The 72089-nt window shown below is 43.6% G+C and overlaps 1 protein-coding gene across 6 annotated transcripts; it reads right to left on the bottom strand.

The window, feature by feature from the left end:
- Positions 1-28748: 28748 nt before the first annotated feature.
- LOC121584792 (GTPase-activating protein and VPS9 domain-containing protein 1) lies at positions 28749-61424 on the bottom strand. Of its 6 annotated transcripts, none has more exons than XM_041900915.2 (29): positions 61262-61424; positions 53926-54140; positions 53207-53474; positions 52416-52991; positions 52166-52249; positions 51902-52036; positions 49380-49569; positions 48639-48713; positions 47562-47719; positions 47255-47384; positions 46903-47028; positions 46622-46795; positions 42245-42382; positions 40938-41072; positions 40173-40283; positions 39768-39848; positions 38740-39086; positions 38460-38547; positions 37641-37673; positions 35183-35254; positions 34949-35068; positions 34742-34871; positions 34423-34535; positions 33931-34090; positions 33440-33627; positions 32944-33157; positions 32636-32708; positions 32315-32512; positions 28749-31948 (listed from the first exon to the last, which is right to left on the bottom strand). In XM_041900915.2, exons 2-29 carry the CDS (start codon positions 54108-54110, stop codon positions 31808-31810), a joined length of 4443 nt encoding a protein of 1480 aa, XP_041756849.1. In that variant the 5' UTR covers positions 54111-54140; positions 61262-61424; the 3' UTR covers positions 28749-31807. The 6 variants fall into 6 exon arrangements, with proteins under 6 accessions (XP_041756849.1, XP_041756850.1, XP_041756851.1 ...); XM_041900916.2 differs by having other exon boundaries at positions 47562-47716; XM_041900917.2 differs by lacking the exon at positions 37641-37673.
- Between the last annotated feature and the right edge of the window lie 10665 nt (positions 61425-72089).

Here is a 72089-nt window from a genome sequence, read left to right as displayed (position 1 = left end):
CCTATGCCACTCTGATATTGACATTGCTCATCCATATACAGTGGGGGAAAAAAAGTATTTAGTCAGCCACCAATTATGCAAGTTCTCCCACTTAAAAAGATGAGAGAGGCCTGTAATTTTCATCATAGGTACACGTCAACTATGACAGACAAAATGAGAGAAAAAAAATCCAGAAAATCACATTGTAGGATTTCTAATGATTTTATTTGCAAATTATGGTGGAAAATAAGTATTTGGTCACCTACAAACAAGCAAGATTTCTGGCTCTCACAGACCTGTAACTTCTTCTTTAAGAGGCTCCTCTGTCCTCCACTCGTTACCTGTATTAATGGCACCTGTTTGAACTTGTTATCAGTATAAACGACACCTGTCCACAACCTCAAACAGTCACACTCCAAACTCCACTATGGCCAAGACCAAAGAGCTGTCAAAGGACACCAGAAACAAAATTGTAGACCTGCACCAGGCTGGGAAGACTGAATCTGCAATAGGTAAGCAGCTTGGTTTGAAGAAATCAACTGTGGGAGCAATTATTAGGAAATGGAAGACATACAAGACCACTGATAATCTCCCTCGATCTGGGGCTCCACGCAAGATCTCATCCCGTGGGGTCAAAATGATCACAAGAACGGTGAGCAAAAATCCCAGAGCCACACGGGGGGACCTAGTGAATGACCTGCAGAGAGCTGGGACCAAAGTAACAAAGCCTACCATCAGTAACACACTACGCCGCCAGGGACTCAAATCCTGCAGTGCAGACGTGTCCCCCTGCTTAAGCCAGTACATGTCCAGGCCCGTCTGAAGTTTGCTAGAGTGCATTTGGATGATCCAGAAGAGGATTGGGAGAATGTCATATGGTCAGATGAAACCAAAATAGAACTTTTTGGTAAAAACTCAACTCGTCGTGTTTGGAGGACAAAGAATGCTGAGTTGCATCCAAAGAACACCATACCTACTGTGAAGCATGGGGGTGGAAACATCATGCTTTGGGGCTGTTTTTCTGCAAAGGGACCAGGACGACTGATCCATGTAAAGGAAAGAATGAATGGGGCCATGTATCGTGAGATTTTGAGTGAAAACCTCCTTCCATCAGCAAGGGCATTGAAGATGAAACGTGGCTGGGTCTTTCAGCATGACAATGATCCCAAACACACCGCCCGGGCAACGAAGGAGTGGCTTCGTAAGAAGCATTTCAAGGTCCTGGAGTGGCCTAGCCAGTCTCCAGATCTCAACCCCATAGAAAATCTTTGGAGGGAGTTGAAAGTCTGTGTTGCCCAGCGACAGCCCCAAAACATCACTGCTCTAGAGGAGATCTGCATGGAGGAATGGGCCAAAATACCAGCAACAGTGTGTGAAAACCTTGTGAAGACTTACAGAAAACATTTGACCTGTGTCATTGCCAACAAAGGGTATATAACAAAGTATTGAGAAACTTTTGTTATTGACCAAATACTTATTTTCCACCATAATTTTCAAATAAATTCATTAAAAATACTACAATGTGATTTTCTGGAGAAAAAAAATCTCATTTTGTCTGTCATAGTTGACCTGTACATATGATGAAAATTACAGGCCTTTCTCATCTTTTTAAGTGGGAGAACTTGCACAATTGGTGGCTGACTAAATACTTTTTTCCCCCACTGTATTTATATATTCTTATTCCATTCCTTTACTTAGATTTGTGTGTATTAGGTTTTTGTTGTGGAACTGTTAGATATTACTTACTAGATATTGCTGCACTGTCGGAACTAGAAGCACAAACATTTCGCTACACTCGCAATAACATCTGCTAACCATGTGTACAGTGAGGGAAAAAAGTATTTGATCCCCTGCTGATTTTGTACGTTTGCCCACTGACAAAGAAATGATCAGTCTATAATTTTAGTGGTAGGTTTATTTGAACAGTGAGAGACAGAATAACAACAAAGACATCCAGAAAAACGCATGTCAAAAATGTTATACATTTATTTGCATTTTAATGAGGGAAATAAGTATTTGACCCCCTCTCAATCAGAAAGAATTCTGGCTCCCAGGTGTCTTTTATACAGGTAACTAGCTGAGATTAGGAGCACACTCTTAAAGGGAGTGCTCCTAATCTCAGCTTGTTACCTGTATAAAAGACACCTGTCCACAGAAGCAATCAATCAATCAGATTCCAAACTCTCCACCATGGCCAAGACCAAAGAGCTCTCCAAGGATGTCAGGGACAAGATTGTAGACCTACACAAGGCTGGAATGGACTACAAGACCATCGCCAATCAGCTTGGTGAGAAGGTGACAACAGTTGGTGCGATTATTTGCAAATGGAAGAAACACATAATAACTGTCAGTCTCCCTCGGCTTGGGGCTCCATGCAAGATCTCACCTCGTGGAGTTGCAATGATCATGAGAACGGTGAGGAATCAGCCCAGAACTACACGGGAGGATCTTGTCAATGATCTCGTGGCAGCTGGGACCATAGTCACCAAGAAAACAATTGGTAACACACTACGCCGTGAAGGACTGAAATCCTGCAGCGCCCGCAAGGTCCCCCTGCTCAAGAAAGCACATATACAGGGCGTCTGAAGTTTGCCAATGAACATCTGAATGATTCAGAGGAGAACTGGGTGAAAGTGTTGTGGTCAGATGAGACCAAAATCGAGCTCTTTGGCATCAACTCAACTCGCCGCGTTTGGAGGAGGAGGAATGCTGCCTATGACCCCAAGAACACCATCCCCACCGTCAAACATGGAGGTGGAAACATTATGCTTTGGGGGTGTTTTTCCTGCTAAGGGGACAGGACAACTTCAACGCATCAAATGGACGATGGACGGGGCCATGTACCGTCAAATCTTGGGTGAGAACCTCCTTCCCTCAGCCAGGGCATTGAAAATGGGTTGTGGATGGGTATTCCAGCATGACAATGACCCAAAACACACGGCCAAGGCAACAAAGGAGTGGCTCAAGACGAAGCACATTAAGGTCCTGGAGTGGCCTAGCCAGTCTCCAGACCTTAATTCCATAGAAAATCTGTGGAGGGAGCTGAAGGTTCGAGTTGCCAAACGTCAGGCTCGAAACCTTAATGATCTGCAAAGAGGAGTGGGACAAAATCCCTCCTGATATGTGTGCAAACCTGGTGGCCAACTACAAGAAACATCTGACCTCTGTAATTGCCAACAAGGGTTGTGCCACCAAGTACTAAGTCATGTTTTGCAGAGGGGTCAAATACTTATTTCCCTCATTAAAATGCAAATCAATTTATAACATTTTTGACATGTGTTTTTCTGGATTTTTATTGTTGTTATTCTGTCTCTCACTGTTCAAATAAACCTACCATTAAAATTATAGACTGATCATGTCTTTGTCAATGGGTAAACATACAAAATCAGCAGGGGATCAAATACTTTTTTCCCTCACTGTAGCTCAGCATTCAACACCATATTACCCTGATCCTCCAATACATTTGATTTGATTTGATTTGACAGAGAGACACAGAGAAACACACACACAGACACACAAAGAGAGACACACAGACACACACAGAGAGACATACAGACACACAAAGAAACACACACACACATACAGAGAGAACTGATGCCAACTATATCTGCACATATCTACTATAGATACTGTATGTCTGCACATGACCTCTAACAACACTGATCACATTTTGGAGTAATCAATGTTTAATTGGTATGCTTTCCATTATTCTGTTCTATTGATGTCTTTTCTAAACCATAAATATGAAGTGGTTGCTAATTGGTGTTATATTTCCCACTCTACACTAAATAGATTTATTGATTCAGTAGTTGATTACTTTCACTGTATAACCTTCAATTCAAATACCTTTACAAAATAAAATGCATACTGTACACAAAACATTAGTATATTGAAAAAGTAAAATGATCCTGATGTATTATAATTTGATAAGATGTGTGTCTTCCTCAACAGCATTTCCCTGTGGTAACCCCAATGATGGGAAGCCCAGGGCCATTGTTCCTTTTTGTAGATGGGGAGCAGCAGCCATTGTGCAAATAAACTCCCTCCTCCAGAGGTGTCACTCAAATTACATCCCAATAAGTGATCCGCAGCCCAGTGTTTAGTGGACTGTTACAAAGCCAAATCACAGTTAGTGGCAAGGGGCATTGCGCTTCTCTCTCAAAATGGATCCATTTCCTCCTTTTTTGGGAGAGCTTAATCCACGTCATGCTTTGCACTGTACAGTATTATGTAGTGAGCAGACACTAGTAGGACCTAGCAGGATGTGTGCAATTATGAACCCAAAGTAGGCTAACTGAAAAGAGAAATTAATGAAGAATTATTCAAGGTAAAGTATACGTTCATTTAGAATGATCAATATACAACAAAGGCTTACAACTAAAATTAGTCATCATGTAGTCTACCCATGTATGAGCAGTATAGACGGGTTGGCTGACAACGTCACGAAAATGATGCGAGCGCATCGATGGGGCCGGAAGCAGAGCTCTGTTTTGATTCTGAATGGTCAGATAGCTAGCAACCATGACAAGAAGCTGCCATGTGGGGAATCGTGGATGGCTCATTTCAGCTAGTTTGATCTTGTTCTTGATACCATGTCTTGTTTTTAGGCGTTTTGACTGATTTCATGTCAATACTAATTTGGCTCAAATTCACTAGCTAACAAACAACTGTAGCGATGCATTTGAGAGACACAAGTGCTCATTGTGCAAATGTATTTATGTTTTCAATAATCTTTTGGAGACAAAATATAGTTTACATGTTGTCAACATACCTGCCAACGTTTTTTAAAACCTTTTTTTGTACTTTTTTGTACTGGGCCCGCCTGGGTCCTGCAGTCGGTGAAAAGCAATTGCACTGCCTGCGTCTCAGAACTGCGGCCGCCTTGATCTCATGAGGATATCGTTGCCCACGTGTGCATGACGTCAGAGAAAGTCGGGATCAAGTCGGACACAAATCTAACCAGTATGCATTGGGCGGTGATCGCCGGTGATCGATTCTGCGCAGACCTAGCTCATCTCAAATGAGCCTCTTGTCTATGATCTGTCGGCATGGTTATACTGGCCTGTGGCCTTCTTGGAGGCCTTGATGATATCGGAGGGGGGCTCCCATTTGAAGCAGGGCTCCAGATTGCTAGGCTGTTTCTTCTCTTGGTTTTGTTCAGTCCCACAACTGAAAACACCCTCTCAGCATCTGCGTTTGCATGGGGAAACACCAGTACAAGCTTGGCGACGGCAGCAAGCCTCTCGAATTCTTTGGCTCCTGTCACCTATGGAAAATGCACCAAAACACAATGGAAAAACATACCTTGATTTTTGATTGATTAATACTGTAAGTATACTGTAGGTTGATCCATTAACAAAGTTCAGATAAAAACATGCATAATTTGCAACATGCATGACACATATATGCATGCAACAATTTTAAGCAACAGATGTAGCCAAGCCACACCTGCCAAAAGGAAAGTCAAAAAATGAAAAAATGTTTACCTTATGCTTCCGGGTTGCCATTTCAGCCAAGAAGCTTTCCATTTCAGTTTTGTCCTGCAGGGATATCATTGGCATGGTCTGATAATTTAGAAACTCCTCACCCAGAAGGTCATGCTCCTCTGGCCCATGGTATGGGAGGAGATGGGGAAACCTATTTATGAAAGTAGAGTTACAAGTTGTTACGTTTTAGGTATATAGTCATCAACCAGCAGCAGTTCATACACATCTTTGAGGAGAAGCCACATAAGAATATCTCATGTGCAGTTTAGGAGTGAACACACCTCATCATAAAACACAGGGTATTTTAGCTAAGATGATAGACAATAATTAGATAAAAAAAACTAACCTTTCAACAAAGTACAGGACATCTTCGATGTCACTTTCAGCCCTTTGCCGTACATCTACAAATTATGCATGCTTGATCAGTGGCTCTTCTAGTGGCAGCTTCTTAAGTGCATAGTCCACAGCACTTGTCAGGAAACACAACACAGCTTCATGGAATGAATCCACCTGCTGTGGTGTGATGTCACCCTCGTCGAGTAATCTGTTAAATTTAGCCCTGGTTGTGAACCCAATGTTCAACTTTCTTCCTGTCACAGATACATATGGTATAAGGTACAAGGCTAAATATCACATATCACAGTGTTTGATCATAATAATAGTCAAATACTAACCTGGTAAATGGTTTGCCTTTTCTTTAAAGGCAATTTCACAAGGCTCCTCATGGCACTGCAGAGCTGCTGGAACCATAAACTTGGAACATAGCTTGCATACGAATTTCACCATCTATAACAGACATTTACAAAAATAGTAGGTGAAACCTGTTTTAGAGGATCCCTGCAGATATCAGCAAGAAACACAGAATGGAAAAAAACAGCAAAATCCAATCCCACCTCATCATGTAACAAAAATATTGATGACTGCTCTCTCTGAAGTAGTAAGTTGAAAGAAGTGAAAGTTGGTACGGTGGCTTGGAAGAACAGCAGGTACACTTCTGTCATGGGGTCAGTGAATGTCTGCACAAGTCTACTTCTATTGCACACATTTCCTGTATTTATGTTAAATTCTTTGGAATACATCTTACCTGTTCGAAATCAGCTGAGTTTACATTCACCACACTAAATCATGTTCACACGCACAAACAAATAATTTCTTTCAAGATTTAAAGTTTAAGAGAGTGAGTACTCAATTGGACGACATTTCATTGTTACTTACCTAGTCTCAGCTCAGCTTCTTATCAGACTTCTTGAGGTAGTGACCGTTTCTTCTCCTGTTGTCTTTTTCTGTCGCTAACTTCGGGTTGCAGCGCATATGGTTCAGTGGCGCTCATCAGCCCCATCTACCGTCGGGGAGTTTGAAAAAAGGAACGAACGAGTCTCGGCCAATTTTTTTTGCGTGAGAAATTGGATGTGTGGCGTGAGTGCGTGTGAAAACAGGCAAAAACGTGTGTCACACGGCGAAAGCGTGAGAGTTGGCAGCTCTGTGTCAACAATCTAAGCCAACCCTGTCTGTTTTGCCCCATAGTTGCGAACACATCGGTTGTGTTACTAAACAATCAACCTGTCTATTGATAAGGATGAGAGCAGCAGCTATTGATCATGCAATTTTTTTTTTTTTTGTGCTTGATCCATTTGGAGAGGTCACCTAACCCTCTGCTCTTCCAGAGCAAGAGTCAACCTGGACATGCATTGGGTGTTTAGTTCACAAGGTGCAGGTAGGATAATAAGAGCAGACCATGGTGGCCAGTCTGAGATGGGTGTCTGTGCACAGTCCACCTACAGCTAATGACAGACTGGCGGCTGGGCTGATACACTGGGCAGGGAATCCAGCTCAAAACCCTTTTAAACTAGGGTTCGGCAAACAGATTTGCACAGCAGAAAAGTTATGTGCAAGTCAAGTACCTTCAGGGCATACAGGGGGAAAGAGAGGGGGAGTTAACTAGGGCATCTATAAGGGGAGCTATGACTCTGGATTATGCAGGCAGCAAAGTAGTGTTTTACTTCCGACTCTAGAAAGACCTCTGCATCACTTAGTGACATTTGGCTGAGGTTCACCACCGCAATTATATACAGTGGGGAAAAAAAGTATTTAGTCAGCCACCAATTGTGCAAGTTCTCCCACTTAAAAAGATGAGAGAGGCCTGTAATTTTCATCATAGGTACACGTCAACTATGACAGACAAAATGAGATTTTTTTTCTCCAGAAAATCACATTGTAGGATTTTTTATGAATTTATTTGCAAATTATGGTGGAAAATAAGTATTTGGTCAATAACAAAAGTTTCTCAATACTTTGTTATATACCCTTTGTTGGCAATGACACAGGTCAAACGTTTTCTGTATGTCTTCACAAGGTTTTCACACACTGTTGCTGGTATTTTGGCCCTTTCCTCCATGCAGATCTCCACTAGAGCAGTGATGTTTTGGGGCTGTCGCTGGGCAACACGGACTTTCAACTCCCTCCAAAGATTTTCTATGGGGTTGAGATCTGGAGACTGGCTAGGCCACTCCAGGACCTTGAAATGCTTCTTACGAAGCCACTCCTTGTTGCCCGGCGGTGTGTTTGGGATCATTGTCATGCTGAAAGACCCAGCCACGTTTCATCTTCAATGCCCTTGCTGATGGAAGGAGGTTTTCACTCAAAATCTCACGATACATGGCCCCATTCATTCTTTCCTTTACACGGATCAGTCGTCCTGGTCCCTTTGCAGAAATACAGCCCCAAAGCATGATGTTTCCACCCCCATGCTTCACAGTAGGTATGGTGTTCTTTGGATGCAACTCAGCATTCTTTGTCCTCCAAACACGACGAGTTGAGTTTTTACCAAAAAAGTTCTATTTTGGTTTCATCTGACCATATGACATTCTCCCAATCCTCTTCTGGATCATCCAAATGCACTCTAGCAAACTTCAGACGGGCCTGGACATGTACTGGCTTAAGCAGGGGGACACGTCTGGCACTGCAGGATTTGAGTCCCTGGCGGCGTAGTGTGTTACTGATGGTAGGCTTTGTTACTTTGGTCCCAGCTCTCTGCAGGTCATTCACTAGGTCCCCCCGTGTGGTTCTGGGATTTTTGCTCACCGTTCTTGTGATCATTTTGACCCCACGGGGTGAGATCTTGCGTGGAGCCCCAGATCGAGGAAGATTATCAGTGGTCTTGTATGTCTTCCATTTCCTAATAATTGCTCCCACAGTTGATTTCTTCAAACCAAGCTGCTTACCTATTGCAGATTCAGTCTTCCCAGCCTGGTGCAGGTCTACAATTTTGTTTCTGGTGTCCTTTGACAGCTCTTTGGTCTTGGCCATAGTGGAGTTTGGAGTGTGACTGTTTGAGGTTGTGGACAGGTGTCTTTTATACTGATAACAAGTTCAAACAGGTGCCATTAATACAGGTAACGAGTGGAGGACAGAGGAGCCTCTTAAAGAAGAAGTTACAGGTCTGTGAGAGCCAGAAATCTTGCTTGTTTGTAGGTGACTAAATACTTATTTTCCACCATAATTTGCAAATAAATTCATTAAAAATCTTACAATGTGATTTTCAGGATTTTTTCTCTCAATTTGTCTGTCATAGTTGACGTGTACCTATGATGAAAATTACAGGCCTCTCATCTTTTGAAGTGGGAGAACTTGCACAATTGGTGGCTGACTAAATACTTTTTTTCCCCACTGTATATATACTGTATATATTTTCAAACACTTAAGAATTTACTGTAGCTTTACAGTGGCTATTCAAACGATACCCAGAACATTTCCATTACATATCCATATCCAAGTATTTACAAAACAGCATATAAGGTTACAATTTTGAATGACTTAGATTACTGTAATTTCTCCCACAAAAATCCTGTTGCCCACTCAGGAATAATTATCCTGCCTACCCCTCCAGGAGGATCATAAGCTTTACTGTATGTTGGAGCAGCGCAGTACAGTAGTTAACGCTCAACAGCTCTCCGCTGTCTCTCTCCACAGCAGAGAGAAGCCTGCTCCCCTTCCTGCAGCTTTCTAGTCCTGGGTTCATGCAGATCCTCACAATGCATGGCTTCTCACGGATCCCTGCACTGATACAGAACTGTAGTAAAAACTGTAAGTCTACAAAAATAGACACAAGCACAAGAATGACTGACTTTAGAATAATTACTATTGTAAATTGTGTCAATGCTATTGTTTTTGTATCATGCTTATTCACATATTTTAGATATAGACCATGACACTGTATGAGTATATAGAAATGTAAAACTGGAAAAGTAAGGTGCAGTTCAGTTCTTACCATCTTTCCTACGGATAACATACAGTACGTATATGAAGCATTACGAGATAATTTAATCTTTACATCTTGTTTAAATGCCATAGTTTGCGATACTGTATGATAGGCCAACTGTACATCTGAAAGGGATAGGTATCTGAGGATACACCGATCTTCATGGGTTCTCTCCAATGACAGAAAACTCGATCACTCCTGAAACGTGACTTTCATTAATATGATGACTGTTATTTATCGAATCAACTAACTATGTTTAATTGTTAATCGTTTAAATTAATAATGTAACAATTAACTAATTAGGATTTGGGGCACCACAGAATACGTTTTTTATAGAGTTACCATCTCCCGAATTAAACTCTAAAAGGTCTTTACCTATCAATATGTATAAAACAGTCAACGTATCAATCATTACCTCTTATCAGTCGTCATTCTGAATGGTCGCAGAATTCTTGGATCCACAAGAACCCCAGCTCTACTTATGATTCAGCAGTACACAAATTGGCTTAATTATTTATTTACTAGCTAACTAAATAATAACACAGAATACATACATACTTAATACATGAGAAAAAGTCCCTAGCGGACTAACAACAACATGACTGCTTGGTTATCAAAAGAGGGAGGGGTAGATAGGGAGAGGGAGAGGGAGAGACAAAGAGAGAGTCAAACTTATCATTGATACATTTGGAAGCTACCCTCAAAGTAATCATAATACTTTGCTCACCAACCACCGCCCGTTTGGGTAAGAAGTCATGAATGTATTTACGTGTAGATGTCTTTGTTTGTCGTCTCTCCGTTGAAACCAATCAATCCTTCTATGGGAAGGGGTATCTTTTAGTGTCCTGTTTCAGTGTAAGGCTCTGCTTGTCCACCAGAGGTCACAATGTCATTCTTATTTGTCCTGGCTTGGAGTGGAGTGTTCAAATAGAACAGATACTCAGATGCATTCTAATGATTGTATGAGATTGGATTTTCTTCTTCCTACCTCCTGTGGTTAGTCAAAGTTCTAGATCACTTTACACACCCAGCTGCAGACTGGCAATGTTCTGGTCTAGTGAGTTCATCTTCTTCACCTCGTGTTGAGATTCAAAGTTCTAACCATTTCAAACGCTTTCTTTTCTAACCATTTTAAGCCATGTGGCCCAAGCTCCAAGCTTTCTGGTCTAATGTGAATTTGTCTTTCAAGCCTTTATGCCCTCTGGTAAAAGGGGAGTTCCTACTTGCTGGCACGATCTCTGAGCTCACTTGGGGCGTGGCTACCGACTGTGCATAGTTTATATGGAAAACAATAATCTCATTAGGAAACTAAAATCACATTCCTATCTTAACAAAAATATGTTCATTTCTTATACACAACATATTGGATGAAGACTTGACAGATAGAATGTGTATACTTTCCAAATTAAAGTATTTTCTTGATACCATTCTTAATGACATCACAAAATAATAAACAATATGACATGATTATTCTTTAGATCCCCACTGACCATTCCCCACATTCTGATGTTGGAAATATTGATCCAGTGTTCACTTTTTGGACGTAAAAGTTTTGGCAGCAAAAGTCTTCTGGAGACAAAGCACATTCCTTTACCAATACTGAAGAGCAAGGGAGAGATTCCCCTCCTGCCTAATTTACGACAGAGTGTTAAGGTGTCAAAACCGGCCCAGCCCCCCCCCCCCCTCTTCTGTCGGTGAGAGGGGTCTGGTTGTTGTCAGCCATTTGCCAAGCTGATCTGAGGCCTTTGATCCTCACCCAGAAGAGTCATGACAGATAGGACAGCTCACTTCTAGATCAGGCATGTTGCCAGCCAGCCCTCCCCGGGTCCTGAGAGCCAGTCGTCGTCTCATGGCAGAGGCCAATGACACAGACAACGCCCAGAAAAGCCCATCATCTGTTGCTTAAGGACAGCATAACCAAAGCAGGTCACACAAGTACAGGGGCAGCACCCAAGCCCTCCTCAGTGAGTGTGGGTGAGGTGATCATCTAACCAATTTGATGCTCCCAGTCAAGTCCGTGCTCCAGCTCAGAACTGATCCGTGATATCCAACCTGACAGAGATCAACATAATCAGCAGCAGCATCACATGCTCTGTCAGATCATCCTCACTCTGAGGGCCAGGAATTGACACTATGTACTGCTGAACAGCATGTGTGCAGCAGTAGCTGATATTTTTGAGGAAATTATTCAGTCGAGAATAGTCTGTGGCACTTAGGCTGATAGTGACAGTATTGTGGGACTATGCCTAGTTTATGTAACTGATTAATGGTACAGTATGTAAGAAAGAAGTATCACTTTTTGACTGAATACACACACACACTTCATGTCTTGCCTTCCCTTGTTTCCCCCCCAATTGGAGACCAGACCTTTTTGTGTGTATTAATTACATATTTTGAGGGTGCAGTGATCTTATATTTAACATATTTTGCATGCCTACTTGTAATTTTCATGAATTTCTATGGTTTGTGCTTTTGTGCTTTCTAATTTATTTATTGTCTACTCCTCCCCCTTGGCTGGTCTCCTTGGAGACGGGAGTAGTCCCAGGTCTGCCGCACATGGGCCTGATCAACTAACGAGCTACCTGGGTTCCTTAAAAGGAAGCTTCCAGTTCACTCTGGGGCTGCTAGAGGAAGACCACATCAAACGGCTGTCGTCAGCGCCACACGCCGATGACCTTGCAACCAAAGTGTGCTCATGCATGTGAGCGTGGTCGAATATGTCTGCTCAGAATGCCTCCCTGCTCATGCATGTTTTCTTCTCCCCCACTCTGTCGCCTGCACTGGACTGGACCATGGGCTGGGTGCCACAGATGCTTTATGACAACCGATGAAGAGGAACGACTGCCAAATGACTACCGACGAACAAATAATCCAACTACAGATGAGAGACCGATGGGTGGTGGTGGTGGCCATCTTAACGACCCTCCAGCAGCATGGACTATCTCTGGGACTGAATGTATGGTTGGTGTGAACCCAGAGCTTTGTTACATTAAAAACCCTTAATCTTTACTTTGTCTGTGGTGGCCTGAGATCCAAAGAAACAGGTTTTTGACACACATTCATAACTGTATATTGTTACAAACAATACAAGAGCTTTTCTCAAACATCAGTCAAATTCATTTAGAAGCATCAGAAATGCATGGTTCAGGAAACACCCTGTGGCCTCGCTCTCCAGGGGATTTTTGTCTCCCTAACTATGCTGCTTAATTGCAAGAACAAAGGAAAGTGCCTGTACAGTAATGGCAGCACCTTACTGTTACCATTTATGTGAATGCTATGTATGAAAGAGAAAATGGAATTGTGCACCTTCAATTTTCAATTCCAAAAGTAAATGGTTTGTTTTCATTAACATAATGATGGCTTAGTGCATCTAATTCTTGTTTCCATGGTTCAATTTGATTTCACCACTCACTTTCACCCGTAGGTGATTACACATGCATATAAAACTTACAGTGCCTTGCAAAAGTATTCAGCCCCCTTGGCGTTTTTCCTATTTTGTTGCAACCTGTAATTTAAATGGATTTTTATTTGCATTTCATGTAATGGACATACACAAAATAGTCCAAATTGGTGAAAAATAACTAGTTTCAAAAAATTACAAAAAATTATTAACGGAAAAGTGGTGCGTGCATATGTATTCACCCCCTTTGCTATGAAGCCCCTAAATAAGATATGATGCAACCAATTACCTTCAGAAGTCACTGGCTATTAGGTGAATGCACCAATATGTAAGTCGCTCTGGATAAGAGCGTCTGCTTTAAGACGTAAATGTAAAAAAATTAACATAATTAGTTAAATAAAGTCCACCTGTGTGCAATCTAAGTGTCACATGATCTCAGTATATATATCACCTGTTCTGAAAGGCCCCAGAGTCTGCAACACCACTAAGCAAGCGGCACCATGAAGACCAAGGAGCTCTCCAAACGGGTCAGGGACAAAGTTGTGGAGAAGTACAGATCAGGGTTGGGTTATTTAAAAAAAATCAGAAACTTTGAACATCCCACGGAGCACCATTAAATCCATTATTTAAAAAAATGGAAAGAATATGGCACCACAATAAACCTGACAAGAGAGGGCCGCCCACCAAAACTCATGGACCAGGCAAGTAGGGCATTAATCAGAGAGGCAACAAAGAGACCAAAGATAACCCTGAAGGAGCTGCAAAGCTCCACATCGGAGATTGGAGTATCTGTCCATAGGACCACTTTAAGCCGTACACTCCACAGAGCTTGGCTTAACGGAAGAGTGGCCAGAAAAAAGCCATTGCTTACAGAAAAAAATAAGCAAACACGTTTGGTGTTCGCCAAAAGGCATGTGGGAGACTCCCCAAACATATGGAAGAAGGTACTCTGGTCAGATGAGACTACAATTGAGCTTTTTCGCTATGTCTGGCGCAAACCCAACACCTCTCATCACCCAAAGAACACCATCCCCACAGTGAAGCATGGTGGTGGCAGCATCATGCTGTGGGGATGTTTTTCATCAGCAGGAACTGGGAAACTGGTTAGAATTGAAGGAATGCTGGATGGCGCTAAATACAGGGAAATTCTTGAGGGAAACCTGTTTCAGTCTTCCAGAGATTTGAGACTGGGACGGAGGTTCATCTTCCAGCAGGACAATGACCCTAAGCATACTGCTAAAGCAACACTCAAGTGGTTTAAGGGGAAACACTTAAATGTCTTGGAATGGCCTAGTCAAAGCCGAATGGCTGTGTACAGGTGCAGTGATCGGTAAGCTGCTCTGACAACTGACGCTTAAAGTTAGTGAGGGAGATAAGAGTCTCCAGCTTCAGAGATTTTTGCAGTTCGTTCCAGTCATTGGCAGCAGAGAACTGGAAGGAATGGCGGCCAAAGGAGGTGTTGGCTTTGGGGATGACCAGTGAGATATACCTGCTGGAGCGCAGACTACGGGTGGGTGTTGCTATAGTGACCAGTGAGCTAAGGTAAGACAGGGATTTGCCTAGCAGTGATTTATAGATGACTTGGAGCCAGTGGGTTTGGCGACGAATATGTAGTGAGGGCCAGCCAACAAGAGTGTACAGGTCACAATGGTGGGTAGTATATGGGGCTTTGGTGACAAACCGATGGCACTGTGATAGACTACATCCAATTTGCTGAGTAGAGTGTTAGAGGCTATTTTGTAAATGACATCGCCGAAGTCAAGGATCGGTAGGATAGTCAGTTTTACGAGGGCATGTTTGGCAGCATGAGTGAAGGAGGCTTTGTTGCGAAATTGGAAGCCGATTCTAGATCTAACTTTTGATTGGAGATGCTTAATGTGAGTCTGGAAGGAGAGTTTACAGTCTAACCAGACACCTAGGTATTTGTATTTGTCCACATACAGTGGGGGGAAAAAGTATTTAGTCAGCCACCAATTGTGCAAGTTCTCCCACTTAAAAAGACGAGAGAGGCTTGTAATTTTCATCATAGGTACACGTCAACTATGACAGACAAATTGAGAAAAAAAATCCAGAAAATCACATTGTAGGATTTTTAATGAATTTATTTGCAAATTATGGTGGAAAATAAGTATTTGGTCACCTACAAACAAGCAAGATTTCTGGCTCTCACAGACCTGTAACTTCTTCTTTAAGAGGCTCCCCTGTCCTCCACTCGTTACCTGTATTAATGACACCTGTTTGAACTTGTTATCAGTATAAAAGACACCTGTCCACAACCTCAAACAGTCACACTCCAAACTCCACTATGGCCAAGACCAAAGAGCTGTCAAAGGAAGCAGAAACAAAATTGTAGACCTGCACCAGGCTGGGAAGACTGAATCTGCAATAGGTAAGCAGCTTGGTTTGAAGAAATCAACTGTGGGAGCAATTATTAGGAAATGGAAGACATACAAGACCACTGATAATCTCCCTCGACCCCGTGGGGTCAAAATGATCACAAGAACGGTGAGCAAAAATCCCAGAACCACACGGTGGGACCTAGTGAATGACCTGAAGAGAGCTGGAAGCAAAGTAACAAAGCCTACCATCAGTAACACACTACGCCGCCAGGGACTCAAATCCTGCAGTGCCAGACGTGTCCCCCTGCTTAAGCCAGTACATGTCCAGGCCCGTCTGAAGTTTGCCAGAGTGCATTTGGATGATCCAGAAGAGGATTGGGAGAATGTCATATGGTCAGATGAAACCAAAATATAACTTTTTGGTAAAAACTCAACTTGTCGTGTTTGGAGGACAAAGAATGCTGAGTTGCAAAGGGACCAGGACGACTGATCCGTGTAAAGGAAAGAATGAATGGGGCCATGTATCGTGAGATTTTGAGTGAAAACCTCCTTCCATCAGCAAGGGCATTGAAGATGAAACGTGGCTGGGTCTTTCAGCATGACAATGATCCCAAACACACCGCCCGGCAACGAAGGAGTGGCTTCGTAAGAAGCATTTTCAAGGTCCTGGAGTGGCCTAGCCAGTCTCCAGATCTCAACCCCCATAGAAAATCTTTGGAGGGGAGTTGAAAGTCTGTGTTGCCCAGCGACAGCCCCAAAACATCACTGCTCTAGAGGAGATCTGCATGGAGGAATGGGCCAAAATACCAGCAACAGTGTGTGAAAACCTTGTGAAGACTTACAGAAAACATTTGACCTGTGTCATTGCCAACAAAGGGTATATAACAAAGTATTGAGAAACTTTTGTTATTGACCAAATACTTATTTTCCACCATAATTTGCAAATAAATTCATTAAAAATCCTACAATGTGATTTTCTGGAGAAAAGAAATCTCATTTTGTCTGTCATAGTTGACGTGTACCTATGATGAAAATTACAGGCCTCTCTCATCTTTTTAAGTGGGAGAACTTGCACAATTGGTGGCTGACTAAATACTTTTTTCCCCCACTGTACTCTAGGTCAGACCCGCCGAGAGTAGTGATTCTAGTCGGGTGGGCGGGTGCAAGCAGCGTTCGGTTGAAGAGCATGCATTTAGTTTTACTAGTGTTTAAGAGCAGTTGGAGGCTACGGAAGGAGTGTTGTATGGCGTTGAAGCTCGTTTGGAGGTTTGTTAACACAGTGTCCAATGAAGGGCCAGATGTATACAAAATGGTGTCGTCCACATAGAGGTGGATCCGAGCTTCACCAGCAGCAAGAGCAACATCATTGATATACACAGAGAATAGAGTCGGCCCGAGAATTGAACCCTGTGGCACCCCCATAGAGACGGCCAGAGGTCCAGACAACAGGCCCTCCGATTTGACACATTGAACTCTATCTGAGAAGTAGTTGGTGAACCAGGTGAGGCAGTCATTAGAGAAACCAAGGCTATTTAGTCTGCCAATAAGAATGCGTTCGTTGACAGAGTCGAAAGACTTGGCCAGGTCGATGAAGACGGCTGCGCAGTACTGTCTTTTATCGATCGCGTTATAATATCGTTTAGGACCTTGAGCGTGGCTGAGGTGCACCCATGACCAGCTCGGTGATCTGTTTGTTAACTTGGCTTTCAAATACTTTCGAAAGGCAGGGCAGGATGGATATAAGTCTGTAACTGTTTGGATCTAGAGTGTCACCCCCTTTGAAGAGGGGGATGACCGCGGCAGCTTTCCAATCTCTGGGGATCTCAGACGTTACAAAAGAGAGGTTGAACAGGCTAGAAATAGGGGTTGCGACAATTTCGGCGGCTAATTTTAGAAAGAAAGGGTCCAGATTGTCTAGCCCAGCTGATTTGTAGGGGTCCAGATTTTTCAGCTCTTTCAGAACATCAGCTGTCTGAATTTGTGTGAAGGAGAAGAGGGGGGGGGTTATGGGCAAGTTGCAGCGGAGGGTGCAGAGCTGGTGGCCGGGGTAGTGGTAGCCAGGTGGAAAGCATGGCCAGCCGTAGCAAAATGCTTGTTGAAATTCTCGATTATTGTAGATTTATCGGTGGTGACAGTGTTTCCTAGCCTCAGTGCAGTGGGCAGTTGGGAGGAGGTGCTCTTATTTTCCATGGATTTTACAGTGTCCCGAAACTTTTTGGAGTTAGTGCTACAGGATGCAAATTTCTGTTTGAAAAAGCTAGCCTTTGCTTTCCTAACTGATTGTATATATTGGTTCCTGACTTCCCTGAAAAGTTGCATATCGCGGGGGCTGTTCGATGCTAATGCAGTACGCCACAGGATATTTTTGTGCTGGTCTAGGGCAGTCAAGTCTGAGGAGAACCAGGGGCTATATCTGTTCTTAGTTCTGAATTTTTTGAATGGGGCATGCTTATTTAAGATTGAGAGGAAAGCACTTTTAAAGAACAACCAGGCATCCTCTACTGACGGAATGAGGTCAATATCCATCCAGGACACACGGGCCAGGTCAATTAGAAAGGCCTGCTTGCTAAAGTGTTTTAGGGAGCGTTTGACTGTGATGAGGGGTGGTCGTTTGACCACGGACCCATTACGGATGCAGGCAATAAGGCAGTGATCGCTGAGATCCTGGTTGAAGACAGCGGAGGTGTATTTCGAGGGTAAATTTGTCAGGATGATATCTATGAGGGTGCAGATTTAGGGTTGTACCTGGTAGGTTCGTTGAAAATTTGTGTGAGATTGAGGGCATCTAGTTTAGATTGAAGGTTGGCTGGGGTGTTAAGCATATTCCAGTTTAGGTCACCAAGCAGTACGAACTGAGGATAGATGGGGGGCAATCAGTTCACATATGGTGTCCAGGGCACAGCTCGGGGCTGAGGGGGGTCTGTAGCAAGCGGCAACAGTGAGAGACTTATTTCTGGAAAGGTGGATTTTTAGAAGTAGAAGCTCAAACTGTTTGGGCACAGACCTGGATAGTACGATAGAGCTCTGCAGGCTATCTCTACAGTAGATTGCAACCCCACCCCCTTTGGCAGTTGTTGTAGAAAATGTTGTAGTTGGGGATGGACATTTCTGAATTTTTGGTGGCCTTCCTAAGCCAGGATTCAGACACTGCTAGGACATCAGGGTTGGCAGAGTGTGCTAACACAGTGAATAACTCAAACTTAGGGAGGAGGCTTCGAATGTTAACGTGCAAGAAACCAAGGCTTTTACGGTTACAGTAGTCAACAAATGATAACGCCTGGGGAGGAGGAGTGATACTGGGGGCTACAGGGCCTGGGTTAACCTCTACATCACCAGAGGAACAGAGGAGGAGTAGAATAAGGATAAGGCTAAAGGCTTTAAGTACTGGTCTTCTAGTGCGTTGGGTACAGAGAAAAAAGGGGGCAGGTTTCCGGGCGTTGTAGAATAGATTCAGGGCATTATGTACAGAAAAGGATATGGAAGGATATGAGTACAGTGGAGGTAAACCTAAGCGTTAGGTAACGATGAAAGAGATAGCATCACTGGAGGCACCGATTGAGTCGGTCTCCGCGTGTATGGGGGGTGGGACAAAGGAGCTATCTATGGCAGGTTGAGCTGGGCTGGGGAATCTACAGTGAAATAGTACAATAAGAAATAACCGAAACAGCAATAAGCAAGGCATATTGAAATGGGAGAGAGCCAAAAGCAATCACAGGTGTTATTCGAGAGCTAAGACAACAGCTGGTAATGGCGACAAAGTTTGGGCTGAGGCTAAACATAAACAGGATGCGGTACCGTATAAAGGAACAGTCCAGCAGGCATCAGCTGTATAGCTGAGTTATCATAAGGTCCGGTGAACAGCAATAGGAGAGTTCGGAGGTAGTTCGGGGGCTGCTATAGCACTGGCGAGCAGAGGCCACGGCTAGCGTGTGCTAGCGGGCCGGGGCTAGCAGATGGATCTTCGTGGTCGACGTCGTAACGGGAAACCTGTTGTAATCACATCAGACGATTTCGTCGGCAGACCAGTCGTGTTGGATCGGCGGGGCTCCGTGTCAACACTAGGAGGTCCCGTCCGGTTGACAGAGAGGTAGATAGCTGGGAGAAGGGCCTGGCTCGCGGCTAGCTCAAGGCTGATTAGCCAACAACAACGTCCATTTGATTGCAGCTATCTAGCTACGATGATCCGGTGTAAAAGGTCCAGTGAATCAGTGATTCCGGCAGAAAAACCGATATGTTCTGGGTTGACAACGCGCTGTACAGACAGGCCGATAATAGTCCAGGCTAGAGCTGGCTGGTAGGTAGTGCAGGCCACGGACAATGGTGAGAAACCGCTAGCGGTGGCTAATGGCAAGTAGCTAGTTAGCTGGCTACTCCCGTCCGGTAGACAGAGAGGTAGATAGCCGGGATATGGGCCTGGCTCAAGGCTAACTGGTGCTTGCTTCAGGGGCAGTGGTGATTAGCCAAAAAGCAACATCCAATTCGGTTGCGGCTAGCTAGTTGCGATCCGGTGTTAATGTCCAGTGATTCAGTTATTCCGGCAGAAAATCCGATGTTCTGGGTGAAAACCGCTAACGGTGGCTAATAGCAAGTAGCTAGTTAGCTGGCTAGCTGGTATCAACTGGAGATTCTAGATAAAAGGTAAGTCAATAATAGAATCCGTTCCACATTGAGTGAGGCGGGTTGCAGGAAAGTATATTTTGTAGAAGGATGAAAAGTGTGATAGGGAAATATGTACGAAAAATACAAAAAATACAAAAAACTGGCTATTTACACAAACACACAACAAAGAACACGACCGCACTGCTATGCCATCTTTATTGTGTTTGTTTCACAATAAAAATATTTTGCATCTTCAAAGCGGTAGGCATGTAGTGTAAATCAAATGATACAAACCCCATTTTAATTCCAGGTTGTAAGGCAACAAAATAGGAAAAATGCCAAAGGGGGGGGGGTGAATACTTTCACAAGCCACTGTAGTCTCTAAAGACACGCTAAGTGCGACTTTGAAGTTGCGCTATGCTCTAACCACGCAAGGACAGATGTAATTGACACCAATGCCTAATACTATGCATTGCACAAAGGAACCTACACTACATGACAAAGTATGTGAACACCTGCTCATCGAACATCTCATTCCAAAATCATGGAACACCCCCCCACCCCTGCTGCTATAACAGCCTCCACTCTTCTGGGAAGGCGGTCCACTAGATGTTGGAACATTGCTGATGGGACTTGCTTCCATTCAGCCACAAGAGCATTAGTGAGGTCGGGCAATGATGTTGGGCGATTAGGCCTGGCTCGCAGTCGGCGTTCCAATTCATCCCAAAGGTGTTCGATGGGTTTGAGGTCAGGGCTCTGTGCAGGCCAGTCAAGTTCTTCCACACTGATCTCGACAAACCATTTCTGTATGGACCTCGCTTGGTGAACGGGGCATTGTCATGCTGAAACAGGAAAGGGCCTTCCCCAAACTATTGCCACAAAGTTGGAAGCACAGAATAGTCTGTATTGTATGCTGTAGAGTTAAGATTTCCCTTCACTGGAATTAAGGGGCCTAGCCCGAACCATGAAAAACAGCCCCAGACCATTATTCTTCCTCCACCAAACTTTACAGTTGGCACTATGCGTTTGGGCAGGTAGCGTTCACCTGGCAATGGCCAAACCCAGATTTGTCTGTCTGACTGCCAGATGGTGAATCTTGATTCATCACTCCAGAGAATGCGTTTCCACTACTCCAGAGTCCAATGGTGAGCTTTACACCACTCCAGCCGACGCTTGGCATTGCGTATGGTGATCTTAAGCTTGTGTGCGTCTGCTCGGCCATGGAAACCCATTTCATGAAGCTCCCGACGAACAGTTATTGTACTGATGTTGCTTCCAGAGGCAGTTTGGAACTCGGTAGTACGTTTTTGCAACCGAGGACAGATGATTTTTACGCGCTTCAGCACTTGGCGGTCCCGTTCTGTGAGCTTGTGTGACCTACCACTTCCCGGCTGAAACGCAGTTGCACCTAGACGTTTCCACTTCACAATAACAGCACTTACAGTTGACCGGGCAGCTCTATCAGGGCAGAAATTTGACGAACTGACTTGTTGGAAAGGTGGCATCCTATGACTGTGTTCTTCAGTATGGGCCATTTTACTGCCAGTGTTTGTCTATGGAGATTGCATGGCGGTGTGCTTGATTTTATACACCTGTCAGCAATGGGTGTGGCTGAAATGGCCAAATCCACTTTGGTTTATATAGTGTATCAGACACATTGAATTTCTAAGGTTATACAGTCTACAGCTTTATTCGAACAGGAACTTAAACCACTCAAGCACTATACGTTTTATTTTTTTCCTGATCATGTTGAAATAAATATATTTATATTATTATGAATCAATACCACAGGCTCTGTCATTATTTTGTACCATATTTGAGTTAGAATTAGTCTATTGACATGAGACAGTGCTGCGCTTTCAACTGTGTCCACATCACTAAGGCTCTATCATGGTCCAAACACTGTATCACTGGGGCTGAGCTCCCTGCCATCCAGGACCTCTATACCAGGCGGTGTCAGAGATAGCCCAAAAAAATTGTCAGACTCCAGCCACCCAAGCCACAGACTGTTCTTTCTGCTACTGCACGGCAAGTGGTACGAATGCACCAAGTTTGGAACCAACAGAACCCTGAACAGCTTCTACCCCCAAACCATGACTTATAAACAAGACTGCTAAATAGCTAAACAAATGGCTACCCGTACTACTTGCATTGACCCTTTTTTTGCACTGACTCTATGCATATACACTGGACTCTACACACACACACACATAACATGCATACTGACGCCACACAATTTCACCCTCAGCACATACGCTGCTGCTACTGACTATAATCTATCCTGTTGCCTAGTCACTTTACCCCTAGCTATATGTACAGTACATAGCTACCTCAATTATCTCGTACCCCTGCACATCGACTCAGTACTGGTACTCCATGTATATAGCCATGTTATTTTCTACTCCCTATATACAGTATAGGCATGTTATTTTTACTTATTTTTTTTTCACTGTATTTTTATTCCTTGTGTCACTATTTCTATATTTTATTTTACTTCTTTATTTGATCTTTAACTCTGCATTGTTGGAAATGGACCCATAAGTAAGCATTTCACTGTTAGCCTACACCGGCTATCTACGAAGCATGTGACAAAAAACATTTGATTTGATTTGATCATACCAGTGGGAGATCTCCATCAACATTTCCCATTCATTCCCAGTCTATGTAGTTTGGGTGGGAATCATCATAGAGAAGAAAGCTGAGTTTTATTATTTATGTCTGTTATCACCTCAGGCACAGAGACTCTGTATCCTCTTGAGTTTTAATCTGCTTGTCTCCAAGCATCCTCCGGGCTATTTCATTTAGGTTTTAATGTGTATTTGACATTTTGTTCATCTAGGTTCCCCTTTAATTTAATTGATTTGCTGCTGCCTTTTGCTGTTTTCTCCTCAGTGAAAGGATTCCTCACGATCACCTGCCTACTTCTTATAGTGGGTCTATTGCTTATTCAATTTCTCTTCACTACATCTCCAGATGTAGTAGTCAGATTAGTATTAGAGAAGAGGGGAGGAAAACCTTGCGTACGGGGTTTTGAACATTTGAACAAAAATATTCATAGTGACCATTTTGAAACCACACACACACTGTCCAATTTCCTATTTATTTGGACAGTTTGGTGTGCTATGATTAAAAAATCTATAAATGTAAACCTATGGAGTTAGAGGGGGAGTTTCGCATTGCCACCATCGACCGTTTGACCACTTGAATGCATGTATGAAAAGTAGTTAGGAATATGGGAGAATTATGAGACTGGGTCGACCACAGAAATATAGGCCTATGTGTATGTAAATAATTATTGATTCTGTCTGTCCACCCAGTAATTTGAATGTACTGCTTTGTGATGGTAATATGCATTAATTTGAAAATACTGTGGCGATTTTCGTGAGAGTGCAACGCTAATGGTGAGCTGCCCAAATTAATGGAGACACACACCTTTCATTATTATTATTAGATTAGTTGGCGCCAATTGATGGATTCACTTGTGGCCAAACTAAAAGCATTCCTGCGGTTTGCATCAATTTGGTTTAAGACCAAATACAGGTTTAATGTTATGGACACTTGCTAAGTAGCTTTTTGTCTTTGTCAGTCGTCCATTAATTGTAATGATAAGTTTACTTCTATCCTTAGGGACTTTGATAGAATCTTGAATAAGTAGGCTACAAAAAAAGGACATGGGGCTACTCAACAAAAGTAAGGTTTTGTTGATTTAATAAATTAAAGCTATAAGACAATAATAATAATAATAATAATAGTAGTAGTAGTAGTAGTAGTAGTGGTAGTAATAATAATAAAGAGAATAGGCTTTATAAATTCGTTTATAACGCTTTAATTATCCATGCATTTTGTTGATTATTATTTTATATATATTATATATATATATATATATATATAAATAATCCTCATTCGCTCTATCATGGATATTATTTACATCAACCGACATTCACGTGTCCATAGACTTTTAATTTGGTAATGTTCTATAGGTCCTTGGTGTTCTTTGTCTAAGCTCAGCTCAGGAGACCATCATCGGGAATGATGCGTCTGCCATCTGCAGGAGAGCGACCGCACGCCACATTAAATGACCATTCTATTGGCCAGAGTCCACACATTAATGTGGCTCTGATTCATAGCATATTACACTATGATAATAGAGTATTTTCTTTGATAAAGCTTCTTGGCTATATGCACCTCTACTTTTCAGACTATTGATTTACCACATATCATTAAAAGGCAAGTGCAGTAAGCATGTCCAGTCTGAGTAAACATCCATTGAGGTAAGATCCCATGGTTTGGGTAGGCCTATTGTCCATTACAAAAGGTAAATGAACACAGAGGACGCCTACTGTACCATACAGCATAAATGTGTCTTTCTTTCTCAAAGAGTGATTGGTGAGAAACAGTATTGATATCTACCAAGTTGTGAAATAAATAATCAAAGAGAGCGTCTCAATTAACCCTGATCAGAATTCACTGAGTTCAGTGCTGCATGACCGACACTATTCAGCTAGGTGGCTAACATTAGCTAGGCTAGGGGTTAGGGTTAAGGTTAGGAGTTAGGTTAAAGGGGAAGGGTTTGCTAAAAGGGTTAAGGTTAGGGGAAGGGTTATCTAACATGCTAAGTAGATGCAAAGTAGAGAAAAAGTAGGAAGTACTTGAAAAGTTGCTAATTAGCTCAAATGCAAAAGTTGTCTGTGATGAGATTTGAACTCGCAACCTCTGGGTTGCTAGACGTCTGCATTATAAGCCCACCCATCCACTCCGACCAACAACCTTAATTTTGTTTTTGCCTTAAGTAACCATCTGTCTTATGTAACCATACCAAACGTAACATATCATACTAATTTGAGTGTCCTGGATTTACATTTACTATGTTACGTCTAGTCTATGAGACCAGGCTGGCTCTTTCCATGACATAGACTGACCAGGTGAATTCAGGTGAAACTTATGATCCCTTATTGATGTTAAGTCCACTTCAATCAGTGTAGATGAAGGGGAGAAGACAGGTTAAAGAAGGATTTTTAAGCCTTGAGACAATTGAGATGGATTGTGTGTGTGCCATTCAGAGGGTGAATGGGCAAGACAAAATATTTAAGTGCCTTTGAACGGGGTATGGTAGTAGGTGCCAGGCACACCGGTTTGAGTGTGTCAAGAACTGCAACGCTGCTGGGTTTTTCACACTCAACAGTTTCCTGTGTGTATCAGGAATGGTCCACCACCCAAAGGACATCTAGCCAACTTGACACAACTGTGGGAAGCATTGGAGTAAACATGGGACAGCCAGTGATAAATAATAATAATAATATTCCATTTAGCAGATGCTTTTATCCAAAGCGACATGCGTGCATACATTTTTTGTGTATGGGTGGTCCCGGAGATCGAACCCACTACCTTGGCGTTTCAAGCTCCGTGCTCTACCAGCTGAGCTACAGAGGACCACGAAGAGTGATGCCAATTTAGCAATTTTGTTGCTAGATTTAGCAACTTTTCAGACTACCCTGGCAACTTTTTTTTTTAAACAGCACCTAGCAACAAATGTAGCTACTTAAAAACATTTATTTGGAACTTTTAGCATCTTTTGAAAAGTGACTCAAACGCTAAAATGAACAAATGTTCCCTCTAAATGATACAAAAACGTTTTTCTCTGTCACAACACACCTACCTAGCTGCAAAAGTACATTGTGAGTGACGTCAGCAGCAGGCGCTCAGCTCATGCACAGGCCAGCCAAACAGCACAACAACCTGGAGAGCGATGCCTAGAGCACACATCATTATTTGAGTTAAGTTGCTTGTTCAATAAGATAGCATATATACATTTACATTTTAGTCATTTAGCAGACGCTCTTATCCAGAGCGACTGCATAAATTTTTCCATACTGGCCCCCCGTGGGAAACGAACCCACAACCCTGGCGTTGCAAGCGCCATGCTCTACCAACTGAGCTACAGGGAACTTTGTACTTAGCTTGTACCTATAATTGTTGATCAGTTAGGTAGCATGTTAACTAACTACCAATACACTGCTTAAAACTATAATTGTTCAGAATGTGTAGGTTTACTAGTTAATAAGAAAATAAATAAAATGCAAATTGTTCAATAATGTGCACTGTGTAATTGTTCAATAATTCAATGTGTTGTGTAAAAAAAAAAAAATCTGATCATATAAAATGTGTTGTGTTTATATTACTTTTACAAATAAAAATGTGATAATAAACAAACAAATCTAAACTAACAAATGTCAAATCATATATTTGTCGCAGAGATGGCCAGTCAATTTGAGTAACGTTAGCTAGGCCCTCTGTAGCTTAGTTGGTAGAGCAACGCCAGAGTTGTGGGTTCGATTCCCATGGGGGGCCAGTATGAAAATGTATGCAGTAACTGTAAGTCGCTCTGGATAAGAGCGTCTGCTAAATGACTAAAATGTAAATGTATTCTATGTTATGACGTCATCACGCAATTACATTTTGTCATTTAGCAACAAATCGAACTGCCTCTAGCAACTTCCCCTGAAAATTAGTTGGCAACACTGGGGCCAGCATACCTGTGGAACGCTTTCGACACATTATAGAGTCTATGCCCCCCGACGAATTGAGGCTGTTCTGAGGGCAAAAGGGGGTGCAACTCAATATTAGGAAGGTGTTCCTAATGTTTTGTACGCTCAGTGTAGATTGATAAATTTACATTTACATTTATGTCATTTAGCAGACGCTCTTATCCAGAGCGACGTACAAATTGGTGCATTCACCTTATAGCCAGTGGGATAACCACTTTACAATATATATGTATTATTTTTTTTTGGGGGGGGGGTTGGGTAAGGGGGTAGAAGGATTACTTCGCTGTCCTGGCGTCGTGAGGGAGCTTGTTCCACCATTGGGGTGCCAGAGCAGCGAACAGTTTTGATTGGGCTGAGCGGGAACTGTGCTTCCGCAGAGGTAGGGGGGCCAGCAGGCCAGAGGTGGATGAACGCAATGCCCTCGTTTGGGTGTAGGGACTGATCAGAGCCTGAAGGTACGGAGGTGCCGTTCCCCTCACAGCTCCGTAGGCAAGCACCATGGTCTTGTAGCAGATGCGAGCATCAACTGGAAGCCAGTGGAGTGTGCGGAGGAGCAGGGTGACGTGAGAGAACTTGGGAAGGTTGAACACCAGACGGGCTGCGGCATTCTGGTTCTGTGCCCTCCACCAGGCCTGGGGTGGTGTTTTCAGACCTCTCGTTGCGGAGACAGTCCACTGGTGCCAGGGTGCCATTCTGCTGGACCTCCCATGGCACACCCCTATTGTGGACGTCTCCAGCCATCACTGCTACCTAAGTAACTACCGGGACAACCACCATTTTGATGATTACAATTATACATTGTGGTAATCAAATGTATTTATAAAGCCCTTTTTACATCTACAGATGTCACAAAGTACTTATACAGAAACCCAGCCTAAAACCCCAAACAGCAAGCAATGCAGATGTAGAAGCACGGTGGCTAGGAAAACTCCCTAGAAAGGTAGGAACCAGGCTCAGAAGGGTGGCCAGTCCTCTTCTGGCTGTGCCAGGTGGAGATAAGAGTACATGGCCATTAAGGCCAGATTGTTCTTCAAGATGTTCAAACGTTCATAGATGACCAACATGGTCAAATAATAATCACAGTGGTTGTAGAGGGTGCAACAGGTCAGTACCTCAGGACTGTTTTCTATATACCTGTAACACATTTAGCATTTAATTACTCAAGGTAATATAGTGGAGGAGCGAGCGAGAGGAGATATATGGCATTCCATGGTTCCCCCAGAGTCAACGGTGTTGTTTGGTGCAGACCAGTGTGTGTGAAGTCATGCACAAGCCCCGCTGGACTGATCATCTGTTATTCCAGAGCCATCTGTGCCAGGCCCCAGGGCTGTTTATATCCTCATGCAACAATCTGACATCAATATGAAACGAGTTGAATCAGAGAAGCCCAGTCCACATTTTCTCCACTTCATCCCTCAATCAATAAAACAGCAAGCATCTTTTGCATCAAACTTAAAACAGAAATATAGTATATAATGAAACATAGCTGTTGCCCATACAGCCAGAGCTGTGTAACGCAGGATATGATCACATTGGGATCATGGACAAGCAGAGATTGGGGAAACAAAGACCTCATTCTCCATGTATCTGAAATCAACAGAGTATCATATAAACAAAAGATCCAATCTCCAAACCAGGCAAATTCAGCCATTGGTTTATTAATCCAACTAATTAACTGCACAGAAAATTTGAATTTAAATTAACAATTGGGAGATTTCATCAGGAGATGCAAGTCAAGTCCACCAAGGACTTTTTTGTAAGAAAAATTACTATGAGAAGGCTATGGGTGAAGTGATTGGAGCTTTTAGATGAGGGAAATCTCCAATTACAAATCTGCCATACACTTGTCAGTAGTAATTAAATGTTTGGTGAGAGGTTGCTATATGTGGCGCTGCCGAGATAGGATGATCTTGCTCTATTGCCCTCTCCAACAATTATGTTCCACGCAAAAATACAGTCAACATGTACCATCTATTGTGCAGCCTGAATTTCTCTGAAGCTAAACCTGAATTAAAGCTACAGTATATCTCCCACAGCATGATATGAAATTGCACAATGAGACTAAGCTATAGCATACACCATCCCTCCCGCCATAAGAGAGCCACACTATACTTGCATGCACACAAATAACAGGATACTGAGTCACAGAGAAATGACTGTTTTATTGTTTTAAAGAATTATATAATACATTAAATCACATTAAAGACAGACCGCCTTCCCCTCCACATGACATAATTGTGCAAGCTTACAAATGTGAAATGTATTATGTTCTGCTCGTTCTGCCTACTCTGTCAGGGACCCGAGCACAGGGAGGATTGTAAAGCTTTAAAGACCAGATTTCCATAGTCAAGTCTCTTTTAGTCCACCAACTGTCCACTTGTTTGCATACAATCAATGCTAAAATCAGGCTATAGTACAGACTTCTCACTGTTAGGGTGTGTACTTTAACTTCACAATAAGAGGTATTCTGTCACTGTGTATGAACAGTATCACTCAGGTCAGACACTAAGGCTGGTTGTAGTTTTTGTAGCTATTAAAAAGTGTCACTGATATGTATAAGGGAACATTGAAACACTAGTCAGGTCCAGATTGTTTCACATTTGGTCTGTACTGTACCGCTAAAGTGACATCACACAAACACTTATAGATACAGTTTATCTGCATTTTGTGTTTTCAAACAGGTTAGACAGCAGTATCATCTATTTTGCAGAATTGTATTTAAAAACGGTAGATGCTGTACACACATATTCCTCAAAAACCAGGAACAGAAGTCCGGGAATAGGGAGAAAAAACGAACATATCACAACTTTAGAGATTGCTTATAAATGTGTGTCCTTATAACTAACAGTAAGACCTAGCTAAACTACCCATATAATCTTCTCAATTACAGCATTTTAATATCAGAGGCTTTAGTTCAAATGAGTGCGACTCATTAATAACGAGCAGGGAAGTAGAAAACATGTCAAATGTTCTGCATGTAGAACGTAGGGAGCAAGCTTCACTAACCTTGTACAGCTCTGAACATTGAAAAAGGAATGACATCAGGGACAGACTCAAAAGAAAACACAGCCTCATTCTTCTCAACCCTTTCATACCTGGCCTGAGTTGGAAACTAGAAGTATTGTATAGGTTTTTCACCAGCAAGGATTTACTGCTCGTCGAGTAGTACTGTAGCTACAGTAAGAAGACCATCCTAAAACATTGTGCAAGAGGACAGATCAGTCGCAGTCTAACAGACCAACCTCTCACACATCCAATGTACAAACCTCTCACACGCAACACAGCCTTTTTCCAACGGTCAGTAACATGTCAGTGTTCTGATTATTTGTTATTTTTGTTGTGCTGTGATATGAAAGCAGTCATTTAGACATTAAATAAGACAAAACACTTGGCACAATGCTAACAAACATATGGGGATGTGTTCCTTTTGTAGCTGCAATGAAAACACAACAGGAGTTGAGTTTTGGTGACTTTGGCTGTAAGTGGAAGAAAATGATGAAACTGGAATATCCCTGCACTCTAAAATGGAAAAAGAAATAAAATAATACAAGCGTGCATACACATTTAAAGAGTCCCTTTCTTGATCATGTGAGGAGGTAGAGAGCTAATCCAATCACTAGTCTGTCTGCTCTATGCTGAAACATACATGCATTCTACAGAAATACCCAACCTTGTTCGTTTGGAAATGCTTTACTACCTTGTTATACAAATGGTTACTTTAACGCGCCTAAAATATAAATAGTACATACTAGTATGCCTCATTGTATTAGGGGAAGATGATGCTATAGCAGCCCCTTGAACAGTGAATACCTGTTCCATTACTCTTTCTATCCAACCAATGTTAAAAAGCGTTGTGCCCAAAAATAAATGTCAGGTTCATTGGTTCTAACTTTGAGGTAGAATCTTGGATATTCAAGGGCATAACGGTAATGAGAAGGAAATTAGTGCAAAGGGAATTAACTGAAACAACCAGTGGTGTTCCACACACAGCCTGTCCTCCTGAGAGGTCACTCCCAGCACAGAGGTTTCTCAGAGAGACAGGCTGTGGGGCTCAATGGTGGTAATGGGATGGGAGAGTAATGTCAATCCTTTATGGAAAACCAAGAGCAGAACCCTCATTCTCAAGAATATAAAGAAAACGAACAGCCTTACACAAAACGCCCCCTCCTCAAGGCACTAATGTTCAGTATTTCCAAAAAAGCAGTGCTACTGATACTGTGCAGGAGCTGATCAGTGGTGATCCTGTATCTAAGCTGCAGCAAACAGCCAACATCTCATCCTGGGGGCTTTTCAGTCCAAGGACAACGCTGCCCCTTGTCCTCCTAACACTATTAAAATATCTCAATCCTTACACATGCTTGAACATTTCCTACATGGGCATATGTGATTTATAGAAAAAAAAAGAAGAAAAAAGCATTAAATAGAATGAAATAAATAAATACATTTTATTTCATATATAAATATGTGGGCCCTTGTGTCCAAATTGCCACAAGTATTTAGGAAAGGATAAACTGAATAATGAATCCATTTGTTTACATTTGATGAAAAAAGCTACCCTATTATTGATGTGTTAGCGTTAAAAATAGAAACACTAGCATTATTATTATGGATTGATCTTATAATGTACTTGAGTCACTAATACTCAGTCAGTATCTATTGAGTTTTGTGATTCCCCAGGATACGATGCATCTGAAGAGCATAAGTATTTCAGGGGAAAGATTGCACAATTTAACAAGGAAGCACTTCCCTCACCTTCATGAAGTCCCCTGCCACAACATATATCTGAGATCATCTCTAGGAAACATGGTCCCCTTTCATCTGATTAGAAGCTTTTACCAGTCAATTTAATGGCAGAATCATAACTTAAGATAGAACATTTCAGATACAGACCCCCACACCTCACCATGTGTAAGGAGACCAAGAGATGAAAGGAAAAAAAAGGAAATTAAGTTCAAAGTTAACATCTGCCATTTTTCCAAGGCCTTTTTCTCCACTGTAAAACCTGGATTTTGCCCACTTCATAATTATATATACTCTCAGTCTCTGACTCTATGTACAGCTATATAAACAGAGAGCAGACAGACAGGGTGTGGGCCTGAGTCCTTGTGGAAGTGGGAAGCAGAGGGAGAGGGAGAGGGAGCAGTTGGTTGGGAAGTCTCCCAGTCCCGTCTCCTTCTGCCCATACAGGTGGCTGTTCTGCTTCACTTGCGATCGTCGATGGTCTTAATGAATTCCACTGCCGCGGTGAACTGCATCCACCAATAGCACTCCTCCCCACTCAGCCGGCTGGCATAGAAATTATTGATGTACTGAATCGTGGACAGCAGGCAAGGCGGGTTTGCCTGGAGGGAGGGGGCTCACAGTAACCACGGAGAGAGCCACACGCCAGGCCATGTATAATACATGCCCTATCTAAATATGTCCATACAAGTTATCATACAGCAAGATCTTTATGCTACTACACATTTACTATACAGCTGTCTAGGTGAGAAAGGATTGTTAGAACATCTGCTAAGGATTCCGTTTCTCCCTCTGCATTATAAGGAGACTAGGGTCATACTTCTAGCAAGGCCTATCATTTCACTAACCATTTTAGTGAAATTAAAGATAAGGTTTAATGAGGTATCAATTTTCATTACCTAAAGTGAATATGATGTTGATGTAAACATCTCAGAGTAACTTGATATCAGTTTGCGATGGATGCTCACCTTTATCAGGACAAAGACGAGCACAGGGACAAAATCATCAGCTCCGGGGACAGAGTCCTCATTGGCCAGACTCAGGAGGTTCATGATGGTGGAACACATGCGTAAAATACACTGCACTTTGTCCCGAGGGGTCTTGTAGGCACTGATGGTCCGGATCTCTGACTGGGCAGATGGCCAGGGAGCCTCCCTCGCATACACCTGGAGCCACACAGGAAAAAGCATTCAGCATGTCAACTCTGTAGAGCTCCTAAACATCAACACAAAACTAAACATCTCAGACTTTGATGGACAGTTGGGGGATACAAATCTGTGGGGCATTACCTCTGGGATTTGAAGAGCTTTGTGATTTGATGTCACCACTTTTGAGAGACGCACTATGTGGTCCTGAAGAAGCCTAGAGGGGGAAAACGGATTTAGAGAGCAATAGATACAGTAGCCTAAGATAAACACATACCATAGCAATACAGGGTATTGGTTATTCAAATATGTAAAAGATACTGCTGCTACAGTAGCATCAGAGGAGGAGAGGATTCTGGGTTATTTGATAGCATGAGGCATGAGGGGCAGCAGCCACACCAAGGCTGGGGCTGTTTGACCGAGGTGAGGTGGCGGCAGTCACCGTCACTCACTGGTCTCTCAGAATGTCCCCGTCCTGGTTGGGGTAAAAGGCCAGCTTGAAGATGCGGTTCATGACGCTGCGCTCGATGGCCATCTGGGCATCCTGCAGCTGATCCTCACTGGCGTACTGCCAGATGGCATCATGGGCCATGGCCCCGTATAGGTAGCGCAGGAAGTCCTCAACCGCCGCAGTCTTGTCGTCTGACGCTGTGCACCCCTGGAAGGCTGGGGGGGAGGAGACCAGAGACAGATACACTGAGCACTATGCACCCCTGGAAGGCTGGGGGAGGAACCTGAGATACAGACACACTGGGCACTTACAGTATTTTAGAGAGGTTACAGATTGAAGCACTGCAATGTGGTGCAGGTAGTTAGGTTGAATTTCAGTGTCTGTATTTTTAATTCCATACTATGGCCATTCAGAGAACAATCATCTAGCAGAGACAACATCAGTAGATACATGGTTACAATATCACAGGGAGTGTATCAGTAATAAGCGGCAGAGACCTTTGATGAAGTCCAACGACTTAGCCTCCATGTGTTCCAGTAGGAGGCGAACACAGACTGTGGTGAAGTATCGGTTAGCCACCTCCTTGTCCCTCAGCACCCTCTGCAGCAGCCTCTCCAGGTGGGCATGGGATGTCTGCAGGCCTTGCCGACACCGAGTCAGATACGCAATGTAGGGTGCCCGTTTCCTACCAGAGGGGACGACGGACACACACACAGGCATTATGGATTATGCTTACTAACAGTTGTGTTCAGTGACAGTGACAAAATGATGTTGATATGAGATAATACCACTGAAATAAGTCAGTACTCACAACATTCAGTGACAGCCTACCAAAATGTCGATTTTATCCCTTCAAATAGACCTACATACATCTATTTTAAACAAAACAATACAATCAACTATGCCACAGAACTATGTCCTTGTAGTAGAAGCAGTGAATGTGCAGTGATGGTCCTTCGGCAGCATGTCTGTCTTCCTCCACAGTTACCTGTAATCCTCAACAATGGCTGCCAGCAGCTTCCTGCAGGTGCGTGCGTCGAAGCGGCTGACGCAGCGTGTGGTCTCCTGGATCTGGGCCATCTGGTTCTTGTCCTGCAGAATGATGGCCTCCGCCAGCTGGACCTTCAGGAAGCACACGATCTCGTTGTCTGAGAAGGAGACGGGAGGGAGACGGCGGTAGGTCAGACACTCAGACGCTGGGAGAAGGGCTGCTGCTGTAATCAGATCAGCCTGCCCTGCTCCCCCCTGACATGTGGATGTGACTGATGACTACAGAGACTGTGTCTTATGGATTTCAAACGTAACCATTTCAAAGGATGTCACTTTCTATTGTGTGTGGTCGTGTCCTGCTGGTAAACGTGTAGTGGGCTGGCTTACTTACAGGAATGATTGTGGCCAGATATAATATGGACAGTGATGATAGTTTGCACAACAGATTACCAGTGATTTTTTACCAGCTTGTCAGCTGTATGTTTGGTACCTTCAGAGTCTGTGTGGTCAGGCAGCCCATTGCGTGTGGTGGCAGGAGCCATGAGGGGGAAGGCCACAGACTCTGCTGAACACAAGGCCAGTCTCAACTTCTTCTTTGCATCACTGCAAAATATGAGCAGAAAATTGCCAAATGTAGATTTGGTTTGACAGTATGTTATCACTCTGTCTTTTGTCATTTTGTATGCCTCTGAAGCACTTCTGGCTAATTAAGCATTGCCTGAAATCTGATGAATAAACAAAGATATTATAATTACTATTATCATAATCCTAGCGGTGTGATTTGTGTGAGTTGGTGAGGGTTGACTGACCTGAATGAGAACTTGAAGGAGTGGTGTTGCTGGGCCGTCTGGCTGGCTGAGTCTGGCAGGTCGTCTGTGGACATGTTCTGCAGAGCTTCGTCTCTGGGGGAGTCATGCACACACTCCTCTCCAAACAACTCTGTGCACAACACATTCACACGCTCAAATTAATTTGACGTGTGTGTGTGGGTGTACCTGAGTGAGAAAGACACTGACCTGTGGCGTCGTAGACTGCAGCAGTGGCTCCTTCACTGGGACTGGTCCTCTTGATATTCCTGTACTTGTCAAGGATGTCTTCTGCTGCCTGGGCCTGGGAGGTCCTGGACATAGGGTCGTCTGACACACACACAAAGGACACATTTGGATTAAACCCACCATGGGAAACATGCCCACTTCCTTTCCCCCTGATTCAGCAATATCTGAGTGTAACGACAGTAAATCAGGACAGACCTTGTAGGACACGTTCATGGCCCATATCGTCTTTCTCCTGCTTGTCCCTTTTCCGGAAGGCTGCTATCGGAGCTGTGGAGAGGGCATAATGAATGAGCTAGGAAAAGTGCAGCTACGCTCTCCTCTCACCGTTTCTGGACCACAGTCTCATCATGACTCACTTCACACAGCAGTGTTTCATGACAGCAGTGACAGCAGGTGTTTCACAAATCTACTGTGGTTTATACAAGGTATTTTTTGACTAACAATGCAGAGGAGAGATGCATACTGTAGCATAGCGTCATATCACTGAACAAAACGAAGGAGAATTATCCATCTTCTTAATGCATGATAATAGCAAAGGAATAGCAAATGGTAAATAAAACCAACATGGCTGAAATAATGTGACTGCCAGACCGCAATGGAGAAATAATATCACTTAGATATATATACACATGATAAAATATCAATATATACAGTAAGTGTATATACACTGCTCAAAAAAATAAAGGGAACACTTAAACAACACAATGTAACTCCAAGTCAATCACACTTCTGTGAAATCAAACTGTCCACTTAGGAAGCAACACTGATTGACAATAAATGTCACATGGTGTTGTGCAAATTGAATAGACAACAGGTGGAAATTATAGGCAATTAGCAAGACACCCCCAATAAAGAAGTGGTTCTGCAGGTGGTGACCACAGACCACTTCTCAGTTCCTATGCTTCCTGGCTGATGTTTTGGTCACTTTTGAATGCTGGCGGTGCTTTCACTCTAGTGGTAGCATGAGACGGAGTCTACAACCCACACAAGTGGCTCAGGTAGTGCAGCTCATCCAGGATGGCACATCAATGCGAGCTGTGGCGAGAAGGTTTGCTGTGTCTGTCAGCGTAGTGTCCAGAGCATGGAGGCGCTACCAGGAGACAGGCCAGTACATCAGGAGACGTGGAGGAGGCCGTAGGAGGGCAACAACCCAGCAGCAGGACCGCTACCTCCGCCTTTGTGCAAGGAGGAGCAGGAGGAGCACTGCCAGAGCCCTGCAGAATGACCTCCAGCAGGCCACAAATGTGCATGTGTCTGCTCAAACGGTCAGAAACAGACTCCATGAGGGTGGTATGAGGGCCCGACATCCACAGGTGGGGGTTGTGCTTACAGCCCAACACCGTGCAGGACGTTTGGCATTTGCCAGAGAACACCAAGATTGGCAAATTCGCCACTGGCGCCCTGTGCTCTTCACAGATGAAAGCAGGTTCACACTAAGCACATGTGACAGACGTGACAGAATCTGGAGACGCCGTGGAGAACGTTCTGCTGCCTGCAACATCCTCCAGCATGACCGGTTTGGCGGTGGGTCAGTCATGGTGTGGGGTGGCATTTCTTTGGGGGGCCGCACAGCCCTCCATGTGCTCGCCAGAGGTAGCCTGACTGCCATTAGGTACCGAGATGAGATCCTCAGACCCCTTGTGAGACCATATGCTGGTGCGGTTGGCCCTGGGTTCCTCCTAATGCAAGACAATGCTAGACCTCATGTGGCTGGAGTGTGTCAGCAGTTCCTGCAAGAGGAAGGCATTGATGCTATGGACTGGCCCGCCCGTTCCCCAGACCTGAATCCAATTGAGCACATCTGGGACATCATGTCTCGCTCCATCCACCAACGCCACGTTGCACCACAGACTGTCCAGGAGTTGGCGGATGCTTTAGTCCAGGTCTGGGAGGAGATCCCTCAGGAGACCATCCGCCACCTCATCAGGAGCATGCCCAGACGTTGTAGGGAGGTCATACAGGCACGTGGAGGCCACACACACTACTGAGCCTCATTTTGACTTGTTTTAAGGACATTACATCAAAGTTGGATCAGCCTGTAGTGTGGTTTTCCACTTTAATTTTGAGGGCGACTCCAAATCCAGACCTCCATGGGTTGATACATTTGATTTCCATTGATAATTGTTGTGTGATTTTGTTGTCAGCACATTCAACTATGTAAAGAAAAAAGTATTTAATAAGATTATTTCATTCATTCAGATCTAGGATGTGTTGTTTAAGTGTTCCCTTTATTTTTTTGAGCAGTGTATTTCTGCAAATAAGCAGGTGAGGCTCATTCTATTAATGTGTCAACTAGACAAACAGGGGATCTGTGTCCAGATAACAGACGTATCCTACAGGACTGATATTTAAAAGAGAGAATGTGGAGAGAGGACTAGCAATGATTAGACTAAATGGGTTGCCATTCTGTGCGCTCCACTAACATTGGCTCACAATGTTGTATCGCAAACATTACAGTGCAAAAAGAAAAACGGAAACACCCAACACAAATGCATGAATGATGAGCCGGAGACATCAACTCAGGCGGCACCATGTCACATCACAGCTTTATCACCAAGGGCCACGTCTACAAGCGTCATGACCTACAGCACTCAGCCACTGGCGTCAGGGCAGCTAGCTCAATGGTGACAGTTACAGTGTTGGGACGTGTTACCTGGGACTTCACTCTCAGCCGTCCAATACAGCACTGTGTGAGGAACACAACAGACAAGGTTGGCCTTTCACTCACTCAGTCTGCCTGGCTGCCACTCTGTATGAGGGGCTACACATCACCATGGTATTCACAGCACAGCAGCAGCAAGGCCAGGCCAACAGAAGGGCCTTTATGTGGACTTCACAGGTTTACACTTATCTGTGCAGATCTGGCTTTATTCATCAAATGTTAATTTTGACTAAAGGAACATCATTATCTAAAAGAGTAATACACAGTCATCTCTTGTAGGCACAGCTCATTCTTTTCCTGACACTTCTATGAGAGATGGTTTTGGAGTTTAACTGCAACAAGAGATGTGTAATCTATCAGCGGTGATGACAGAGAGGTCTATCTAATGACCATTAGGCTGGGGGTGACAGGACTGCTGGGAGGGGTACCACCGCACAATCTACACCCGCTCATGACTGATTCGTTTTACAAACTAAAAATAAAGTGAGATGTGAGAAAAGACTTGTCTGGTGTAACTTTCAACAACAACAAACAGTATTTGAAGTGGAGTGATGACGCATCATCCTTCTCTTTCTCACATTACAAACAGTTAAAGTACAGGTCTTAAACACTTCTACATTTTCTGCAACAGATGTGATTAAGAGATGATCATGAAAGAGTGAAAATAATGTACAAACACAGGAACCATGCAATTCTCTAACAAATTGTCACAATTTTCAACCCACTAAAAGCATTTGTTGCAACAGACAGCATGCCAAAATGACACAGTGATGGAGGGGGAAGAGAGTAGTTGTAGAAGTGATTCCTTACCTTTGGGAATGGCTGACTGAAAGCGTTTCTTCCACCACGGTCTGTTGCGATCAGACTTTTCCTCATCACTGTCCTTTCTCTCCTCAACCTTTGGAAAACAGACATTCAAGTATGTTTTAGAATCCATAGTGACATACTGTACGGTAGGACAGGAAAGAAAGTCTTACAGTAGAGTTCATACTTAGACTATTGTTATAGAGCAGTAGGTCTAAAACTAGGCTTGGAGAGCAGCATACATGACTGACGTGACACACAGGCAGCGATGACCAGCAGCTCTCACCTCTCCTTTCAGGGAGTCCTTGCTAGGAGACGAGAACGGCCCCATAAAGAAGGCCCCGGCAGGGTCCCGCTCCTCGGCTGCAGCCCTGCGGTTGAGGCCCGGGTCGCTGGTGGGCCGACGTCCTGGGCACACAATGTCAGAGCTGCGGCTGCGTACCAGCCTGTCTGGGAAGGAGTGGCGCTGCTTGGTGTGCTCCAGCTCGGCTTGGGCCAGGCAGTGGGGCGTGAACAGGGAGTGGCGGGGCTCTTGGCCCAGGGCACAGGCCTCTGGGATGGGAGGGTCAGGGGGAGGATGGAGGGGCCTGGCGCAGTGCACCTTGGGCCTCACGATGGTACCAGTGGAGGAATCTGTGGAAGACAAAAAAACATGGCTTAGTTTGGTTATACAGCTTAATACATAGGGGTGTATCACACTCTCTCAATTACCCAGTGTCCAGAAACAAAAGAACAGCAATAAAATGAGAAAGTGGGGGAAAGTGCTAGAGAGAGAGAGGTTGGTGGGAGACAAGCCCTAGGTGTGGGTAGGCCACCTGTTCCAAGGGTAGATTCTCTCTCCTGAAACGCTTCCAATGGCAGCCTGGTGCCATGAGCACAGTGGGACAAGGGGACTGTGCCAAAGTGCCTGGGGTGAGGTCTCTCAACCTGTCATCCCCTCACCTTGCCACAGACACACAGCCCTGCCACTGCCATAGCTCCCTCCCTCTCCAGCCATCTCCTCCTCCACTCACAACAACACTGAGCAAGACAGGGCCACAATTTACCAAGAGCAGAGAGAACAAAGAGCAAACCACAAAGGAAATATTATACACTAAATTAACTAATTGAAATGACATTCCCACGCAGTAGACATTTTTATTGCACTAATGTTTTGTCCAATAATTGGGGCAAGACTCTTTTGGTTAATTTCTCAGAGCTCAAGCTGTTCTGTGAGCCCACGCCATTAGACACGACTTAATGATGCTCATTTCCAGGTCTGATTGGACACTCGACGCAGCAAAGACCCCAGAGCATTGTGGGAGCAGAAATTACCTTCGCCGGAGGAGAGGGGATCGAACATGGCCAGTAAGGAGTCTGCCTGAGAGGGAGGAGAGGCCAAACTGTGATGTGCTCCTGAAACAACAAGCGGGGAAATTGAGAATTAAGAAAGACATTCATACACTAAACAGAGAGCCACTTTCTACTATAATTGTTCATGGCTATTCTGTGCTTTGTATTATCGAAGAGAGTTAACATCATCATCATCATGTACCCATGCTTTGTATTTGAGCAATATGGTCTGAAAACATAGCAGAAAGATTCCAACAGGGTCAGCAGCATGTTAGTGGTTGTGGCTGCTCAGCTGTAGAGCAGACAGGGATTGATAGGTCTTGCTGATGACAGTGTAGTGATGGCACACCCAGGCCAGGGGGGAGGTGACTCTTCCCTCTCTCCTACCGTGGGACGACTCCTCCCCATCTGGACTGGTCACAGAGTCCTTCCCCCCAAAGTCTGAGCTGCACTCCGACCGCAGGTCTTCTGTTTTGTTGGGGATGTCTTCTGATGTCGCTGCAGAAGAAGAAATGTCTGTTCAAAAGTCTGCCATGCAGGAGATGGTAACATTTGGTGGAACACTTGGTTTGGCTGACTACCTCCTATTCTGAGGGATTGAATGTGTGACATTTGAAAGGTAACAGCATGACAGCGTACACACTGTATTGAGAGGATATGACAAATGGACCCACTGGGACCTCTAAATATGGTAGCAGGAGCTCCCATGGGTGGGGAGGGAGACACAGAGAGCTGCAATAAGAGTGATAATCAGACAGAGCCTATCCATCGGCCCGGCCCCTCTGGGACATTTTCCTATAGGAGCTCAGCCGTGGGCACCAGCCCAGTCCTCTTAATCTGGGATGCTACGGCAACCATGTCAACACGGCCTGTTCACCTGAGCTACCAGTACAGAGTGCCAGGGTTAACCTCTGTGTCCTATCCACTCTCTCACACCGACCTGATTGTCCTGGCTATTTAGCATTATCTGACGGTTCTCCAACTAACACAGACAACTCCCAATATGGTTTTAAACTAGCCTGCATATATTCTATGTAACTGACTGGTTAGGTTGCTTTTATTTGATTTCCCACTATGTGTTTTATATGTAATGAATGCTGATGTGTAGAGTGTAACCGCATAGCTTCAATGAGTGATATAGGTGCAGGGTACCTGAGACGACGCTGAGCCCTGGGGTGCTGGGCCGGGAGCTGACCTCTCTGACCTCTGTGTCATCGGAGGTGCTGCCCACCCCTGAGCAGCTCTCTAGCTCCTGTAGACGTTCCTCCTGCTTCAGGTCTGGGGCTTCTGGAGGGGGAGGCACACACACAGCACAGTCACATCCCAATATAATCAATGTGGTTTGTTCTTGCATACAGTATGCAGCCTAAAATAGGCCTATGAAAGCCACTGTATACCTTGTTGTATGTTTGCTCTCCCTTCGCTGGGAGGATAAAGTAATAGCTAAGAAAAGTTAATATGCACGAAAGCAAATAAACCATCTACAACTGATAAAGAGAAAAACGAAAAGTCGAATCCAGACCATTTTGTGGCTGCCCAATGGAGCTGTTCAGCTTAACCCAGAGGCTCCATAGTAACAGCCGTAGTCATTTGCATGCTCATTAGTAATAATGTGCTAGTGAAGTGCTCTTTGGAGTGTGGTTTTCTGCTGCCTAGCCATGAAATAAGCGCTCAACTCCAAGCGAGCATCAGATAGCCCTATTACAGAGGAGAACAGGGGCAGCAAACGGAACAAAAAGTAATCAAGACACTCATGCATGTCAATTTAACACTGCACATATTGCAATGGTGCACTTCAATTAACAGTCCGGGCATTCCCAAGAAACACTAGTTATGCTTTTATTAGAGGACTCTATTGATATTCATGAAACACTGACTTTCAAGGGGATTAACGTAATCTAACATAAGGGTTTACGTACCTTAACTAAAGAACAGACAGTGTAAGATTGATATGATTCTTGCTGTTCATCTTAAGGTATGGTTTGTAATTGCTGCAATGGGACCACATTCACACCACTGTTAGAAGAGTGTTGCAATGCCTACAGATTTGAGAGAGGATGTCGCCAGCAGACAACTGCAGTCCTTGCACATTTCCTCATGGCTGTTCCTCCACTACAGGTGCAAACACACCTGGGAGGTTCCTCTGGGGAAACCCAGAGCTGCCTTTTACTGTCACAGGCAGATCTGCCCTGATAGACAGGCTAGTGCACACAAACATGACAGATTGCACCCACTTCCTTGATATGGAACTGGGAGACGCCACACCTGGCATGTCCGCCCACACACGGAGATTCATACAGTACACAAACCTACTGGATTGACTCAGGCAGATGCAGTGCATGGAGGAAGACAAGAAAATAAATCTACATAGAAACTCATGGGAAATTTGTGTAGAAAGTTGTGAAATTGACAGGAGACTCCATTCAGCCCCTATAACCCCTTCTCCACACTGAACCCACCTGAGTCGCTGGGCAGGACCTCCACACTCCAGGCCTCGCTGGTGGTCTCTGAGATGGTGGATCCATAGGGGTCTAGCAGCACTGAGCCGGAGCCTGGTAGACACAGCAGGCTGCCCAGCATGTTCTCTACAGCCGCCCCTGAGCAAACACACACAGACAGACACAGAGAGAGAGCCTGGGGTCACTGGCATTTCATGCTGGGCCCAAAGGCACACACACTACTGTGCCAATGGTAATATTTCACCCCACCCCCGCCTCCTGAGCCATGACTTTGAGCTGTTGATTAAGTCGGGCATTATTCACAACCAAATTACCCCTCACCCACCCTCCCACAAAGTCCTCCACACGACGTCCCTCCATTTCCATTTGGGATGCTGCGGCAGGTTAACAAGGCGGAAGAATGCGGAGGAGAGGAAAGAGCTAGCAGGTGTGAGTATGGTGGCCGGGGTGCGGATCATGAGTCGACCCGTGGTAGCCACACTCCCAGGTACGCCATGTTTCCACTTCACGGCACACACACACACACACACCATGGGCGCGCGAGCGTGCCAGTGCCCAGGCAACAGTCTGCGAGGCGGGGGCAGGGCCCTTTCTAGCGGCAGGAGAGCTCTACCCTGTTGTCCATGTTTACAGTCTTCCAAGGTAGGGGCGCAGAGCACTTGTCTTTCAGGTGGATGATTAAATGAGTGGCACAACAAGAAGTGAAACAATTAGAATGTCTGCCTCATTATCATGGTAATCTTATCAGTGGGATAATGAGGTATTAATGGATATTTAATGTGCATCTCATAACCCAATCCCTTGGAGAAAACACATAAGGAAACCGTTGTAAATTCACTTAATGATGGAAAAGTCCCCCAACGCCATATTCCGAGGAATGAAAAATGGTGGATGCTAATGAGAAGGAACCAAGGTCAATAAGACTGCAGAGACTGAGATGCCGTAGCCACTTCCCCAAATAGTCAGAATCCATCTAAGATAACTCAAGAAATCTGTCATTAATTCAGACGTTTTTGCCAGATAAAATCTTAGTTGCGCAAATTTACATCTAACTAATATGTTTGGTGCAGTATTTTTCAATGAGAAAATGTGCATGAAAACGAGTTGTCCCTCATTGAATGACAACAAAGACTTTATTGAAGAATCCCTATTGTTGCCCAATCACCGACGAAGGGGCGTAGACTTTGACTCCGAACTTCGGCTTGCCTCCAGAAAATGTTTTGTGTGCCCGAACAACCGAAAAAACCCTCACCGAAGTCCAAAATGTCATCATAACATATGCACAAACTCTACTGAACTGTTTCGGCTGGGATGCACTCAGACGCCTTTAAAGAACATTAAAGGTTGTCCTTACTTTAACAATTAGCTAAATAGGTGGGAGGCTCCAGAATAATGTGACCACAGACTACATTGAATGGAACTATTTAAAAAACTATTACAAAAAAAAAACATTAAGAAATACAAGCTAGATGAATTGCAGATATAATGATGAGCTGCACACATGGAACTCATACTTTCATTGAAATCATGCATCAATGTTTTAATGGGAAAATTCTAGTTATGCATAAGGATCTTAAGTTGGGATTGAGCCCGACGTGCCCATTTTCTACCCACATATAACTATCTACCCATAGCTAAACTTCAAAAAGGGCATTCAAGAGAGTGACCTCAATCAAGAGAACACCCATCCAAACATCACTGAAAAAAGTTTTAAAAATAAATAGCAATGATAAGTCCTCAAGGGTGCTTTACAGTGCAGGCCTGCTTATGGAGAGGAAGCCATAACATGCTGTTTCCAACACACCACAAGATGACAGTATTGTGCTACATTTTCTGATGTATACTGAACAAAAATATAAATGCAACAATTTCAAAGATTTTACTGAGCTACAGTTCATATGAGGAAATCAGTCAATTGAAATAAATGTATTAGGCCCTAATCTATGGATTTCACATGACTGGGAATACAGATATGCATCTGTTGGTCACAGGTACCTAACAATGGGCCTCAGGATCTCATAACGGTATTTCTGTCCATAAAAATTGCCATCGATAAAATGCAATTGCATTCATTGTCCGTAGCCTGCCCATACCATAACCCCACCACCACAATGGGGTACCCTGTTCACAACACTGACATCAGCAAACCCCTCGCCCACACGACGGCATAAACGTGGTTTGCGGTTGTGAGGCCGGTTGGACATACCGCCAAATTCTCTAAAATGACGTTGGAGGCGGCTTATCGTAGAGAAATTAAAGTTAAATTCACTGGCAAAAACTCTGGTGGACATTCCTGCAGTCAGCATGCCAATTGCATGCTCCCACAAAACTTGAGACATCTGTGACATTGTGGTGTGACAAAACTGCACATTTTAGAGTGGCCTTTTATTGTCCCCAGCAGAAGGTGCACCTGTGTAATGATCATGATGTTTAATCAGCTTCTTGATATGCCACACCTGACAGGTGGATGGATTATCTTGGCAAAGGAGAAATGCTCACTAACAGGGATGTAAACAAATTTGTGCACAAACATTTAGAGAAATAAGCTTTTTGTGCGTATGACACATTTCTGGGATCTTTAATTTCAGCTCATGAAACATGGGACCAAACCTTTACATTGCGTTTATATTTTTGTTCAGTGTAGTAAGGACCTCTATATATACAGTACCAGTCAAGATTTGGACACACCTACTCATTCAAGGGTTTTTCTTAATTTTTTACTTTTTTCTACATTGTAGAATAATAGTGAAGACATCAAAAGTATGAAATAACACATATGGAATCATGTAGCAACAAAAAAAGTGTTAAACAAATAAAAATAGATTTTAGATTCTTCAAAGTAGCCACCCTTTGCCTTGATGACAGCTTTGCACACTCTTGGCATTCTCTCAACCAGCTTCATGACGAAGGCTTTTCCAACAGTCTTGAAGGAGACACTTGAAACCCTACCTCTTTAAGGAATACCTGGAATAGTATAACAGTAATCCTTCATGCCCCCCCCCCATTACATTTTTATTTTGTTTTTTTAAAGGGTGGTTGTCCCACTGGCTATCCTAAGTTGAATGCATCAATTTGTAAGTCGCTCAGGATAAGAGCGTCTGCTAAATGACTTCAATGTAAATGTAAGGAGTTCCCACATTTGCTGATCAATTGTTGGCTGCTTTTACTTCACACTGCAGTCAAACTCATCCCAAACCATCTCAATTGGGTTGAGGTTGGGTGATTGTGGAGGCCAGGTCATCTGATGCAGCACTCCATCACTCTCCTTCTTGGTCAAATAGCCCTTACACAGCCTGTAGGTGTGTTTTGTGTCATTGTCCAGTTGAAAAACAAATTATAGTCCCACTAAGCGCAAACCAGATGGGATGGCGTATCGCTGCAGAATGCTGTGGTAGCCATGCTGATTAAGTGTGCCTTGAATTCTAAATAAATCACAGACAGTGTCACCAGCAAAGCACCCCCACACCATCACACCTCCTCCATGCTTCACGGTGGGAACCACACATGCAGAGATCATCCATTCACCTACTCTGCGTCTCACAAAGACATGACGGTTGGAACCAAAAATCTCAAATTTAGACTCATCAGACCAAAGGACAGATTTCCACCTGTCTAATGTCTATTGCTCGTGTTTCTTGGCCCAAGCAAGTCTGATCAGTTGATGTTGAGATATGTCTGTTACTTGAACTCTGTGAAGCATTTATTTGGGCTGCAATTTCTGAGGTGAAGTTCACTCTAATGAACTTATCCTCGGCAGCAGAGGTAACTCTGGGTCTTCCTTTCCTGTGGCGGTCCTCATGAGAGCCAGTTTCATCATAGCGCTTGATGGTTTTTGCGACTGCACTTGAAGAAACTTTCAAAGTTCTTGAAATGTTCTGGATTGACTGACCTTCATGTCTTAAAGTAATGATGGACTGTCATTTCCCTTTGCATATTTGAGCTGTTCTTGCCATAATATGGACTTGGTCTTTTACCAAATAGGGCTATCTTCTGTATCCCACCCCTACCTTGTCACAACACAACTGATTGGCTCAAACGCATTAAGGAGGAAAGAAATTCCACAAATTAACTTTTAACAAGGCACAGCTGTTAATTGAAATGCATTCCAGGTGACTACCTCAGGAAGCTGGTTGAGAGAATGCCAAGTGTGTGCAAAGCTGTCATCAAGGCAAAGGGTGGCAACTTCGAAGAATCTCAAATATAAAATACATTTTGATTTGTTTAACACTTTTTTGGTTACTACATGATTCCATATGTGTTATTTCATAGTTTTGATGTCTTCACTATTATTCTACAATGTAGAAAATCAGAAAAATAAAGAAAAACCCTGGAATGAGTAGGTGTGTCCAAACTTTTGACTTGTACTGTATGTCTTACCAGCTATTTCCTGCAGTCTATCTTCGTCCATGTTGGGGTCAAAGTCGCTGCCCAGCACGTCTGTGCTCCAGGTCTCACTCACAGTCTCAGAGATGTCCCGGTCATCTGTCAGGCCCATCATGTCTCGGATCTCAAACTTCCTCAGTTTGTCATCCAGGTTGTCCTGAGTGGTGGCTGGGGGTTAGGGATAATGACAATGTTATCACGGCTCAATTGAATGATCCCTGACGTTGATATAGCTGATGATGATTTCTCACAACACACACACACACACAACACACCATGTTCATGCTCCAGCAGTTGTAGAGCCTCCACCCCATTGCTTCCTGATGGCCCAGCTCCCAGCTCTGACACAGACTCTCCCTCCAGGTCCAGTGACGACACAGAGTTAGACCGGTTGGACGGACCTGTGCAAAGAAAACAATTACATTTTGACATTTCTAACTACAGTGCATCAGATTACACAAAGTCCTCTTTTGAATCCTCTTTTTGTGGTACATGAACAGTTACTGTTGTTTACATAAGAACAGATAAACTGTAATAACTAACAGCTATTATAAACCTAATTCCATGGTCAAACATCGAACACATTCTGTTGAGTGAGCAGGGTATGTGGGCTGTTAGCACACTGACCCTCTGAGATACCCTCCAGGTTGTCACTGCAGAGGGAGAAACGCAGGGTTTTGTCTGGTTTGCAATGGTGCTTGGTGTCATCTGCAGGAGTGAACCCTTGTGCCCCATCAGTCTGCTGCATGGTCAACACCTGAGAGAGAACAGCACTGGTTACTGCCATCCTGGCGCTTAATGTGGGCTTCCAATAATGACAAATATATCTGTTAAATAAGAGTAATTTATCTTTACATTTCCACTGTTGTGTGGAATTGTATTACAGCACATCTGCATTATGAACTAATCTTCATGTTCCAGGCTCCTTAGTTACCTCATTTTCTGACATCATGCCGGGGATGGTCTGCGGGCTGCTTCCTAGCGAGATCACCAGCACCTCTTCTGGCATCACCTCCTGCAGAGACTCCAAAGAGCTGGCCTCTGCCTCCCCCTGCTGGGCCAGCTCAGTACGGCTGCGACTGCGGGAGGCTGCTGGGGGAGCAGAGCGACAGACAGGGGATGAGGCTAACTAACAGATTCAGGGTTAGCAGGGGACGAGGAGTTACTCTGTAATATTCACTTATTAACAGAAATTCAGAGTGTGCAAAAGACTGGGATCGGTTTCAATTATAACAATAAAAGCAAAAAGCAGGCTATATACTAACTATAAAACAACCGAATGTACAAACACCCATCTATACACATACAGACTGCTTTGCTAGTTAGATTACCTGTAAATTGCTCCCAACCTGTTAGTTGCTCCCAACCTTTCAGTTTTGCATTGTGAAAGAGGTATTGCAGTGAACAGAAAGATTGTACTCATATCTCACATTTAATCATTAAATCAATTAATCTATCCTAATAGAGACTGAATATTTTGCTAGGCCCTGCTTACATAACATGTGCTGTGTAACCAGTAGAGTGTAATACAGGTCAATGAGTGCATCCAATAAGGTTCACAAATCACAAGTGCATGCCAAATGCAGTGAAGGAGCCATACTCATCACAATCTGCACATGGCATGCATACCATTCTAATGACTGACCTGATGGATTTCTACAGGATGACAATCTGTTCCTACATTGTGCTCTGTATGGTTATCATGCATTGCTTTCAAACAGAGGGATGCAAGATCCCAACATCAGCAACTCCAATCTCTCTTTAGCCAAAAGCTGAAAACATTCAGCAGACAACCAGGTATAAACGATGTCAACAACACGAGAGCACAGGGCGAAGCAGGCATGGTGAAAACAACATGGACAAGAGCACATCTAGCTCTATCTGGTGGTGAAGCAGTGGGACTGCAGCTACATGGCTATAAGCATGGCTGGTACTGTATGTTTATGACTGGCAGTGGCACAAACACACGCTTTAGTTCTAGTCAGCCTCACAGGGCTGGCAGGCTACCTACCAAAAGGGGTAACTAATGGAATGTGAGCAGACAGGGTTGTGGTTGTGGAGTCCCAGGACGTTGCTAACTGTTGTCCTGGTTGTTCACAGGCAGCAAAGGAGGAAGGAAGAAGGTTGAAGGTGAAAGAGTATACAGGGCAAATATTGAGTAGCAACAGTATAAAACAGTTTAAAATCTGACTAAAAGGTTCATATTTTAGGGCAGCTTGAAGTGGCTTATTTCATGGTGGAAGATGTTGTGCCTTCACATTTAATTAATGTATTTCGAATGACGGAGGAAGGTGTACATTTCTCCATCCATACCAATTAAAAAGGGTTCATTTATATTTGGTCATTTAATTGGTTGTCATTTCTGTAATGGCGCTCCAATCTAGAAGCTGCTAATTACCTGTATAACAGTCCCAGAACCTCATTAGCTTCCTACATAACAGGGGCTTTCTAAGGCAGCCATTACAACTCCAGCTACCTGGTTATTTATTACCATGAAAGAAACAACCTATAGTTAGTATATAAATACAGTAAGGCTGGTTTCAGTGAAGTTTCAAACTGAACTCTCCAACTGGTGCCATCAGTTACAGCGAAATACACTATTGAAAAGACATCCTATAAATGGGAATGACAAGTACTGGAGATGAACAACGTACATCATTAAGCAGTATGTAATTCTATCTGTCAGAAAGCCAGTGGCTGCAGGTGTACAGTAACAGTAACAATAGCGGAGGCTGAGGAGGAAGGTAGGTACCTAAGTTCCTGTTCTTCTTGTTGGCGGGGGTGGTGGCTGGGGAGAGCTGGGGGGTGTTGGAGGGGGTGAGCTCCAGACTGTTGCTCTTCACCGTGCGGGACTGGGGCACATTGGCCATTAGGGTCTCCAGGAGCATGTGCTCCTCCTCCCGGAGGTGGTCCCATGCCATCACACTCCGTACAAAGTCCACCTGAAAACAATATGATTTAATTACTTCATTTAATACTCTCACATCCTAGTCTCTATGTGGAACCTAATAATGATGTTGTTAATAATGCATGAATAGCTACAGTGGGGAAAAAAAGTATTTAGTCAGCCACCAATTGTGCAAGTTCTCCCACTTAAAAAGATGAGAGAGGCCTGTATTTTCATCATAGGTACACGTCAACTAAGACAAAATGAGGGAAAAAAATCCAGAAAATCACATTGTAGGATTTTTAATGAATTTATTAGCAAATTATGGTGGAAAATAAGTATTTGGCCAATAACAAAAGTTTCTCAATACTTTGTTATATACCCTTTGTTGGCAATGACACAGGTCAAACGTTTTCTGTAAGTCTTCACAAGGTTTTCACACACTGTTGCTGGTATTTTGGCCCATTCCTCCATGCAGATCTCCTCTAGAGCAGTGATGTTTTGGGGCTGTCGCTGGGCAACACAGACTTTCAACTCCCTCCAAAGATGTTCTATGGGGTTGAGATCTGGAGACTGGCTAGGCCACTCCAGGACCTTGAAATGCTTCTTACGAAGCCACTCCTTTGTTGCCCGGGCGGTGTGTTTGGGATCATTGTCATGCTGAAAGACCCAGCCACGTTTCATCTTCAATGCCCTTGCTGATGGAAGGAGGTTTTCACTCAAAATCTCACGATACATGGCCCCATTCATTCTTTCCTTTACACGGATCAGTCGTCCTGGTCCCTTTGCAGAAAAACAGCCCCAAAGCATGATGTTTCCACCCCCATGCTTCCCAGTAGGTATGGTGTTCTTTGGATGCAACTCAGCATTCTTTGTCCTCCAAACACGACAAGTTGAGTTTTTACCAGAAAGTTCTATTTTGGTTTCATCTGACCATATGACATTCTCCCAATCCTCTTCTGGATCATCCAAATGCACTCTAGCAAACTTCAGACGGGCCTGGACATGTACTGGCTTAAGCAGGGGGACACGTCTGGCACTGCAGGATTTGAGTCCCTGGCGGCGTAGTGTGTTACTGATGGTAGGCTTTGTTACTTTGCTTCCAGCTCTCTGCAGGTCATTCACTAGGTCCCCCCGTGTGGTTCTGGGATTTTTGCTCACCGTTCTTGTGATCATTTTGACCCCACGGGGTGAAATCTTGCGTGGAGCCCCAGATCGAGGGAGATTATCAGTGGTCTTGTATGTCTTCCATTTCCTAATAATTGCTCCCACAGTTGATTTCTTCAAACCAAGCTGCTTACCTATTGCGGATTCAGTCTTCCCAGCCTGGTGCAGGTCTACAATTTTGTTTCTGGTGTCCTTTGACAGCTCTTTGGTCTTGGCCATAGTGGAGTTTGGAGTGTGACTGTTTGAGGTTGTGGACAGGTGTCGTTTATACTGATAACAAGTTCAAACAGGTGCCATTAATACAGGTAACGAGTAGAGGACAGAGGAGCCTCTTAAAGAAGAAGTTACAGGTCTGTGAGAGCCAGAGATCTTGCTTGTTTGTAGTTGACCAAATACTTATTTTCCACCATAATTTGCAAATAAATTCATTAAAAATCCTACAATGTGATTTTCTGGATTTCTTTTCCTCATTTTGTCTGTCATAGTTGACGTGTACCTATGATGAAAATTACAGGCCTCTCTCATCTTTTTAAGTGGGAGAACTTGCACAATTGGTGGCTGACTAAATACTTTTTTCCCCCACTGTAAGCTGGTGGAGAACTTATGCCACGGGTGATAAGTACAGGGCTCTGCTTCACGATTAAACTAAAAGTGGAGCTTGAGACATGCTAATATGCAGAATACAGCTAAGGTAATTGTTGATTATCACACTACTGTTATAAGGAAAGGTAGCTAAGGGAGGAGCCACTGTACTGTAACTCCAGGAATATGTGAGAATACTTTGTATACTTGAGTATGGTACATCCCAGTTAGGGTTGCAGTACATCCAAGTTAGGGTTGCAGTACAGCCCAGTTAGGGTTGCAGTACAGCCCAGTTAGGGTTGCAGTATAGCCCAGTTAGGGCTCCTGCTTATTCACTCTTGATTCCTGGAATTTTACAAACCATATTTCTGGAAAACCTGGGAATTTTGGGAAAGTTACCAGAATTGTGCATCCCTAATCCCAGTCCTTAAAACAGAACAGCACTCTCAACAACATGTGTGAAATGTCTCTCTTTCTGGTCTGACAAGTCTGGGCATGTCAAGTACATTTTCTGTAACATAGAAATCTCTACTGCTGCCTGTATAAAACATGGGTGTATACACTTCGTAGGCTAAGCTAACTATAATATATAACCCATATAACATTCAGACTCTGAAACAGTCAGATCAGCAGCGTACCAGGCAGAGCAGCTGACTGTGTGTCATGTACGCCACAGTCCTGCTAAGGCCTTCAAGTAGGTTCATGGAGGACATGGGCGGTGTCTCCACAGCTCTCCCTCCGATTACCACATCCAGGAAGGCAGCTACGCAGCTCTGAGGTGACACAACCAGACAGTCAACTTCAATAATAAGGCAAGAAGCAAAACATGTATTAAGAATGTAATAAAAGCTACCCCATGGGCAAACTGGTTCCATATTAAGATGTGTGTTTGAGGATCTTACCTTATCGAACTTGGCCAAACTGTTTTTCCTCCTGGGGTCTCCATCATCGTCAGCCATTGCCAACTGTTGAAGAAGCTGCCCTACCTACAGGACAAAGATAATGATTAGGATACATACAAGGGAAAGTAAGGTAACAATATTTTGACTTATTATCTAACAGTTAAAACAGGATTCGTACTCAATAAACTGTCAATAAGCCGTCAATATAAGAGTAGTGTGGATGTATGAGTCTGTTGGGTCGTCCACTGACCTGCATGAGGTTGAAGCGGGCCACCTCGTTGATAGGGGCATCTGAGATTATGCCATACTGCTCAGGGTTGACTATGGCTGGGCAGATGAAGCAGGTGAGCAGCAGGTCTGTGCACATGGTCCGCACCTCACCCACCTCCAGCCTCTCCACGCACGACAGCGTCTTGTACATCTGAGACACAATCCAGCGCAGGTTGTGGGGGAAGCAGTAGGTGTTCTGCTTCAGGTAGCCGATGAACTTGTTGACCAGGGTCACCAGCTTGGCCTCGTTGGCCTCCACAGCAGCCGCCACCTTCTGCCTGTAGCCCTCTGAGCCCTTCTCCCCAAACAGGCGCTCCTGCTGGGCCGGCGTGAAGCGCTCAGTCACCTTGGAGGGGTCCGTCTCCAGGTGGTCCTCGTCCTCCACCAGCAGCTGCATGATGGGCTCGTGGAGGGTGGCAGTGAGGAAGAGCTTGGCTGAGTACAGCCCCTCAGAGAAGAGCTTGAAGAGGATGCTGAAGGCGCACGTGCCTCGACGCAGCAGCCTCCGAGGGTTGTCGCTCTCCTTCAGCTCAAACTCCACCAAGTAGCGGAGGACCTGGAATTGATAGAAACAGCAGCAGTGTTACCATCAGCTTTAGCTGTGCAGAGGTTAGAAACTAACTGCCTGATCACACTGCCTATGGGGATATGTAACAGTATTAGTAACAGGTGGCTGTTGTGCATTTGGTGAGTGCAACTGACTATTGGCTGTGTGTGACTAGCATGTTTATAGTACAAGTGTATAAATCAGAAGAGGTCCGGGCTGCTCACCTGCAGCAGGTAGCTCTCATCGTCCTGCATGATACAGTTGCCGTAGAGTGAGGTAAAGACAGTGTAAATGACCCCCTGTGTGTGCTCCTGGTTCAGCCTCTCCCCAGCCACCAGGCAGGAGGCCACCAGCCGTGGATTCTCCCGCACCCGGCCAAGGAACTCCCCATAGATGCTCTCCTGGAAGCCCAGAGTCTTGTAGCCGTCCAGGAACTGTGTGTCCTCCAGCACTTTGGCATGTTGGCAGCATTCGGCCGGGGAAGCCTCAGCACTGTAGGAAAGAGAGCTTTAATTACAAGAGCAGAAGGCTCCACAAACCAGCAGCTGGAAATGGGCAACAGTGGGCCACAATGGGCTGTTGATTAGTTGTTGGAGTGACATGTAATTGTATGACATTATTGCTGATCACAGGACTCCTCTGATTCCTTGCAATTTCCATTTTGACCTACTAATCTAAATAGTACTCAGCTGGCTCTGGCATGCACCGTGTTTGTATTTGGCAGGATCTACCACAAACAAGATGATCACATCAGGAAGATAAGACAGTTTAATACTGTGGGATCCTACTTCAGGACTACTAAGTTACTAGTTCACTAAAGGTCAAATATATTTAAATTGCCCATTAATGGAGAGTTCCTATTAGAACAGTTTCTATTCTACTATTGGATCAATGTCAATGAGGTGCACTGGTGTAACAGTAGCTGTGGGGGCCCCATGCTGACCTGGTGAGGATGAGACGGTCAAGGTTGATCCTCTGCTGCTTGGTGATCCAGGCAGCACGGTACAGCCTCTCAGCAGTCTTCAGCACGTCCCCATTGAGCCGCTGGATCAGCTGCTTCTCTGAGGCCACATACAGCCGCTCCTGCTTCAGGTGATGGGCCAGAGTGTGGATGTCTGGCTTCACCATCTTTACCAGCTCACGCAGAGAGGCAAAGGACTGTAGAATAATGAGAGAAAAGGGGGATCAGTCACACTGGGAGAATGAGTCCTAGACATTCAGGACAGAGCTACATACAGGGCAGTTTGGAGTAGATTTATAAGCGTGGACAATGTATCATTTCTATATCTCAGAGAGGAATCCAAATGAAGAGCAGGAAAGGCCCTGTTTCCTGTGGATGCATAGCAAAGAGAGAAGGGAGGAGGCTTCAAGCCATATTCAACAGCTGGCCCCATACTGGGATGGCCTTTAAACAATTGCAAACTCCTACTCTTGTGCACACAAGCGTCTGGTAGCATTATTCACAGCACAAGAGAATATGCAAATCCCCTTTTCTTCACACACATACACAAACACAAACCAGACAGAACGCATGAAATGTAAATGATTTCCTGGAGCATTCTATGACACAAAAGGCTCCTTGTGGATGGCTGCTACCGAGGAAAACAGACAAGATTGTAAGGCTGGGAGGCCCGTGAGAGCGCCCCAGAGAACCCTGCCTCAGACAGAGGCCTACGGCTATCAGAGGACACAGCCTGCTAGCTAGTAACACACAAGTGCAAATGCTTGATACTATTAAACAGAATAAATGTATATGTGGTTTGAGGCCTAAATATTGTGAAGATGCTAAGAAGCATTTTCTTAACATGCCAGATAAGCAAGGTTATCATCATTGGTAATACACAAGGCAGTCTCTGTTCCTTTAGTAGGCTAAATCCAAGGTTAATCAATAGATTCATGAACGACTAGTATACTTGTCCATGAGATGATGCATGTGCCGTATTCTCTTGAAAGAGAAGACTACATTTGTCACAGTCCTGCAGGGAAGAGAAGGGGTGTAGGTCTAGGGCCCGACAGACAGGTGGTACTGTAGGACCTGTGGCCTGGTACTGGTAGTAAAGCCATTTCTGCGTTAGAGATTTGTTGAGTAGACCTACACTGCATTCGGAAAGTTTTCAGACCCCTTGACTTTTCCACGTTGTTACAGCAGTATTCTAAAATTGATTAAAATAAATCTACACACAATACCCCATAATGACAAAGCAATAACAGGTTTTTAGTATGTATGAAAAATACAAAACTGAAATATCACATTTACATAAGTATTCAGACCCTTTACTCAGTACTTTGTTGAAGCACCTTTAGCAGAGATTACAGCCTCAAGTCTTCTTGGGTAAGACGCTACAAGCTTGGCACACCTGTATTTGGGGAGTTACTCCTATTCTTCTCTGCAGATCCTCTCAAGCTCTGTCAGGTTGGATGGGGAGTGTCGCTGCACAGCTATTTTCAGGTCTCTCCAGAGATGTTTGATCGGGCTCTGGCTGGGCCACTCAAGGACATTCAGAGACTTGTCCCGAAGCCACTCCTGCGTTGTCTTGGCTGTGTGCTTAGGGTCGTTGTCCTGTTGGAAGGTGAACCTTCGCCTCAGTCTGAGGTCCTGAGCACTCTGGAGCAGGTTTTCATCAAGGATCTTTCTGTACTTTGCTCCATTCATCTTTCCCTCGATCCTGACTAGTCTCCCAGTCCCTGCCGCTGAAAAACATCCCCACAGCATGATGCTGCCACCACCATGCTTCACCGTAGGGATGGTGCCAGGTTTCCTCCAGACGTGACACTTGGTTTCGTCAGACCAGAGAATCCTCATGGTCTGACAGTCCTTTAGGTGCCTGTTGGCAAACTCCAAGCAGCCTGTCATGTGGCTTTTACTGAGGAGTGGCTTCCGTCTGGCTACTCTACCATAAAGGCCTGATTGGTGGAGTGCTGCAGAGATGGTTGTCCTTCTGGAAGGTTCTCCCATCTCCACAGAGGAACTCTGGAGCTCTGTCAGAGTGACCATTGGGTTCTTGGTCACCTCCCTGACCAAGGCCCTTCTCCGTTGATTGCTCAGTTTGGCCGGGTGGCCAGCTCTAGGAAGAGTATTGGTGGTTCCAAACTTCTTCCATTTAAGAATGATGGAGGCCACTGTGTTCTTGGGGACCTTCAATGCTGCAGAAATGTTTTGGTACCCTTCCACAGATCTGTGCCTCGACACAATCCTGTCTCGGAGCTCTATGGACAATTCCTTCGAACTCATGGCTTGGTTTTTGCTCTGACATGCACTGTCAACTGTGGGACCTTCTATAGACAGGTGTGTGCCTTTCCAAATCATGTCCAATCAATTGAATTTACCACAGGTGGACTCCAATCAAGTTGTAGAAACATCTTAAGGATGATCAATGGAAACAGGATGCACCTGAGCTCAATTTCGAGTCTCATAGCAAAGGCTCTGAATAGTTATTTAATACATTTACAAAAAAACTTAAAACCTGCTCCCGCTTTGTCATTATGGGGTATCGTATGTAGATTGATGAGAAAAAAAATATTTAATACATTTTAGAATAAGGCTGTAAACGTAACAAAATGAGGAAAAAGTCAAGGGGTTTGAATACTTTCCGAATGCACTGTACCTAATGAGTAAGTAATGGAAAAGGAAGGAGAACTCAAAAGCAGAAGAAAAACCACTGTATGTGGTGGGGAATGGCACAGGTGGGGGATGTGTGAGAAAGAATGACAGTAGTTACCAGTAGGTAGGCTAGAAATAGAATTCTCAGTCCAAAGCCATCCCAACCCGCTGTACATGATACTTAGGCTCAGAACAAGGAAGGGTTGTGAAGCACACCATCCATCTGATCAAAACACCATAAAAGCACCTGAACCAGTGACGCAGCTCACCACACAGCAGAGTTGTGGAGGTGTTTGGAACACAGCCCAAACATCCCCTCAGTTGAACATGCAACACAGGCCAACAGAACGAAGTGCTTTCTAAAGGCACTCGAAACTCAGACAAAGTCCCCTTTTCACTTCCCCTCCACATCAGATCAAGTAGGACTGTTTGCATGAGTAAATTAACGACTCCAGTACACCATAATCTGTGGTACTGTACATCACACCTCTGCTGAGTCGCAGCATCTAGGGCTGTCTCCCTTTGAAACTCGTCAGGCCTTCTTCCGTTGGACTGCAGACATTTTACCAGCTCCTGTGTGCATTGCCTTGGGGTGCACGCTGCACCTCCCTACAATCCCCCCATCCTCTCAGAATGAACTCACACACCGCAGAGACAAAGCAAAACTCTACCCAGCCTATTCCAGCAATCTGGCCCCACCGCCACCCTATCCAATTGACAACATAGGATAGTCAGATATTCGGTCTTAGATGATTAGGTAACTAAAAATATGAAAATGAAATCAGGGTGAGCAGGGTAGCTGAGAGTGAAGTACTTCAGTCAGAACATGGATCTGAGAAATGATTCACTAGGCCTAGGCTACATTACAGAAGCGTCCCTGTCTCTTTCACTCATGAGTTCCCCACAGAGGTTGTTTGTCACATCTAGTAGGCCTAGGCCTACAGTGAGGGAAAAAAGTATTTGATCCCCTGCTGATTTTGTACGTTTGCCCACTGACAAAGAAATTATCAGTCTATAATTTTAATGGTAGGTTTATTTGAACAGTGAGAGACAGAACAACAACAACAAAAATCCAGAAAAACGCATGTAAAAAATGTTAAATTGATTTGCATTTTAATGAGGGAAATAAGTATTTGACCCCCTCTCAATCAGAAAGATTTCTGGCTCCCAGGTGTCTTTTATACAGGTAACAAGCTGAGATTAGGAGCACACTTAAAGGGAGTGCTCCTAATCTCAGCTCGTTACCTGTATAAAAGACACCTGTCCACAGAAGCAATCAATCAATCAGATTCCAAACTCTCCACCATGGGCAAGACCAAAGACCTCTCCAAGGATGTCAGGGACAAGATTGTAGACCTACACAAGGCTGGAATGGGCTACAAGACCATCGCCAAGCAGCTTGGTGAGAAGGTGACAACAGTTGGTGCGATTATTCGCAAATGGAAGAAACACAAAATAACTGTCAATCTCCCTCGGCCTGGGGCTCCATGCAAGATCTCACCTCGTGGAGTTGCAATGATCATGAGAACGGTGAGGAATCAGCCCAGAACTACACGGGAGGATCTTGTCAATGATCTCAAGGCAGCTGGGACCATAGTCACCAAGAAAACAATTGGTAACACACTACGCCGTGAAGGACTGAAATCCTGCAGCGCCCGCAAGGTCCCCCTGCTCAAGAAAGCACATATACAGGGCCGACTGAAGTTTGCCAATGAACATCTGAATGATTCAGAGGAGAACTGGGTGAAAGTGTTGTGGTCAGATGAGACCAAAATCGAGCTCTTTGGCATCAACTCAACTCACCGTGTTTGAAGGAGGAGGAATGCTGCCTATGACCCCAAAAACACCATCCCAACCGTCAAACATAGAGGTGGAAACATTATGCTTTGGGGGTGTTTTTCTGCTAAGGGGAGGGTGTTTTTCTGCTAAGGGGACAGGACAATTTCACCGCATCAAAGGGACGACGGACGGGGCCATGTACCGTCAAATCTTGGGTGGGAACCTCCTTCCCTCAGCCAGGGCATTAAAAATGGGTTGTGGATGGGTATTCCAGCATGACAATGACCCAAAACACACGGCCAAGGTAACAAAGGAGTGGCTCAAGAAGAAGCACATTAAGGTCCTGGAGTGGCCTAGCCAGTCTCCAGACCTCAATCCCATATAAAATCTGTGGAGGGAGCTGTAGGTTCGAGTTGCCAAACGTCAGGCTTGAAACCTTAATGACTTGGAGAAGATCTGCAAAGAGGAGTGGAACAAAATCCCTCCTGAGATGTGTGCAAACCTGGTGGCCAACTACAAGAAATGTCTGACCTCTGTGATTGCCAACAAGGGTTTTGCCACCAAGTACTAAGTAATGTTTTGCAGAGGGGTCAAATACTTATTTCCCTCATTAAAATGCAAATCAATTTATAACATTTTTGACATTCGTTTTTCTGGATTTTTTTGTTGTTATTCATACTGTTAGACATACTGTCCTACAACCGTTTTCTTTATTGAGCAAGGCCTCCTGTATAACAGTACACGTGCCATGTACACAATATGCTCAACTGGTGTACCCTGAGGAGGAGGCTCAGCATGTTTATGTTCAGATTATTGATTCTGGGATGGAGGGGTAGAGGGAATGACACTTACACTGGTGTCTCCCTGGGCACTGAGAGGAGGGGCAATGTTGGGGAAAATGCTGTGTAGCATTATAAGTGCAATTTTGCTGTTTTCAGTCACTAGTTTCAATTTGAGAGTAATTCCGATGCTTGGGCTAGCTCTTCTGCTTTCCCAACCATGTTCACAATAATGCAGTGCAGTCCTGTCATCAATGCCTACAACCTTGAGTTAGGCTATCTGAGCCCAGGGATGACAAATGAGTAAATGCTTCCTCTTACAAACACCATAACCAAAGAGGGGCATTCTGTAGTTAAGAGCAGTGCTAGCATGAACTATCTAGAGAGACTTCAAGATCAAAGGTGGGAGCAAAGGAGTAGCTTCCAAATATAGTGAAAGGAGAAATTATATAGGCCTAAATCAACACCTTTACTGACATATTTATGCTCCAAATCTTATTTTGATAAATGTAGGTCGAAATGCTGCCTGCCAAGAAGACAAAGCCAGACAGTGCACTTCAACGCTGAATGAGACATCCTAATCCTCTGGAGTGTTCAACTTCCTAACCTTGCCAAAACAAAGACTGTTTAACCTTGCCTCGAAACAACACTTACTAGTACTGCAGAGGCAGTTGAGATTCAATGTAATATCCAATTTCTGGTAGATTACTATAACTCAAGAATAAATCAAAGAAGCTTGGAGCACACTTCTCCTCATTTGCAGGAATTGAGATGCATTTATGTTTTGGCTCTAACAATTGACCTAATCAAAATGTCAAGTGCATCCCTGAATCAACATAAATTATTGTGACCATCCTGTTTTAAAAACCTTTGAGCCCCTCTTGATAAACACATGCCTGAAGTGGTCCTCTGTAGCTCAACTGGTAGAGCACGGCGCTTGTAACGCCAAGGTAGTGGGTTCGATCCCCGGGACCACCCATACACAAAAAAAATGTATGCACGCATGACTGTAAGTCGCTTTGGATAAAAGCGTCTGCTAAATGGCATATTAAAATTTATTATTAAATCATACTGCCCTACATTCATGAGGGTCGATTTGTTTTGGAGAGTCATGGCCCCTTCAGTGGGTGGGGCTCAACTGTACACTTAACTAGGGGATCAGGTGGGTAAAGAAAGGGGAGACCACCGTTTGTGCCAGCCATGCAGCTGTCTGAAGAGAGACATGATTTGGCAGGTTCGTGAGAGGGACCGGGGTACGTGAGATAAGACTGTAGCTGCCTAGCAGCCAAGAACCATAACTTACATATAACAGCCCCTCTTTGTCACCCTTAAATTAGAAAACAGTAGCTACAGACCATTTTGGATTTGGTCTGTTTCTTTATGTTTTACTATATGATAACTAATATCGAGGTAGTTACAAACTCGCCAATCCTATGATTTGTCAAGGCCCTAGTCTTGTTCACTCTCAGTTGCAACACAGTCGACATATTGCGGAATTTTAGGTTTAGCTAACTAACCAATTCCGTTTGTTGGCATCTCACTGCTAATATTTGCCAGCATTATGATAGCAAGCTAGCTGTTTACAACAGCCCAACGGTGCCACCTAGTTAACGTTAGTTATGTAGTAAACAGCTAGTTTGCTATCATGATGCTGGCAAACATGAGCAGTGAGATAGCAAGCATTGGTTAGGTAGGTAACGTTAACTATCTAGCTACCTACTGGTAACTAGATAACAATCAAAATTCACAATCAAAATATCAAGCTATCGAGAGGATAGTTAACGCGTTAGCTAACTTAACGATCGTTGTTGATAGCTATCTAAGTTACGTAACTAGCGATCTAGTTAGCTAGCTAACTTTAAATGTTGGCAGTACTAGTCCTGTACTAGCCAAACATCGCGCTACGGCGGGACAACTTTATGGGAATACCTACACAAATGTTGCCGTGGTAGGCCAGTTGCGGCAGCAAACAGGTACAATCACTGAGGACCATTCGTGTTCAAACATCAAGAAGTAGCTAGCTACTACTAGCTAGCTTGCTAGCTATGCAAACTAGCCTGAAGAAGGCCTGCGAGGAAAACATGCAAACATAGTCCTATAACACGAATTCAATGACTTACCAAACAAGTTGTTTAGTATACCAGTTGTTTACGGATTCCCTATAACCGTGAAATAATTTCAGTAACCAATAAGTCGCTAGCTCGAAACGTCTATTCCACAGCGTTCCTGAACTCCCCCGTTCGGATTACAGCGCTAGCTAACGTTAGCCGTCATCACGAGAAGACTCGCTCCACCCGCATGCGCACTGGGCATAGGCAATGTTTGCAGGTTTCACACAAATTGAACTTTGAAAACGATGTTGCCGGTAAAAATGTATTGATCGCGGGTTGCATGTTTTGGGGTTATTTCTAAGTTGCACCGCCGCCGCCATGGCATTTATCTTTAAAAAAAAAAAAAAAAAAAATATATATATATATATACCACTGTGACCTGCTGCTAACTGTCAGGCAGTGATGCAAGTTGTTGCTGAGTGAGTGAGTGGTGGGGAGCGCCGGAGGGGGTGTGTGAGCACGTTGAGACAGCATCCTTATGGGGGGTGATAAGTGCCAGAATTAAGCCTACGCAACCGTACCACGTCTGACATGATACCAACGCCTTACTAACATCTGCGTGACTCCTGCTTGTTAATAAACCTAGGCAACAGTCCACCTTGTGGCTGTCGCCTACCATTGAATGTGTAACTAACATGTTGTCATACCAACGCCTTACTAACGTCTGTGTGACGCCTGCGTTTTATTTTATTAATTAAATCTCAACCATAAATGTTAGGAATGTACTGTTTTTCCAGTGCAAGCTGACCTTCCGATGTAGCCACCTTAAGCTATAGTGTAGCTTACGGCTTGTGTATTTCCTGTTATCACTAATGGCCTAGAAACAGTGTTGCCAACTCCTCAGTAAGGAAAGTAGCTATTGGCTGTCCTAAAAGTCGCTAGAAGTCGCTAAATGACATCATCACCTAATTTGCATAATTGCCATGGGCATGTAATTGTGATGGATGCTGTAGGAGAGAGGAATAACGTCGTGGGAGAGACGAAAAGTGAGTAAAAAACACCCTACATTTACATCCTGCCCTGAATGTAAGCCAGGGCGGGATCAGCCAGCGGCGGCTTCCCGCATGCGTGATTCATTTGCAGTCTGGACATGGAGGGGTTAACATCTCCTGCTGACTGCAGCTGGGAGGGACTGCTGCGCGAGGACTGGGCCGCCTGTGAGTACTTTGGGACGGGGGTGGGGCCCATGGCAGCACCCGCTGCTCGTTGAGAAAAGTAAGAACAATACGTGCTTTCACGTCATAGTCTCCAAAAGTCTCCAATAACACCAGAAAAAGTCGCTAGATTTGTCGCTAGTCGCTTTTTTGAAAATGTGTCGCTAGAGGGGTCTGAAAACTCACTAAATATAGCTACAAAGTCGCTAAGTTGGCAACACTGCCTAGAAAAGACTATGTCCAATCTATAGGTAATCTGTCTTTCCCTCAACACCTCATGGGATGGTATGTTATCTTATCTTGCTGTATACAGATCTAAATGTTGTTAGCCAATCACAGACTGTGTTGTTACCAGTTCCCAATACCCTACATCAGACAACCAATAAGAGTTGTGTGTGGCTTAGGGTAGGGATGTCCCAAGGAAGAGTAGGGACTTCGCAAGGAATCCGGATAGCAGTGGCCGTTCATAGAGTGAGAAACAGGCAAGGTATTTGAGAGCTCGGTGGTGACACAGACATTCATTTGTTTGTTTTTTTACAAGCGGAAGACTTGATTCTCGAGAGTGTCTGCCCCAGATGGTTTCCTTAGAAACTATGAAAATAATTACCAAGATGTCCTTGATCCGATTGAGGAGTAAGTAGGCTATATTTAAGTTGTGATATCGTTAGGAAATATTTAGGCCTACTGTGTTGAGGCAAATTTTGTTTATTTGAAAATAATTACTTTTTGTTGATAGCATATTGTCGAAAGCACGTAGGCAATATTATTTACTGTATAGATAGGGGAGTAGGCTAGTGTACAATAATAATGTAATTTGATGTGCTAGTATTATTTATTTAATGGATTAATTAAATTGTAAATGAAAATATACACACATGGTGCTATAGGATATATACATATTTTACATTGTAATATACTACCCCTACATGCCATTGTGTGCTGGAGCTATGGGTTTATTTTTCCACTGTCACTAGGCCTACACATTCACACTCGAACTGAATTGAATGGGGGATGCATAACTACTTTTCACTGAAAAAGGGAAACAAGGGACAATATTCAACTTCGATCAAAGACCTAAAATCATGCCTGACAAGACCAATGAAATCATAATGGTATCCTAATATAGTACAGATACAGGAGTAGCCTATTCGACAATAATGTAACTGTATGTGCTAGTATTATTTATTTAACTGATAAATGAAATTGTAAATTCAATGATTATGGTATTGTACCAGTTAGATACAGGAGTAGCCTATAGTCTACAATAATAATGTAATTGAATGTGCTATAGTAGATTTTATTTCATTGATGAATGAAATTGTAAATGGGGTTGGGTAGGCTACTTAATTCAGTGAATACTGAATGTCTTGCTATCTCTGGGAGTATGTTAATGAAGGCTTTTCAGCTGTTGAACTATGGCAATGTCAAACAAACTACAGTATGAAAATAAAGACCCCTTGGGATCTGAAATGAGTGTGGGGTGCCCTCTTGTGTCTCCTTTTTGTCTGTTTGAGGATACTACAGTCACCCCTGGTGGAGGTTCTTGGAACACTGCTATTTAAGTCTGAGCAGAGGTTGACAAAAACCTTCAAAGGTGGTGGTGCTATGTTGCGTGTTATCTTGAATACCAGGCAGATGTTTGAGTACAGAATGAAATGGTGTAAACTTAACAGGCTAAACTTGTTGAGTATACTCTTTGAGAAAGGGGTTCCAACAGGGTTCTTTGGCTGTCACCAAAGGAGAACCCTTTTTGCTTCCAGGTAGAAATCTTTTTGGTTCCATGTAGAACCCTCTGTAGAATGGAGCCCAAAACGATTCTACCTAGGCACAGAAGGGTTCTATCTGGAACCAAAAATGGTTCTCCTATGGGGACAGCGGAATAATCCTTTTAGGTTGAAGATTTTTTCTGAGTGTAGGCCTAAATTGCAGTGGTGGTTCCGTGGTTTTCTGTAAAATATATATATATATATATGTTCTTTGGGGGTGGGTAGTTAAGATAATCACAAATACTATGAAACGTCCCCACATTTAGCACACATTTGCAAGCAGGCAAAGTAACCTATGTGTGCTGAGGTATGTGTGATCACTCAACATTGACAGGACTGACAAAAAAAGACATGCTCACATGCAAACAATGATAACATGTGTCTAACTTGCACCGTTATGCAATTATTAAGAGTCTGGATACAAATAGCTAATCCTGGCTACCAATGTTCTAGCATTAATTTATTTAGGCAAGCAGATCAGAGATGTCAAGGTGGTACCCAAGCATATGCCATGTGTATATTTTTGACACACACATATGTATGGTTATATTTTTGATGTTTTATTTCATTTGTTACTTTATGGAGCCATCCCTTGTATCATTTTCTAGGCCTCCCAGGTATTTACATTTAAGTAATGTATATGATTACTGCTGCAAGTGGAGCTGTGACGTCAATAGAGTGCGTTAGTGAGATCTTGGAGGTTTCTTCTTCAATCTTGTAGAATGCCTACTACTGAAAACGAACGTTTCTCCGTCTCATCATTTTACCCTATTAATTCAGGTATGTAATGTGCAAAAGTGCAATATGACTCTCAAAATATTGAGGTAACATGGTTAACTACATAGTCCATGTGTTTGGTGATGTTTGAAGGCAATTGAAGGGAGTTTTAACCGAGTAAAAAAACTGGTTGTATCTTCCCCATTGTATGTAATGGAGATTGGCTAGGTTGCTAATGGTTTACATGTAAGAGAAGGGATTAAGATGGCATCCGAACTTTCTGTAAAAAAAATTCAACAACGTTTTAGATCCTATTTGTTTTATTTTCTATGAACAAAGGCTCAGTTTAGGTAATATATGTAAATATGGGATGTCACAATAAAATGTTTTAGTGTTAATATTTGTACGAAAATAGCGTTTAACAGTTCACTAGCTTGATGCTAACCAAATGTAGTTTGGCTAAGCACTAGTTAGCTCTAGGCTAGTTGGTTTCAGTCAATGTTAGCTTACATGTTAGTGGTTAGTAATGTAATTGTTGTAACATTGTTTCGCATAGGCCTCCAGTAATTTATAGTTTTATTTTCTTCGAAATTGACACTGATAGTACAGTGAGTTATATATAATGTGAATGTGTAGATGTATGGTGATTCCAGGTTTGGATGAATGGACCAACCAGACCCTCAAGACTGCTATGTGCAAGTCCCTTGACAGGTACCTGCAATGGTTGGAGGACAACCTGAAGGTAATTATCTTTGCACACAACAGCAGCGTCCAGGTCTCCAGAGTACTCACCCTATTGCCTGCTGTATGGACGGGAACCGCAGCTGTTTACAGAGGTAAACAATGCAATTGTATATGCAATTATTGCATATACTGTAGTATAAAAAATTGTGATTGACTTTGTGTTGTTTGTCTATTGCTATTTTTGTATATAACGTACTTTGAGATCACTGAAACTCCACCTGATGTGATGGAAGTTGTCAAACCAGATCAGAACGCCTTTGAGGACCACCTTCAGGCATGGGCTGAGAAGGATGTGGAGGTTTTTGACCAGGTACAAATTATTTTCCTTTGTTAATTCATTTTCTGGCCCTCCAAGAGATGTGGAAGAGATATTTGCATTTATTTCTATTATCAATCAAGGTGAGACTGAACATGGACAAGGCGCATGAGAAACAGAAGGAGAGCCACCGGAGGAGAATCAAGGGGACCAAGTGCTTCGACACCCAGGCGAATGACTTGGCTTGGAAGAAGGATGAAAGGAAGGTGAGACCTGGGAAATCTTGCTGCTCTTTCGCTCCTAGCTGGGGTCACCATACATTAAGGCAAATATAAAAATCTCAGATGATAACTATTTGCATTTGCCTCCTTGTGGTGGGCGGCATCGCCATGTTGTCAGCAGTACCAACACTGGCCCAGGGGTTTCTCCAAATAGTCAATCTCAAGGCTAACCACTGGGTCATGTTAAGTAACCTCTGCTTCCACGCAGGTACTGTTAAGGTGTATGACTCCAGTGGTCATGACACCACCATGGAGTTTCTCTCACAACTCATCTCTCTCTTAGCTTTCCCAGGGACCGTCCCTTACCTCCCTCATCAACCCCATTGACATAAAAAATTACAGACAGGTATCCTTTATTTTCTGTCTGCCATTAACATTATTGCATGTCTAATCAAACATTTAAATTAAATCATTCATTAACTGTATTTTTACGTACCTGATCAACCTATAACCTGTGTGTTTGCTTAATTACGTCTCTGTCTCCTACCCTGTTCCCTTTACTCTGCTCCTCTTCTCCAGGACCTAGGGGTTCTGCCTAACACCCAGACATGGATCCACCGGATGTCCTCCATTACCAACCACCTTCCAACTTTTCATTACATAATCTACAGCTACTGTTATTGTCATGTTGTCATTAACTGCTAAGAAAGAGCAAGAAAACTATCATACTGGGCACATAATGTGAGATACACAGATTAGCTAAAAACACTAGCACCGCAAACACTCAGAACAAAGAGAGCAGCAGTGCCTGGACTTTGCAGTCTCCCTCATTGAATCCCCCTTCCGAGACTGACTGCCTGTTGTGAACAGGTGACAGGCAGAACCTCCCATCCACACAGCAACCACCTCCTCTCTATTCCACACACCAGAATTCAGTATTTCAGTCTATGATTGTCATGTGAGTGTACAAAAAATCTATGGAAGTAAATTGACACACACGTACCAAAAAAACATCAAAGTTTATACATTTAAATCTTAAATATTGCCAGATTGGTTTTCACAGCTGTTTCACAAGGTGTTCATTATTACAAATTGTAACATATCCCTTGATGGTATTTGTTAGTTAGACATTATTCATTGTTGTATCCTAGGACCTACAATAGATATATATTCAACCACAAAGGTATACTAATGAGCTATAATTTTTTTGTATCAACATTTTTTATTTCTATTTGTCATTTAGCAGACGCTCTTATCCAGGGCGACTTACAGTTAGTGAGTGCATACATTTTCATACTGCATACATTTTCATACATAATAGAGGACTACTGAAATAATATTATTTCAGTGTAGATAAGGGAAGGCCAGTTTAAAATGAAAACATGCCAGCCAGGCAAGCCAGTGTATGAATCAAATGTACAGTGAGGGAAAAAAGTATTTGATCCCCTGCTGATTTTGTACGTTTGCCCACTGACAAAGAAATTATCAGTCTATAATTTTAATGGTAGGTTTATTTGAACAGTGAGAGACAGAATAACAACAAAAAAATCCAGAAAAATGCATAAATTGATTAGCATTTTAATGAGGGAAATAAGTATTTGACCCCCTCTCAATCAGAAAGATTTCTGGCTCCCAGGTGTCTTTTATACAGGTAACAAGCTGAGATTAGGAGCACACGCTTAAAGGGAGTGCTCCTAATCTCAGTTTGTTACCTGTATAAAAGACACCTGTCCACAGAAGCAATCAATCAATCAGATTCCAAACTCTCCACCATGGCCAAGACCAAAGAGCTCTCCAAGGATGTCAGGGACAAGATTGTAGACCTACACGAGGCTGGAATGGGCTACAAGACCATCGCCAAGCAGCTTGGTGAGAAGGTGACAACAGTTGGTGCGATTATTCGCAAATGGAAGAAACACAAAATAACTGTCAATCTCCCTCGGCCTGGGGCTCCATGCAAGATCTTACCTCGTGGAGTTGCAATGATCATGAGAACGGTGAGGAATCAGCCCAGAACTACACGGGAGGATCTTGTCAATGATCTCAAGGCAGCTGGGACCATAGTCACCAAGAAAACAATTGGTAACACACTACGCCGTGAAGGACTGAAATCCTGCAGCGCCTGCAAGGTCCCCATGCTCAAGAAAGCACATATACAGGCCCGTCTGAAGTTTGCCAATGAACATCTGAATTATTCAGAGGAGAACTGAGTGAAAGTGTTGTAGTCAGATGAGACCAAAATCGAGCTCTTTGGCATCAACTCAACTCGCCGTGTTTGGAGGAGGAGGAATGCTGCCTATGACCCCAAGAACACCATCCCCACCATCAAACATGGAGGTGGAAACATTATGCTTTGGGGGTGTTTTTCTGCTAAGGGGACAGGACAACTTCACCGCATCAAAGGGACGATGGACGGCGCCATGTACCGTCAAATCTTGGGTGGGAACCTCCTTCCCTCAGCCAGGGCATTGAAAATGGGTCGTGGATGGGTATTCCAGCATGAAAATGACCCACAACACACGGCCAAGGCAACAAAGGAGTGGCTCAAGAAGAAGCACATTAAGGTCCTGGAGTGGCCTAGCCAGTCTCCAGACCTTAATCCCATAGAAAATCTGTGGAGGGAGCTGAAGGTTCGAGTTGCCAAACGTCAGCCTCGAAACCTTAATGACTTGGAGAAGATCTACAAAGAGGAGTGGAATAAAATCCCCCCTGAGATGTGTGCAAACCTGGTGGCCAACTACAAGAAATGTCTGACCTCTGTGATTGCCAACAAGGGTTTTGCCACCAAGTACTAAGTCATGTTTTGCAGAGGGGTCAAATACTTATTTCCCTCATTAAAATGCAAATAAATTTACAGTGGGGAAAAAAAGTATTTAGTCAGCCACCAATTGTGCTCGTTCTCCCACTTAAAAAGATGAGAGAGGCCTGTCATTTTCATCATAGGTACACGTCAACTATGACAGACAAAATGAGAATTTTTTTCTCCAGAAAATCACATTGTAGGATTTTTAATGAATTTATTTGCAAATTATGGTGGAAAATAAGTATTTGGTCACCTACAAACAAGCAAGATTTCTGGCTCTCACAGACCTGTAACTTCTTCTTTAAGAGGCTCCTCTGTCCTCCACTCTTTACCTGTATTAATGGCACCTGTTTGAACTTGTTATCAGTATAAAAGACAACTGTCCACAACCTCAAACAGTCACACTCCAAACTCCACTATGGCCAAGACCAAAGAGCTGTCAAAGGACACCAGAAACAAAATTGTAGACCTGCACCAGGCTGGGAAGACTGAATCCGCAATAGGTAAGCAGCTTGGTTTGAAGAAATCAACTGTGGGAGCAATTATTAGGAAATGGAAGACATACAAGACCACTGATAATCTCCCTCGATCTGGGGCTTCACGCAAGATCTCACCCCGTGGGGTCAAAATGATCACAAGAACGGTGAGCAAAAATCCCATAACCACACGGGGGGACCTAGTGAATGACCTGCAGAGAGCTGGGACCAAAGTAACAAAGCCTACCATCAGTAACACACTACGCCGCCAGGGACTCAAATACTGCAGTGCCAGACGTGTCCCCCTGCTTAAGCCAGTACATGTCCAGGCCCGTCTGAAGTTTGCTAGAGTGCATTTGGATGATCCAGAAGAGGATTGGGAGAATGTCATATGGTCAGATGAAACCAAAATATAACTTTTTGGTAAAAACTCAACTCGTCGTGTTTGGAGGACAAAGAATGCTGAGTTGCATCCAAAGAACACCATACCTACTGTGAAGCATGGGGGTGGAAACATCATGCTTTGGGGCTGTTTTTCTGCAAAGGGATCAGGACGACTGATCCGTGTAAAGGAAAGAATGAATGGGGCCATGTATCGTGAGATTTTGAGTGAAAACCTCCTTCCATCAGCAAGGGCATTGAAGATGAACGTGGCTGGGTCTTTCAGCATGACAATGATCCCAAACACACCGCCCGGGCAACGAAGGAGTGGCTTCGTAAGAAGCATTTCAAGGTCCTGGAGTGGCCTAGCCAGTCTCCAGATCTCAACCCCATAGAAAATCTTTGGAGGGAGTTGAAAGTCTGTGTTGCCCAGCGACAGCCCCAAAACATCATCTGCATGGAGGAATGGGCCAAAATACCAGCAACAGTGTGGAAAAACCTTGTGAAGACTTACAGAAAACGTTTGACCTGTGTCAATGCCAACATAGGGTATATATCAAAGTATTGAGAAACTTTTGTTATTGACCAAATACTTATTTTCCACCATAATTTGCAAATAAATTCATAAAAAATCCTACAATGTGATTTTCTGGATTTTTTTTCTCATTTTGTCTGTCATAGTTGACGTGTACCTATGATGAAAATTACAGGCCTCTCTCATCTTTTTAAGTGGGAGAACTTGTACAATTGGTGGCTGACTAAATACTTTTTTCCCCCACTGTATAATATTTTTGACATGCGTTTTTCTAGATTTTTTTGTTGTTATTCTGTCTCTCACTGTTCAAATAAACCTACCATTAAAATAATAGACTGATCATGTCTTTGTCAGTGGGCAAACGTACAAAATCAGCAGGGGATCAAATACTTTTTTCCCTCACTGTATTTGCATATGAATGGAGTGGAAATTAGCTGACTTTGTGATCTGTAAGGTAAGTAACAATGAGTAAGTTACATCGAAATTGTATTATTTTTACCCCAATGCCTGTTTATTCATAAAAAGCAGAAGATGTTAAATAACATTAATCGCAATGGTTAGCCTATGCAAATTTATAGGAAAATATTAAAAGCTTATTAATAGAACTACATTTGGCCTAATTGGTAACAAATATAACATGGGGAAAAGTCAGGATCCTAGTCAGGCTATTGTTTGTCAAATCCAGATTAAATATAGGTCTTCATGTGTATCAAATCTGTAGGCGATTGTGCGCAGTGACAAACAGCTGAAATGTTCAGGCTTCATGATCAAAACAGGCGGGGGTGTTTTCGGTTCCGTTAAGGCTAAGGTAATGCTTAAGAATGCAACTGCACTGAAATGAATAGCCTGATTCAATGTGATTCTCCTGAATAAAAAAGTGTTTCATTGTTAATCTGTTTGGTCTATGGATATACCTATGACGATTCTATCTTTTTGGTATTTTGCGGTAGGCATAGCCTACCACTAATATTCTAAATTGCGGAGCATTTAATAAAACAACCACATTTTCCTGTGATGTTGAGGCTGAGCAAGACCTTCGATTGGCTAGTAGACTATGCGGAAATAATCGTGGAGTTTAACATTGATATAGCCTAGATCGCTTTATATAATCTGGACCGTTGTTTTTTCTAAGGCTAAGCAAACAAGGGGTAGCGTATGCTTTTTGCCTGTCTCTATAACAAGGGTTAGGCCTATATCCTCACATACCCCCTCAATTCAAGCCCTGCTTTTAACTGTAACACATCTCCACAGAAATGTATAGCCTAAGGATTGCATGGTGACAGTGGTTGTGTCTGTTAAACCGGTAAACTTGTGGTAAACTGGGAACTCTGGGGAAGAAACGAGGTTGAATCATGACATCAGTGATTTTCAGGTCAGAGAAAGATGCCAGAGTTTCTGAATTGGAATTCCGAGTTGGATGACCATTCAAAACTATTTTTCCCAGTCTGAGCTCATTTTTTCCATAGTTCCCAGTTGTCTTGAACGCACTGAAGTCGGAAGTCAGAGATTGCTGAGTTCCGAGTTGTCATGAATGCACCACTAGAGACCTAGGCTACCTCCAACAAAGAAGCCCTTGTGTATGTATTGATTTGAGAAATAGGCATATCTACACAGTAATGGTGGCTGGCTGCAAATCAACTAGCCTAATAATTTTGTATTGAGGTGATATGTCTATTTTTGCTAAATAGACAAAGGAAATTGATTAGATTACTCTGGCAATGAACAAAATATTTTTTACAAAATCATGTACATGTAGACGTCATGTAAGGCGTTCATGGTGAGAT

Source organism: Coregonus clupeaformis, chromosome 16, assembly GCF_020615455.1.
Source record: "Coregonus clupeaformis isolate EN_2021a chromosome 16, ASM2061545v1, whole genome shotgun sequence".
Classification (NCBI taxonomy): Eukaryota; Metazoa; Chordata; class Actinopteri; order Salmoniformes; family Salmonidae; genus Coregonus; species Coregonus clupeaformis.
Note: the sequence above shows the minus strand (reverse complement) of the source record. Positions and strands in the feature narration are given on the sequence as shown.

What these genes read in the sequence shown, in the direction of transcription:
- LOC121584792 (XM_041900915.2), bottom strand. Translation starts at nt 54,110, where the DNA reads ATGGTGAAGCCAGACATCCACACTCTGGCCCATCACCTGAAGCAGGAG. An exon ending in AGGGCTCAGCGTCGTCTCAG is followed by an intron (nt 40,284 to 40,937) that starts GTACCCTGCACC and finishes CTTCTTCTGCAG; the next exon opens with CGACATCAGAAGACATCCCC. An exon ending in TCAGTCAGCCATTCCCAAAG is followed by an intron (nt 37,674 to 38,459) that starts GTAAGGAATCAC and finishes TTCCTCACACAG; the next exon opens with TGCTGTATTGGACGGCTGAG.